Source organism: Leishmania martiniquensis, chromosome 34, assembly GCF_017916325.1.
Source record: "Leishmania martiniquensis isolate LSCM1 chromosome 34, whole genome shotgun sequence".
Lineage (NCBI taxonomy): Eukaryota > Euglenozoa > Kinetoplastea > Trypanosomatida > Trypanosomatidae > Leishmania > Leishmania martiniquensis.
This window is the reverse complement of record NC_090169.1, coordinates 1-60,182: the sequence shown is the minus strand read 5'-3', so window position 1 is coordinate 60,182 and position 60,182 is coordinate 1. Positions and strand designations below refer to the sequence as shown.

Here is a 60,182-nt window from a genome sequence, read left to right as displayed (position 1 = left end):
ATTTGCTGCAGCGGCCCATTCCACCGCGTGACTCCGCAGCATTGCGATCTGCCCACTCAGCGGTAGAGCGCTTGCACCCAAGCGCATGGCTGAGCAGGGCCACAGGCCGCATGTCTGCGAGCAGGTGGCGGAGCACCAATCCCCTTGCCCAAACTGCGCCACACTCTCCTCTAGCGCCGCTCGCATCCTTTCCCGCTGTCTTGAACGCCTGGCCCACCCCCGTGGCAGTGGCCGCACCAGCTGCCCAGCTTCACGCCGCACATTTGGCGGCGAGGAGGGCGCTTCTCACGGTGGCCCAGGCCTCATGGCGTTCGCGAATTGCGCGCCACGTAAGGCACCCCCTCCTTGCCCTCTCTGGTCCAAGGCCCGCTGACTTGAGCGCCACCTGAGCACCTTGCGCCACACAACCGTCGCCTGTGGTTGGGGCTGCTGAGCGACAGTCTGCGCTCGCGCCTCTCTCAAGACGGAGCGCAGTACCCCAGGCAGCATGACCTCGCTGGCCGGCTCCTTGTGCAAAGCCGCGGAAACCCGTGAAGAGCCGTCTCCGGTCGCTCGCAAAGCGTTTGAGCTCGAGCGCGGGCTCACGAGAAGCGATGCAGGACTGCGGCTCCCGGAACCTCTTCTCAACTCCGTCTCACCCTCGCACAGGCGACCTCTGAAGATGCTCGTCCTTTTCGTGCAGTGTGCGCGATAGGCGCGCGCTTTAGGGCGGTCGTCTTCACTTCTCAAGAGCCTACTGTTAGCCGCATTCGGGTGTAATGAGCGGACTGCTCGCCCCCCCATCAGGCCCTCCACGAGTCGCTTGTGATGCCGCACCGATGAAAAGACGCGTGGCCCTCACTGAATTCTGGCCAACGATGGAGCGCAAGCCTCTCGCTTCTCCGCATGACGAGCCCACGTGCGGGTGGGATTTGGGCAAGCCTCTTCCGGTAACTACGCCGGGACCGGCTCACCTGTGCAACGAGCACCACCGTGGCGGCCAACTAATGTACTCTGGCAACTGATGCAGACGCATTCGCACAGTACGCTGTCTCCCTCAGAGTGGGGTGGAGCTTACCTCACGCGCCTGCCGCTGGGAGAAGACAAGGGCCTCGAAAGGAGGCGACGCCCATCAAAACGCACTGCCTCTTAGTAGGCATACGCCATCGTACACATCTGTGTGAATTGGCTGTGCTGCAGAGGATGGAAGAACACAGGCAGTAAAAACGCGGAGGAGATGAGGTGCTGCGGAGACGCACCACACCCTCCGCAGCTACAATGCACACCCACTCCTCCTTCATATCCCCTCTCCCTCCTCCACCAGTCCTCCCTCCGTTCTCCCTGAGTAACTGCAAGCCGAAACAGGTAAAACCGAGATAAAAAAAACGTAGGCTACGCGTGAGGGTGACGAGATTCCAGCGAAATCAAACATCGCAGCGCAGCGCTCCTGGTCGGAGAGCCGAGGGGGGAGGGGAATCATTCGCTGCTCAGCTTAACGGCGTCATGTGTGTTCTTTTCTGTGCCAAAATCGACCCCTCTTCTCAGCTCGATGCTGAGCGCAGCAATGCACGAGTCCAGCAGCTGCTGCTCGTAGGTGCTCAGTGCTGGCATTGGCAGGACGCGCTCCACGCCCTGCATGCCAAGCTCCGCTGCGCAACCGAAAAAGCGGCAGTGTGGCTGCTGGAGTTCGTTTTCGACGAGAGCGTACTCAGCAATGCCCTTGTCACCACGGAGAGCCTTGAGTATCGAGAAAGCCCATTCCGATGCGGCGTACGCCACGGACAGCGTCGCCGAGCCCTTTCCCGCTTTCGCCTTCACCACCTCATCACCGGCACACCGGATGCGGTGCGTCAGCTGCTGCACCTGCTCTTCAGACAGCGACGGGAAGCCGGACAGAAGCGGCACAATCGTCTCACCGCTGTGGCCACCAACGACCGGGACGTGGACGTCCATCGGGCGCTGGCCGACCGCTTCTGCGACGAAGGTGCGGGCACGGACAACGTCGAGTGTGGTGACACCAAACAGCTTGCGAGGATTGTACACACCGAGCTTCTTCAGCGCCTCAGCAGCGACTGGCACGGTGCTGTTGACGGGGTTGGTGATGACACCGATGATCGCATTTGGCGCGTGTGTGCCAACGGCAACGACAAGATCGCGCACAATGCCAGCGTTGATGTTGAACAGATCGTCGCGCGTCATGCCCGGCTTACGGGGTATTCCCGCGACGACGAGCACCAAGTCTGCGCCCTTCACGGCGCTTTCTAGCTCGTCTGAGAAAAACCCTGCAACCTCCGCCGGTGAAGGTATGTGCAAGAGGTCGGCAGCAACGCCTGGTCCGCCTCGAATGTCGTACAGCGCAAGACCCGTCACCAGTGGGCTGCACTTCAAGAGGAGAGAGAGAGGCTGGCCGATGCCGCCGGCGGCACCCAAGACAGCAACACGGGACAGAAGAGCCGGAGAGGAGCGCATGGCTGCCGATGAACGGGTGGCGCTTGGGATCGCTTGTGCTGTAGAGCTTGCGCACCGACAAGGCTAGCGCGCGCGTAGGTGTACGTATGGTTTCAGTGCTGAGCAGTGGTGCACGCGCTCGGCGCTTCGCGTAGAGAGCCTAACGCGCGCCGTGCCCCGAAGGTGTACCCTTTTTTTAAACCAGAGTGAGAGTGTCGGTGCTCGTGTATCTCGAAAGTGAGAAATGAAGGCAGCAAAGGTGAAGGGGAGAGGTCAGCGCCACGGGGAAGATGGTTAGAAGATGGTAGGCGCCTTCTGAATCGTCAGAAGCGAGAGCGATGCTCTCACGATACTTTTGTGTGCCCTTGACTCTTCGCGCGTGCCGATCGCGTTCTAGAGAGAGAGAGAGTCAAAGACCTGAGGGCGAATTGAAGAGCAGCGGCTTGTGCCAAAGACGACGAAACCTTGGCGGTATGAAGGTAAGTAGAACAGACAAGCCCTCCGCTCACCGTCCACCGGTCAACTCTGGAGCCGCCCCACCGCAGCATGAGCACCGAGCAAGAGGGAGAGGGCTGCTAGGATACACCCGCGCCGGCGACCTCTCCAGAGCTCTCGCCTTTGTGCGCCCCCCCGCATATCCTCGTTTGCTTCACCTCGTTACCTTTCACACTTGCCGTCGCCCCGGTGTGTTATCAGCGCTGAGAGGTCTCTCTTTGTTACGCTTCAATGTGGCGTTCTGTCTGCGTCATACTGCAAGTGTCCATGATGTGCTTCCCCTTTCTCTGCTACTTACGCCTTCAGGTGCTACAGCATCGAACCACTTGCATGAGTGCGCGCACGCTTGTGTGTGCTGCAGCCTGAACACCTGCGTAGTTTCCATGTCGCCTTCGCCTCCTTCGCGCTCGAACACCGTGACGATCCTGGAGATGGTCACGAAACGACAGCGACGAAGGAGCACGAAGGGCGATTCGAAAAGGTAGACACAATGCTATCCAATGCACGCCGCCCAACCCCACTCAGCTCGCGGGTTCCCCCCATTTCCCTGGAGAAGTCCGCCAATCCGGTAACCCTCCAGCCGCGCACGCGGTACCTCTCTCGTGCTGGAAACGCTATCCGTGAGAACGCTTCCGTCTTCGAGGCATCAACGGACAGCACCGCTCACTAACAGTTAGCCGTTAGGGCACCCCCTTTCCGCCGCTCATGGACTCCTGCCGCGACGCGCAATACAGGGAGGGAGGGGGGCGGAGGGGAAGCGACCAGTTAGAGCGACTCGCTTCATCGAGATCAGAAATGGCCCGGAGAGCACAACGGGGAGAAAAGGTGGTGCGTGGCGGGTGAACGATGCCATGGCCGCGGGGCAGAGTACTTCGGCTCCCTCCTCACCGTGAAATCACTTCGCTATCTCCCCCTCGCTCTTTTGTACTTGCCGAACGTGCTCGCAGGAGAAAGGAAAAAAAAAGATCGGCTCACGAGCAGAGACGAACGCGCACGTCTGCATGCCGTTCCGAGTGAGGGGACGAGCGACCGTGGCACGTGATTCTGCCCGCGCTTACGCACAGAAAGAGAAAGAGGCTGTCGGCCGCGCATCCTCGACGAGCATCAGCACACACACAGAGACGCAACGAAGAGAAAGGGAAACGAAAGAAGCGGGCGAGAGGAGGAACACTACGCCATGAAGCGACCGAGCGCATGCGCGGGCAGAGAAAGGAAGAGAGGTAGGGAAGGTAATGTGAGCAGGAAGCAACAGGGGCGGTGGTGGTGGTGTAGGAAGGCGGGCGGGGGGGTCCGCGCAGGACCGGTTGGGAAGAGGAAAAAAAGAGAGTGGCAGGGCGAATACGTGTCACAGATATCCCCCTCCCCACACACACAGACAGACAAAGACAGAAGCAGAGCGCACCTTTTGTTTCCTCCACGCCGAGCGAGAAAAATTCGCGTGAGACTGCCTCAGCGAGAGAGAAACGGCAACACAAATACCTAGAGTGAACGCGCAGGGGCCGGCCAGCCATGTGTAGATCCGATGGGGAGGGGGGCGGATGACGGCGCAATTGATTCTGATGCTGAGCGTCCGAGAAGGATGGTTGCAGTCTTCTAACAGTTTTCTGCAGCCTACGCTTACCCATCAGGGACGTACTCGCCTCGTTTGCATGTCTCCTAACGATTTGCATTTCTATGGCTGTGGCTCAGGGCGTGCACGGCTATCTTTGTGCGTTTTTGAGGGGGAGGGGAACAGCCACACCAGTGGTGAAGAGGGGGAAGTGAGAACCGGTGGTGGAAGAGAGGTGACGAGAAGGAGATAAAACGAAAACGGAAATGCGAGCACCCATCGTGGTGCGGGAAGCAGGGGCGCAGCTCAGCGGCAGGGCAGGAAGAGAAGGAGGTAGCGGCGAGCGAGTGCAAGCGCGTACACCGCGTTTGAGAACAGATAGAAAAAACGTGAGAGGTCTAAGAAAATCACATTCAGAGGGTCGTTTCCACCCGCCCCTCCACGCATGCGCAGCAAAAAAAAGTTGTCTAGCGGGCGGATCGCATGGAGAAGGGGGGGCAGCAGAAAAAGCGCCATCCTATCAACGAGGAGACCTTGAGAGCAAACAGGACGGTAGATAGAGAGAGCTATGCGGTGCAATGCGTTTTCATGCTGTGTCACGCGCCCGACACGACCCTGTAACCTCTTCTACGACGAGGTGTACGTGGGTGACGAGGCGGCCGTTTTATCCGCCACGAATTGTACGCCCTTACGGATGTTCTTTTCCAGGTCCGGCAGGCAACGGTCCAGCTGCTCCTCCTCATAGTCGTTCAGCGGCGGCAGCGGCAGCACCCGCTCAACTCCCTCCCTTCCAACCTCCACGGTGCTACCAAAGAAGCGGCACTTATCAGCGAACAGTGGGCTTTCGACCATAGAGCAGCGCAGCAACGTCTTCTCGCCGTCCATCGCACGAAGTACGCCGTCTGCCCATTCCGCAGCCGCAAACGCCATCGACAAAGACGAAGACCCACGGCCCTCCTTGGCCTTCACGACCTCATCGCCACCCACGCGCACGCGGTGCGTCAGATACTCGGCCTGCGCTCGCTCCAACGCCACGCCAGACTGGGAGAAAAGAGGAACAATGGTCTGCCCACTAAGCCCCCCAATGACGGGCACGTCCAGCGTCTCTGGGTCCAGGCCGGTAAAGTCGCCCAGCATCTTGCGTGCCCGCATCATGTTCAGTGAAATGAGACCAAAGATCTTGCGCGGGTCATATACCCCAGCCCGCCGTAGCGTCTCTGCTGCGACAGGCACCATGCTGTTCAGTGGATTGCTAATAACGGCTACAATCGCTTTGGGAGCGTGCTTCGCCACTGCCGCACTCAGCTCGTGCACAGTGTGGGCATTTGTGTTGAAGAGGTCATCGTGGGTCATTCCAGGGCGGCGTGGCATGCCAGCCGTCATCAGGACAAGGTCTGCCCCATCTAGGGCCTTGTGGATCCACGTTGTTGAGCATCCTGTTACCTTGACCTTGCGTGGGAAATGCGAGAGGTCGACAGCGACGCCGCGCGGCTGCACAATGTCGTATAGGGATAGTTCACTGACAAGTTTCTTCTGAACGAGCGCCAGACAGAGTGGCTGGCCAATGGCCCCGCTAGCGCCGAGGACGGCAACTTTGAAGCGATGTGAGGCTGATTGTCTCATCGGCTGCGGCGGCCTGGTGAGCAGGGGTGCGTGGAGAAGGCGAGGGCAGCGAAAGAGACGTGATGAAAGCACAGAGCGCAGACGTTTTCCTCCGGTGAAGAACTTCGACCCGGAGAGTCGGCAGAGGCACACACACACACACAAAAGAAAAACAGAAAGCAGAGCAGATGGGAAGCAAAGAAATATGAAGAGATGGCAGGCGCAGCTGTCCGGCCACGGGCGGCGGCGGGAGCGCGTATACACTTTACGCATGCAGTCCGGCATGACCTTATCGAGTCACCGCCTCCATCCGGAGACCCTCGAGTGCGCTTTGCGCCGGAGCTAAACAGTTCTCGCGTCACTGCGCAAGGCACGAGGCACCAGCGAGGCCAGAAAGAGAGGGAAACAAACATCGTGTGCCCGCGCGCGGCGCTGATACCACGAGCGAGCTACGCAATCATCGCAACCAAAGGTATCTACACGCACAGAGACGGGTGCTAGTGTAGGGAGGGGGATAGATGAAGGGCAAGCATCCTCTCTCGTCCTGTGGTCTATCACATATCGTCAGGCTTTCGAGTTCCCCCGCTTTCCTCTTTGCCCTAAGAGCTCAAGGGAACTGAGCAATCATACACGCGCGCACCCCAGCCCCCATGCCCGTGTTGCATCATGAGCAGGTGCTGAGGTATCATGAGAAGGTAAAGCAACCCCCCAAAAAGTGTGCGACGTCATCCGATGCACGCTCGCCAAAGTTTTCGAGCATACTGCCTTGATGATATTCAATCAGAAGCACCGGCGATGGCGTCCTCATATACATGGCGAATGCAGGCGGTACTCCGGACTGGTGTCCCGACGCTGTGCGGTTGTGGAAGTCATCGGTGTAAACAAGGGCAGTTTAATATGCCCGACACGTAAAGCCGGCATAGATATATAAAGGGGGAGAGAACAGCGTCTGGCTGGATATATGAAGAACAGGGCGGGCAATCCTATCGAGGTACGTTGGCAACCGGCTCACCGCTGCGAGACAAAGAGAGACGAAAAGAGGAGGTGGCGGTAGAAAAGACAAGAAAGGCGCGAGCAACAAGAGGGGGTCGGGGCGAAAGAGAGGGAGGAGGGAGGGGAAAGGGGAGAGGGGGCTGTGGCGCAGCGTGTGAGAAAGCGCAGGGTGCCGTCTTTGCATCGCAATGCGGGGAGGCCCTTGCCGATTGCCTCTGCATGCCTTTTTCCTGCCCTCTGCGGAAGCTGAAGACAACAGCAAAGGAGAAGAGGCGGAGGGGTAGCACACAGACGTGTGTGCGACCCCCTTCAGACACGCAAGCGCCAGAGAAAACAGGAGCGTCTTCAAGTAGGCCACGCACAAACAGCGGTATAGGCGGGGTAGAAATAAACGCAAGGAGAAAAAAGAGAAAGGGGGCGTGGCAGCGAGGAGGAGAAAAAAAAAGCTGCCCGTTGTGCACCGTTTTAATGGCAGCCGCAACGGCTGCAGCATAAAGGCACACTAACCCCCAACGAGGAAGGAAGTTGTATCGTGCGCTAGCTGCGCTAGAGCTGCGAGCAGTGATCTGCACGAGCACCCGGGGGTGAGAGACTTGCAGAAATGCTCGGCACCGGTGCACACCGATCGCTTCTTGACACACGAGAGGACGCAGAAGTGCACAACAACGTGTTCCTCTTAGCCAGCGGCGTTTTTCCCTGCAGGCGTGCAGCAAGTGGAGGCGAACACAACCGCCCTGTAAAGCACAGTACACTTGCGAGGCACCCGAATGCGTGTGGCTCTGACTGCACAGATGCAAACGTTACACGAGAGCGAGAGAGTGAGGGAGGCCGCCGGTACTGACAGGTTGTTATATGTGTGCATCGATCACCTCCCCCTCCCCGCCCACACGTGCAGTATGCGCACAGGTACCGTGCACACACACACGTTTGCGGCAGGAGCACGAGCCCATGTGTGTGTGTGTCTTCCGCTATCTCTGCCCTTTCTCCCGGATGCAATTAATTTCTTCCGCTCAGACAAGCGCCGCCACTGCGGCACTGTGGCAAAACAGAGAGAGAGAGATGCGCATCATAGCGAAGCGAAAAAAAAACACAGAGACGTCACGTCACGATAGGAAAAGGCGACATCGCGAGGGAGGAGGCACGCACAGAAACGCAAGCGCGAAAGAGCAGTCACCAAATCACGAAAGAGGAGAGGATGGGAACCCTCTCAGTGACGCGAGGGAGCCACAGAGGGCGGAAACGAATTCAGCACACCACACCGCGCACCGCTGCGCATCGCTGTGCGGGTGCGCCTTCAGCCTCCGCTGGAAGATTCCAGAGGTCCTTTCGGTCTCCTCTCTCGTACTACGCAACGGGCCCGCCTTCCACTGCCACGTTCACTGCCGCTCTCGTAGCACCTCCCCAGAGTTTCTTTTCCCGAAGCAGCTCATTCGCCATATTCTGCCCTTCCTCTCGTACAGTAGAACGTTCTCCCCCTGCGCTGCCGCGCCGCGGCCGCCACGTTCAATGTCCGAACAGACACAAAAAAGAGTCGCGACATCCAAGAAGGCATGAAGAGGAGAGGAAAAGGTGAGAAAGCGGTGCGAAGTTGAGGCGGCTCGGGAATTCGCTGCGACACACTCTATGGAGAAACGGCCAGCGAGAGGAGAGGGAGGGGGACGGGGAGAAGGCCGTGCACACATCACCAGCGCACCTCAACCAAACACGCTGAAGCAGAGGCACCTCTTCAGATGGGCAGAAGCAGTGGAAAGCACGCCACTTTCAAAAGGCGGCATCGGACAACTCCCTCTCGCCTAAGTGGGCGCAACGCTCGCGAAGCGTGAGGCGAGTCTCTCCTGTTCTACCCATCTCCAGCATCTAACCCCAGATCTGCACAGACTGGTCCGACTCAGCGACCTGGCAAGGCCCGAGTGTGTGCCTTCCCTGAGTGCTACATTCGCGTCCGTGTCCTTGTCGCTTAGCAACGCACCTTTACCATCCACGATCGACACCAAAAAGAGGGGGGAGACGACGAGCAGACATTCTGCACGTCCGCACCGGGAACACATACACCGAGGGAGAGGCGGGCAGGTAGACATACATCTACACACGTCGCACATGCACATGAGAGCTGTGCCGCCCACGCACACACACACACATGCGCACAGAAGTGGGAAGTGGATCTCTTACGCAGTGCTGGGGAAGAGGGGAGAGAGGCATACTCAAGGCTCTCTGCAGTGCCACTAGATTGTTCGACCGCCGCCAGGGAAAGAGAAAGGGAAAAAGACGAGCGTCTACGGACCAGAAGGCGCTGGTGGAAGGGAAAACAAAGGACGCGTATGGGGGGAGGGGGGGCCTGGGCAGAGCACGAAGCTGGAGAAGCAACACAAGGCGAAAACGATTGCAAGAATGAAGCCGCATAGACATGCAGGTCCGCTGCTGGGCCTTCAACGCGGTGGCCGCAGACGCCCTTGCATTACTGTTACTGAATGCCTGTACAATGCTGGCATCCCAGTGGATGCCTACGAAGCTGGCACCAAGCTTACGCCTTTCCGAATTCGGCCCCCTTTTTGATGTTCTTCTGTAGCTCCTCCAAGCACTTAGCCATCAGCTTTTCCTCGTATGCGCTCAGCTTCGGCACACAATGAATCTTGTCGATGCCGTCCTTGCCCAACTGAACCGGGGTACTGAAAAAGGCGCACGACGGCTCCACAGTGCACTCCACATACGTGCACTCGACGATACCCTTCTCACCGCTGAGAGCGCGCAGCACCGCCGTCGCCCACGCGTTACCCGCGTGCGCCATGGACAGCGTCGCCGAGCCAGCGCCGTCCTTGGCCTTCACCACCTCATCACCGCCGAACTGGATGCGGTGCGTCAGCTGCTGCACCTGCTCTTCAGACAGCGACGGGAAGCCGGACAGAAGCGGCACAATCGTCTCACCGCTGTGGCCACCAACGACCGGGACGTGGACGTCCATCGGGCGCTGGCCGACCGCTTCTGCGACGAAGGTGCGGGCACGGACAACGTCGAGTGTGGTGACACCAAACAGCTTGCGAGGATTGTACACACCGAGCTTCTTCAGCGCCTCAGCAGCGACTGGCACGGTGCTGTTGACGGGGTTGGTGATGACACCGATGATCGCATTTGGCGCGTGTGTGCCAACGGCAACGACAAGATCGCGCACAATGCCAGCGTTGATGTTGAACAGATCGTCGCGCGTCATGCCCGGCTTACGCGGCATGCCGGCAGGGATCACCACAAGCTCAGCACCTTCGACCGCCTTTGCCAGCTCATCCTTTGGGTAGCCGGTGACCCCTGGTGGGGTGCAGATGTGTGAGAGGTCGGCAGCCACGCCAAGGACGCCCTTGACGTCATACAGCTTCATTTCCGTCACGTACTTGTTATTCTTGAGGAGGAGAGAGAGAGGCTGGCCGATGCCGCCGGCAGCACCGAGCACAGCGACGCGGGAGAAGCACGCCTCCGTGCAGCGCATTGTGAGGAGTTGCAAGAATGGGAGTGGAGATCACCGCTTACGAGTGCCGGTTGGGGGAAGTGAGGTAAATCGTACAGGGTGAGGGGTCTGTCTTGCACTTGCAGTGGTGAGAGGTGTTGTCGCTTACGTTCTCGAGAGAAACCTTTTCGGGCGGAGGAAGAGAGGTAAAGGCAGAGAGAAGGGCGCATGTCCATCTCGTCGTGCGTAGTTGATCCCGCTCATGCAACATCACGTCCTCCTGCTGCGTGCAAGTGCGGATTGCCTGCGTCACTTTCTCGATAGCAGCGCCGCAGTCTGCGTGGAATAAACGTGCGCCGTGGAGCCACAAGTGGTCCGTAGAGAGAAAGAAGCACGTAAGCACACGTGGATTGGGGGGAGGAAGGTAGAGAGGGCGGCGGTGATGCTGGCGTGACGGGCCGCACCTGACAAGTAGTCCCCCGCACGGCAGGCAGCACGGTCGCTTTTGTGTGGTGGACGAATGTTTGCCAGAGAGCGAGACCCAGTCCACCCCCTCCATCAAGTGCGCTCCGAGAGATTTGTGAGAAGACATGAACACGACCAGAAGAAGCACACCCATGCACCAACAGCCATCGTCGACCTTGAGAGATAGGGAGGAAGACGACTTCTCGAGAGACGGCCACAACCGCATCCCGAGCCTACCTCGTCCCCCTTCGTCTACCACCATTTTATCGACAACGCACCAAGGATCCTCACAACCTGGCGGCAGCCTCGATCCCTGCCTGTACATCCCTCGCGAGCTCCGGTACAGCTGCCTCAATGAGCTCGTGCTCGTAGGACGTCAGCGCACCCATGGGAAAAATACGCTGCACGCCGTCAGGGCCCAGCTCCACCCGCGAGCTGAAGAATGGCGTCTCAGCCCTCATGGTGGACTCCACAAGAGCACACTCGACAATGCCGACGTCGCCGCGACGCGCCTTGAGCAGTGAGAGAGAGAAGTCGCAGGCAGCGTAAGCAAGGCCAAGAGCCACAGGCGGTGCCACCTCTCTGCTCAGCTTGTCGTGCGAGGCGGCACCCACTGCAGCCTCGAAAGGCACCCCGTAACTTTGCACTTCGCAGGATATGCGAATGATATCTTCGAAAGGTATACGCAGTCCAGTCTGGGCAATCAGCGGACACGCTGTAACCCCGCCGCGTCCTCCAACAACGGGCACGTTAACGTCGTATGGGTTCATGTGCAGTGCCGCGGACACGAGCTTTCGAGTGCGCATTACATCGAGTGTGGTGACGCCGAAGAGCTTTCGGGGGTCGAATTTGCCTGACGCCTTTAGAAGCTCTGCGCAGAGCGGGGTGAGAGCGTTCACAGGACTCGAGACGACAGCAATGTTCCCCTGCGTGCCAGAGGACACGATCGCGGCCGTGACACGACGCAAGGTCGGAGTGGATGCTCTGAGGGCGGTGTCGCTATCGGTGCGGACAGGGTCGAAGTTGCTGCCAAAGCACAGAAGGATGAGCTGCGCATCGCAGAGCAACGCTGGCCACTGCCCCTCGTCGGTGGCGTAACGCACTTTCGGCAAGGTATCGACGTGAGAGAGGTCCGTGGCAATACCGAGGCTAGGCATGTCGCCATCAGCGATGGTACTGCAGCACACCAGCTCCTCTACGAGCGGGTGGATCTTGAGCAGGAGTGAAAGTGGATGGCCTACCACGCTATTACAGCCAAAGAGTACCACTTTGCCCTTCTTCAGCGCCGCCGGAAAGCGCCGGAGGAAGAAGCCCATCGGAAAGCGGGCCTACTCCGCGTGCGCCCCTGTGCCTATGGCGGGTTCTCCGTGTTTCGCACTCTTGTCCTATTTCGGTGTCCGCTTCAGAGTGGCTGCCGGCGCAGTCAGCCCAACTGACGAGCGGCGTGGCAATAGAAACACACTGCGGCGTTGCCCGTTTCGAAGAAACGTGGCGAGCCCGTGTTCTGTGAGTGAGGCTGGGGGGAGGGGAGGGGGAGGAAGAGAAACCGAAAGTACGAATGCGCCAACACAAACAATGAAGAAGAGAGAAGTCCGGACATCCAACGACTGCCCACTGCGGTGGTTACGAGAGGTGCAGTGGCGGCGGCTTGGAGAGTCGAACGGAAAAGAGCGCATTCGCTACATGAAATGCCGACTGCGTGTCTCTGGTACCGAGTGTTCTGTTGGCCCTGAGCTGCGAGGCATGTTCTCTCGGCCCTTCTGTGTGCGTCTCGCCGTCCCCAGTCGTTGCTTTTAGCACGCCCCCTTCTGCATTAGCGAAGCCTCAAAGAGGCCGCAGGGGTCAGCAGATAATGAAGGGCATAGAGGTGTTCGCTGGTTAACCCTAATGGAACACTTCCATTCCAAAGGTCAAACCTTCACGAGGTCCCCCATACATGCGCGCGCACTCATCTGGCAGCGCTCTGCAGTCATCCCAATACGCTAAAAGCGAACCTTTTTTTTTGCGCATGCCTGCGAGTGCTCGTGTTTGTGATGGCGACGATGCTATCAACAAAGAGCACCCGAGATCAGCTACATGCGCACGTGGGGAGAAAAGGCGGCGGTTTCGTCCTGAGATTGCGAGAAGGCACAGGTGCGCACATATGCATAAGCCCGCCTGCGCGTGGGTGTGCGCTGTGGTGTGTGAGGACGCAGCCACTGCGGTCCTTTCCTTTGCGTTTCTTTGGTCAAGCTCTCCCTCAGTAGGCGTGTGCACACTGTTCTATTAGCACCGCCTCCTTCATAACGCTTTGTCTGCCGTCCAGCATCGGCCCCCCAGCCACGAGCAGAGGCTTGCTGATGGCACGCTCACCACAGTTTCCACCACGACTTCGCCGCCTTCTTGGAGATTTGGGCGATGTACAAAGGGTCAAGTACCGCAAAGACATTGTTTCGCACAGACTCCACATTGCCGTTTGCCTCCACAGTCGCCCACACATCACTTGCAAAGGTGCTCCGCAGCTCGCTGAGCTGCTGGCGATACTCGTGCATGCGCTGCAAGATCGTCTCCGGTCTGTCCTCGGGGCGTTGCTCCAGCGGCTCACCGGTGTCGTCGTCTTTGCCGGCCACCAGGGGTGGGTTGTAGAGAGTATGGTAGAGGCGCTCGGACTTGGGGTGGTACCACCGGCCACCGAAGCGAGTCTGTAGCTCCTTATCCGAAATCTCCAACTCTACCACCTTGTCGACGTTGACGTTCTCCAAATCCTGCAGCAGCCTCGACTGTTTGCGGGTGCGTGGAAAGCCGTCCAGCAAGAAGCCATTGATGCAGTCCGGCCGCCTCGTGGCCTCGGCGACAACTTTCACCAGAAGTGAGTCTGAAATGAGCTCGTCGTTGTCGATCAGATGCTTCAGCTCTGCGCTGTAGGCGCTACTGCCGAGGTGCACCGCATTTCGTACGGCCTCACTCGTGGATACGTAGCAGAGGCCGTAGCGCTCTTTCGCCACTAACGCGACGGTCGTCTTGCCACCTTGCGGGGGCCCTTCCAGCACAATCTTCATCGCGTACACGCGCAATCAGAGCTGAGCTCACCCCCTCTACTCACTGTCCACTATCCTCACAAAAGAGCACAAGCACCGCAGAGGAAAACGACGTGCGCTGGGCACGTGCGCTCATGAGAGCACGGCGGCCCCGTCGAGTCCACACGTGTCCCTCTCCTCTTCGGTGCCTATGCAAGATGAGGGAGAAGATCGATCGCCAGCGGCAGGGGCCGCGGCCTATATCAAAATGCTTTTGTGGCTTGCGAGACACTCGTCCCCCAAGCACGGCTGCGTCAGTTCCCACAACGAGAGGGGCGACCCAGAATCGAAAGAACAGGACCTCGACGATTCAAGTTTGCAACGGGCACTAGGTCAGAGAAGGAGGATGGTGCGCGACTTTTTTTTCGTTGCTTCCGCTCAACATTCGCAGCACTGGCTCCGCGCACGTCCCTCTGCAGCAGGTGAGCCTTTGCTCGGCAACTGACAGCGGTGTTGCAGAGCACATCGCAGAATACGGGAAGGAGCACAGAGAGGAAGAAATAGAGAGCAAGCAACTCAAAGAAGTGCATCCTGTCATGGGCAGAGTGATAATGAGCGGCCGCAGGCGGTCTCTCATCATCTTGCGCACCGCCGCTGAGAGCTGGTGTCACTGATGGTATACGGTGACTGCACCTTTGCTACACGGCGGTGCATGGTGCGCGTCGACGAGTCGAAAAGTCACCGCAAGTGATTCCACACGCTGGGGCGTTTTTCGGAGCCAGAAGACTCGATGCGAAATAAAGATGGCATTCGGGTGCACTTTCCGATACTCTAAGCGCCACAGACCGCAAAGACGTGGCTTGTGGTACGCAACCAACCCAATTTCGTGCAAGACGAAAAGGTCGACATGTTCGCGCATGGCTCTCCCATGTCGCTCCCTCTTCTTCTTTTCACTTCGCGCTAAGAGGCGATGGCCGTGTGTGTGTTTCACTTTTTTTTCTTGTCGAGTTTGTCTTTGTGGGGAGACCACCTACGAAGAGCGAAAGAGAGAGAGCGCCCGCGGAGACGAGAAGGCGAAGGGGGTAGGGGGCGTGTCTTCTTGCTTCTGGCCATCCCTTTTGGGCTTCACGCGGAAACGACGACGATGGAAGAAAGGTCGCAGGCCCGCCCACAGTGCGCCAGGCAGTACCACTATTCGAACAAATACAAGACGTCGCACAGCCGGAGATCGATTCTCAAAAAAAAAAGCGCTGCCGGCCCCGCCACTCTCCTTTCACGAAGAAAAAACAGCACGCACTCAGACCCGGTGTCTGCGCAACGACACTATACGAAACACCGATATGAACATATCCAGCCTCACGAGAATCAGAGAGGAGCGGAGACGGTATCAACACAGACAAGAAATGAAGAGCAGAACATCAACAAAAACGATAGCGACAGACGAGATGGATGGCCTCCATCCGTAGATCCCGCGTGCTTGCCTTTCCACTTCAGCTTAGCCGAAATGCAAACTACGCAGGAGAAAGAGGAAGAGGAGGAGGGGGAAGGCAGAAGAGAGCGTGAAGGAAAGGAAACGAGTAAGGAGGCAGAAGACACGAGATATGTGACATGCACTCAGTGTTAGTTTTCTTCTTGTCGTCTGCGTTGGCGTATACGAAAGGAGAAGGTGAAGAAACAATGCCATAAAAAGGGAGACAGTGATGAGAGCAAAAGAGAGAGAGATGTGTGTCTCTCTCTGCGTGTGTGTGCGTGCGTACGTGCTCGTGTGGTAGGGAGGAAGGGCACATAGACAGCGGATGCCGAGGACAGTCGGTCAGAAAAACTGGGAGAGGGGCGAAGGGTCATCGTGCGCGGAGAGAGAGCACTCGAGCAGGCCGCAAAGAAGAGGGAAAGCAAAGTGAGGGGCGCGTCAGATGAAAACGGTAAGAGTGAAAGACAGAGGACACACACAGAGCAACAGAAAATGCAGAAGCGAACATCTCCAAAGTCGCAAGACGTCCTCTCTTCGAAGTAAGGAAGGGGGAGCGGAAGGAGCGACACACTCAAAGAGCGACTAATGAGAAAAACGCGGTCATGACCGACCTGAGGCTCAATGCAGAGAGCACCAACGAGCGTCGAGACGTGTGTGAGTGGGGGGGAGGGGTACGAAAAGGGAGAAACGCCTCTGCAACAAGCAGAGGATGAGCAAGGAGACAGGTCCACCCCCTCCCTCCCCCCAAAAGAGGACAATATACACGCCCAATAGAAAGCGACAAGACGAAAGCTGCCGGCTCTCGAAATTCACGAAGCAGAGGCCCACAATGAAAGGCAAAGCTGGGAGGGTTTCAGCCGCATACGGTTCGCACTGCGCTTCAGGTGCTCCGATTCTGTCGCTCTGTAAGCGCATCTTGCCCAAACCTGCCCGCTGTCCGTTCACGGCTCGAGAATTCATCTCACACAGCGCGTCATGCTTTTTTGTTCGCCCTTGTACTCAGCACGTCAGCCTAGCCCCGTCCTCTACCGCAGGAGCCCTCGAGTACACACGCCATCCTCCATCGCAAGCTCTTAGAGCCGCATTATTAGCAACGACAGCTAGCCAAGGCAGAGGGTTCGCAAAGAGAGGCACACGTGCGCGAGTGCGCCAAGCAACAAACGAAGGCAGCCTCGCTTGATTTCGTCAGAGCACGCACTCATGCACGCCCCCGCAAACACCCTGATGTGTATGATGATCATGCTAACAAAGGGACGACGCCTACCGCATGTCAGACAGAATCAAGCGAAACTAGGTGCTTTCGGCAACACCACCAGCACGAATGCCCCTCTACTCATCCCTTCCGTTTCCCTATGCTGCCTTTTTCTTATTGCCCATCGATGACAACCGCAGAGGAATAAAGTCGCTTCAAATAAAACAAAACACAGAGGGAAGTCGAAGAGGAGCACGGGGGCCAGCAGGTCAAGACAGTGCTGGCATAGGCTTTCTCCGACATGAAGCATAACCCTTTTTATGCTCCTTTCAAAGGATCAGCATAGTCTTTGGATACTTCCAGAGCTCCCTTCCAGTGCCGGCCGTCTACACTTGCTCACCCCTCTCTGGGCAGGTGTGCCCATGAGCACGTCTCCAGGACTTCCCCATCCAGTAGCTGCGCAGCCGGGCCCATTCCCCACTGCATTGGAGATGATGGTGTCAGCACCGTTTGAGAGCGCCAACGGACAGCAAAAGAAAAGGAAACGGCTGTCTCGCAAACACGAACAGAAGAGGAGATGAGCAGACGCACGCACCATCAGCTTTCGGCCGCAGCTAACCGATCACAAAAAAGGACTCACGAAAAGAGATGCAGCACACAGATGCTCTCTTCCCGCTCCCCTCAAGAGGCCGCAGACGCTAAAGGTGAAAGCAAAGGGAAGGAGGATACGAAGATATGCAAAAACACGAGCGTAAACGCGACACTCCTCGCCCCTATTCGCCAACCTTTTCTCCACACCAACATGTCCGTTTCCTTATCAGGCAACACACGAGCTCCATTCCGCGCCCAGGCCCAGTCGTAGGCCCACCGCGGGGTGGAATGGCAGGCGTACAGACAGGTGTTTGACAGCAACGCGCCGACGCAGCCTGCGGTGTGGGCGGCCTCTGCCTCCAACTCTCCCCACACCCACGCTCCGCACGCCGCCTCACAGCCACGGCGACGATGGCAGTGGCCACGTGGTGCATCGACTCCCAGGGTGCCTCAGGCTTTCCCCAGCACACATGCACACACACCAGTGGGCAGTGTAAGGGGCGGGTGATATGCGCTGGAGTCACGCCGACGTGCTGTCCGCCGAAGAGATGGCACAGACGCGCTCACTGTCGCACACCGCACCCGGGCAGCGTCATGTAGGACCTGAGCACGGGCCTCCGCAGTCACGCGTCTCTTTGACGTCTCTGTGCAGCAGGGACCTCGCACTGCCACCACCCGCGGTGGCTTGGCACCGGCAGGGGCAAAGGAGGGGCAGGGGGGTTGCCTGGTTACGGCACACATAGGGTAGGGTGCGGGACAAATGAAATGCTACGCGCTGAAGCATCCCTCTCCTGTCATCGGGGGTAGCGAGACCGCAGGTCTAAATGGAAAAGGGAAACATCAGAGGCGAGTAAAGGGAGGTGCCGTGGCCCACTAGGTACAAAGACACTGGAGCAATGAACCGAAACCCAATGGGAGGAGTGCATCCACGAGTAGACGCCAGAGACTACGGCAAAGTCAGCGCACACACAGCAACACGTACGCGACCAACGGAGTTGGAGCGCATCTACCGAGAAAAGGCACTGAAACGCGAAAAAAGAAAAATTCGGCATGCCTCGGACCATAGCCATCCCACTACTGCCCCTGATGACCCGTTTTCACATGTTCCCGGGCGCCGGCATGCCCATGCCGTCCATGCGACATCCCTTTTCTGAGGGAGACTCATCAATTCGATACGTAATCTCAACGAGGCAAGATGAAAAATGTTTCACACAAACACAAAAGGAAAAGGCGCGCGCACACTGTAATCAAAAGAAATGCGCTGCAGCGCCTAGCACCTCACCGGACGCTCAGCGCAGACTTAGATGCCTCACCGTCAGCCCAAAGACGGTATGCACAAACAGACACACATTCGGCTGGCGAGATACTTCGCTATACTCATGGAGGATACCTGAACTACTATAGCTCCTGGAGATTACCTGTCGAAAACCAAGGTGGACAGCGGCGAAAAAGAGAGGGCCGAGAGGCCATCGCCCATTAGCAATGCCCTGCTTCAAGGAGCATAAGCAGGGAGCGTGCACGCTCTGCCATAAGCTAGAAGCTGAGGGCGCTTCCTTGCTCCTTTCTCCTGCGTCACTTGAGGCCTGTTGCAATGCCGATAGGGTCCAGCAGAGCGGCGATAGTCTTGCGAACTTCGTCTACGGTTTGGTTAGCGTTTATCATCGAATACACGCCTCCCTTGGTAAAGTAGTCCGCGAGAGGCCGTGTCTCTTTCTTATAGATGTCCAGGCGCCTTTCGCACACCTCGCGGCGATCATCGGGGCGCTGGTAGAGGTCCTCCCCTGTCACGTCATCCTTGCCGGGCGTGCGCGGAGGGCGGAACACCTCGTGGTACGTGCGCCCGCTCGGCTTGTGAATCCACCGGCCACTCGTCCGCTTCAGGATGACCTCGTCTGGTACGTTGAAATCGATTACCTTGTCTATTTTCTCCCCAGCGTCCTCCATCATTTTCGCCTGCTGGAGCGTGCGCGGGTAGCCGTCTAGGATATAGCCGTAGCGGCACTCGGGGCTCTTGATGCTATCCTTCACAATGCCGAACACAATATCGTCACTAACCAGCCTGCCCGCATCCATCGCGTCCTTCGCCAGCTTTCCGTTGGCAGTCTTCCGCGCGACCGCGTCACGCAGCATGTCGCCCGTCGATAGATGGCATAAACCATACCGTTCCTGTATATACGGACTCTGCGTACCTTTGCCACAGCCGGGGGCGCCCATCAGAACAATTTTCATGGTCGATCAAAGTCGGGGTGAGGATGGGGAAGTCAAGGAACGGGGAGCCGAGAGGTGAAATAAAATCCTTTCAGCAATATTACAGCGCATAAACACGGAAGGCGGTAGCACGCACATGTGGCGACGTGCAATGTAGTATTAGTAGTGGTAGTGAGTGCGCCGAGGGAAAGCGTCGGAGCGCCAAGACAACGTGGAAAGGGCAAAGAAGAGAGAAAGAGAGGGGCTTCGCGGAAAAAAAAGATGATTAGCGCGGCTGCGCTGTAGAGCGGCGCTTCCGCTGCCCTGCCCTGCCGAACGGCGATCAGCTTGCATGGTGCGCGCTTCCATTCTTGATGGTGCGGCGCGACAAGGACACAGAGCTGCTGCAAGTTTAGCAGCGACCTGGACCGATGAAAAAAGTTAGCTAGCATGAAAGGGGAAAGCGCACTGAGTACAGGTGCGTGAAACTGTTGAGTTTACACTAACAGTGTCCACAACAGTCCAAACACGCATACCCGAACAGCCGAGAGGTGGAAGAGAGTAGTGACTAAACTTGTCCACGTACGGGCTGCCCTCGCGCCCCCTCATCCTGCCGCAGAAGGACCGCGCGAGGTTGTGCGCGGATCGGTGTATGTGCGGCAAGAAAAGGGAGAAATGGTCAAGTCGAACGGTGGCTGCCAAGGTCGGAGGGCGTGCATCTACTCTAATACAGGAGGGTCGAAAATGTGTGGGCTGCGTGGCTGACGAAAGAGGTCAGCGCGAATGACACTGTGGGCTCTTGCCCATGCAAGTGTGCTTCCGTCTGCATCATCTTACCGCCCACGCCTGCACCGCATGCACTATGTCACGTGCTGCAAAACCTTCGTGCCGTAGCGGCGGACCAGCTCCTCCGCCGACAGAGGCGGAAAGAGTGCATTGCGGATTTCCAAGAGACGTTCATACCTAGGAAATCCGGCGTGGTGCTGCGGCCCCGACTTCGGGTTCTCTGGCGCTTCCCACGGAATGATGCAGCACCGGTCGCAGCAGTCGTTTGCGTAGCAGCGGATCTTGATGGAGCCGAATGTCAAGTACAGCTGGGCAAACGTTGACTTATGATTTCGGTGCAGGCGAATACAGTATTTGTTTTGCTTCTGGAAGACGTAGTAGGCTCGGATCGAGTCTTCGTAATGCGCGTTGATGCGCTCTGGCGTAATGGGGTGCGTCGCCGAGGGTGAGTCCCACGCATCCGCTGCCGGTGAGGTTCGCGCAAGAGACTGTGAACCGCCGTACTCTGGTGCTACGCACCAAAACACTTCCGCAAGCAGCTTCTTCATTCCAGCCTCCTCGACTCGCACCCGCACACTCCGTGGCATGGGAGGTGGCGGGACATCAAAAGGACTGCTACCGGCCTGCGCAGACGCCGTTGCAGCGGCGACATTGACAGCGGCCTCGTCGCGGAGTAATCGAAAGGATGAAGTGCTCGCTGCCTCCTTGGCTGCACCGTCTTCGTGGGAGCACGGCAGCATGGAGGCATCCCGCACGATGCAGGCAAGCTCCATAACCCACGCACTCACGACGTGCTTTTCTGAGGAACCAGCGGAAGCGAACCTGCTCATCGCTGCCGCTGCCGTTCGAACCTGCAGAGGTATCAGCGGGGAGAGAAACTCTGCCAGTGCAGCTGATGTCAGCTCAGTGACTCCTGGCAAGATGGGGAGCAAAAAACGAAAGTGCTGCTCCAACCGCCGGATCAAGTACCTCTGCGCTTTGCAAGTCGCAACGTCTGCGGCGAGGAGGAGGCTCTGCAGCACGCGCGGAGCCGCCCTGCCTACTTGGTTATCGGGCAAGGTGATGCCCAGCTGCCGAAGCTGCTCCTCCAGCAGGTCATCGCCAGTGCCGTCCGCCACCGCACTAGACTCCGCAGCAGCGCACGCCTTGACGTTGTACGGTAGACGAAAGGCACGCCACCGCGTGTACACACCGAAGTCCACGCATCGCAGCAGCAGGCTAGCCTGCTGTATTTCTCCACTTCTTCCTCCCGCAGAGCCCTCCAACGAGGGCGATGTCGCCGCTGCCGCCTCTTCCGCTTGAAGCTGTGCACGGAGTCGAGACATGAAGCTGTGCATCTCTCCAACAGACTGCAGCACGGCTCTGTCAGATAAACGGAAGTGCACGTGAAAGCTCAGCTTTAACTGCTCCAAGGTGGCCGGCGCGCAGGGGGCGTCTGAGCTCCGCACTGTTTGAAAGCTGCTTGTTAGCACCAGGCATTCCGCCACCGTTGCTTCAAACTCACGCTCTACCTCCCGGCGAAGAGCTGTGAGAGCTGTGAGCAGCACCGTCTCCACTGCTTCTGCAGAAAAGGCGGTAGCCGACGCCGCCTCCTTGTCCCCACCGCAGCGTTGCAGGAGCAAGGCATCGCTCGCAACGTCGTGTGCCGGGTCGTACGAAAAATCTAGGTCGAAGTAAGGATCCACCGGACACGACTCATCCACCAACGCGTACAGGTTTCGGTCCTGCTTGTGGGGTATGGCGCTGACAAAGTCGGCGACAGCGCTGCCGTAGCGAATGCGCGCCGAAAACTCCGCGGACGATTCGCCAGTCCCGAGTGCGTTGGCACTCCATTGTGGAAGAACGTTAAAGAGTTTACTTCCCGAGCCCCCTCTGCGGTCAAGGGCGAGAGGGACGAGACCACGATGGGAGGCGTAGCCACGCGCCGCCAGCGCCTCAGCGCGCGTAGGGTAGAATGATGAGTGCAGACGAAGGGGGTTCGGCACACGTGGCCCCAACGAAGCAGCTGGCAACAAGGACGTCTTTTTCGAGAGCATTGCCGCGAAATTCCCTCTTCCGAGATGTTGGGGGCTGCGCCAGTACTGATCTGCCGGCACACTAACCGCACTCCACGCATCGCTCAGAACCTGAAGGGCGGAGTCATCGACTATGTCAATCAGAGCGTTGAGTTGGCGGTCACTGCTGCGCGGGTTGATGGCTCTTCCGCGAGGGCCAGATAGAACGAACAATGGATTGATGGAGTTGCAGGACCCGTCGCCGTCGAGGTCCGTATCATCGCCACCTTCTCTGCGGACGCTGGCGGTGGAAGGCGCAGCAGCAGGCGCTGCCACCTCGACGCGAGCAGCCTTTCGCAGAGGCATGGCGGCCTCACCGAGGTGGCGCAGCGAGATGACAAACAAGCGTGAAACCCAGAGTAGCCGTTGAACGAAAGAAGCGACACAAGAGCGCCGTGAGCTTAAACGCATTCGTCAACGCTCACAGCTCCCTGTCCGTGTGCGGAATCCAAAGCGCTGGGTAGCACCGTCTCGGCGGCCGAGGCTACCTTCAACGACATGGAACAAGGCGGTGAGGAGTAGCCAGGCGCGGACACCCAGACACGGCAACAGACAACCACTCTACCTCAGGGAAGGCGATAGTAGGAAGGCGAGGAGTGGGTAAGGGAGGTGACCAAGAACAAAGGCTGGGTGCATGCATGAGAGCTTCCGGCAGCTACTGTAAAATGTATCGTACTCTAGGGCACGCACTCGAACCAACTTCGCTTGGCGTACTGGCGTGTGAGGCCCACAAGCCGGTACGTTTCCGGCGCCCGTGCGGCCTGCGCTGCCCCTCTCGTCACAACGCGGAGAATCTATGGCTTGCACACGCTTCGTCGGCATGTCAGAGCATTTCAATACGATTCCCCAAGAAGACGAGAAGGAGAAGAGCTGCACGCGAAAGAGAGTGACAAGTGCCAAGCACAGGTGTACCACACACAAACAAAGAATGACAAGAGGGAGAGGGAGAGCGCCGATCTACCCGAGGCGAGCACCTGAGAAACAGATCCATGCTGACGCCGCCCCAAGCCATCAATATTCTGCAGTTTGCTGAGCTGTGGAGAGCATGCCCAGCTCACCAAGGGCCAGGGCAAAAGCAGCAGCTAAGAAAAGTCACGAGGGAGGTGTAGAGCAGCAGCCATGGCAAAGCTCGACACACACGCGCACACACCAATAAGAAAACATCCTCAGAAGGCCACGATTCAGCCGACTGAGGAAACGAGTCTCCCTTGAACATCAGCCCAGATGCGCAGTTTCCCATCCCGCTCACTTGTGTTCCCAGCCACGATGCTCCGTTGGCACAGTCATCCAACATCTGGAAAAGCGGCCAGGTTGCGCTCCGCTGACAAGCACATAAACTGCATGTTCAGCGCCGCGAAACTCAACGTGGCACGCGCGGCTGCCTCGGCCTTCACCGATGCCTCACTTTTATCGCAATCCGCTTCATTGCTGCAAATCGCCCCACTCACCAAGTCAATGCGTGCATCGATGCAATTATCAGAGATAAGGGCGGCCGCCGTCTCCGCGACATCCTCGGGTGACTCGAACCCCAACTCTGCTGCCGCATCGGCCATGAGCGCTTTCCGCCGCAAACGCAGGTAATGGAAGCAGAAACTGCGTTTGACGTATTGCAGCAGCTTCCTCGTGATGGAGGGGTGCACGAGAGGTTCACAGGTCAAGTAGAGGGCAGCTGCCTCTTTAGCGCACCCCCACGCCACTCCCAGCTGTCCGCGCCACAGAGCATCGAGAAGACTGGTGAGCTTGCTGCTTTCTTCGTAAACCTCCCGCAGCTCTACGCACGTGCGCAACTGTGTGAGAGCCACATGAAGCGGAAGAGTACCAAGGGCTGACAACAGGACCAGAGTGCTAAAAGATGACGCAGGAGCAATGATGCGTATGACCAAGGGCGCAAACTCATCCAGATAGTAGTCCGAGGCGGTGGCTCGGACATAGTTGGAGGAGAAGGGAAAAAGAGCCGACAACACGGTGCACGCGTCCAGCTCCGCCTTGGGTTGGCCTGGCTGAGCGGCGGGCTGCTTGACTCTAGCAGTAGACTCTGGCAAGAAAAAGTGGATGTTAGGATACCGCGAGGCTCCCCACAGGCAACCTCTCGTGCCTGTTGCATCCCCTACCAGTGCCTTGGCACATTCTTCGAACCTTCCCAATGAACCGTCCACATAGGCGGCGACAGTGTTGAAGAAGGCGCTGTACGAGAGTGTCAAGCGCCAGTACGCCTGCACTTTGGAAACTGAGGCTGCGGGCATATCCGGTGACACTTGCAGCCCCGCCGTGTCTCGCTCCTGCGCGCCAAGCTTGTCAAGGAGTGCCGCAGCTTGCCGCATATTGTCGCTTACCCCCACCGATTGTAGCGCCTTTTCTACTGAGGCGACCCCGCCTCGGCTGGCAAAGGCTAGTGTAACGTGCAGTCGCGAGAGCTCTAGGGACCCAAATATGGACGCCGGATCTTCTCTCAAGGAGGCCTGGTGAACATAGTTCGTTGCCTCAACAAAGAAACGAGACACGCCCTCCCAGTCGCCCATGGCGGCCGCCTGCCGCATCAGGTCGAGGTATGGCCCCACCAACACAAGTGCCTCCCTCAGACAGATAAACCGGTACCCATCACACTCGCGCCACGTCGTATGCGGGCAGGCCGCTGCCGCAGAGAAGCGCCATGGATCATCCTCACTTAGGTGCCACCACTCCACCAGTGTTGCTGTCCCGCTCCGCCCGCTGTCAAAGGCGCCGCAGGAGCGATAGGCGGCGGGTTCCCCAGGGTTTCGCGCATTCACCATGAGCAGCTCCTGCCTTTTCGCCACAGCCTCAGAGAGCACGCGCGCCCGCTCTGAAACACGCCCCTTCACGGCCGCAGTCACCTCACCGCTACACTGCTGCCACCGTCCCTCGTTGCCCTGCTTGCGACACCACTGCTCCAGCGCTTCTACCTCGCTCAAGTTGCAGCTCTGATGAGAAAGGTACTGAAGCAACCGTGACAGTGCACCCTGGGCCTCGCGGTCGTCGGTGCTAGCCAAGAAACTCGCGCTAAGGCGCGCGTGCCTCTGTAGACATGGCATCGCTGTGGTATGAGCATCCATCACGCCTGTAACGAGCCCCTCCCTCTCAAATTGCTCCGAGACACCGCCAGGGTGCGCGGTCCGGTCTTTTTCTTTTGGTCACAGCTATCGAAGAAGCTGACGACCAGACGCTTGTGAAGACTGCGCGACTGCTTGGAAACTGTGCAGCGACAGAGAGCTACGAAATACGCTCTCCTGATTACAAGGCAAAATTACGCTCTGCATGCGTTGCATTCTCTCATGGGAAAACAATTATGCTCAAGCACTTAGGGACTGGGGGAGCGATCACTACCGCTAGCGAGAGCAACAGGCTGGCCCACGATTGCTCTCACGAGCACCCTCGCAAACAAGAAAGAGCAGGGGGAAAGAAGCAGTCACAAACGCAACGGGGATGGCACGCGCAGAGGGAGCGGGCCTCCTCTGCCCCTGCGGTCTGCAGAGTCGGTGACATTATTGAAAAAGCCACTTGTTTTCTCCTCGACAGTGCAAAGCAACAGCCGGCGTTGAGGCGGAGAGGGAAATACGGGAGAGGTGCAGTCCTTCGTTTTGCCAAGTAGCTTCGCGTACACACACACACGCGCACAAGTAGACACACCGAAGCATAAGCAAATACCTTGTGCAGGTGGCAGTGCGCGGCCTCCACTTCGCCACTGCATTGCCGTGTACTCGGTGCGGAAGGCGAACTCCTCTCGCAAAGAGAAAGCCGGCACGTTGTACAGTGGGATTGCCCGCCACCAGCAGGCAGGGGTGCAGCAGCGTGAAAGCATCGTCACATTCGCCGTCCAGAGACCGTCCTCCTTGCACAGGGTGTGTACGGCCATGATGCGTCCTTTCCATCACGGGCAATGCCCATCGCAGTCGCTTTACCCCAAACCTTCCCAATGACATAAGGAACGCAGCTTAAGGATACGGAGCCAAATCTGAGAGAAGCGAGAAAGAGGCGAGGTGTGATTAAAGGCAGGCAATGCTTCGTACAAATCTCGGCGCCAAGCCCCTCATCAGACCTCCTGCACACTCCCCCCTTTCGAGTTGCTCACCGCCCAGGCTGCGCCGTCTCTCCTGCTCCCGTGACACATCACACGCGCGTCTCCCTCCACAGGCGGCGCGCATCAATGCATGCGTGTGCGCGCGCTTCTGTGCGTGAGAGTGCCCCAATGTCATCCCGTATCCAGTAGATACGATGCTGAGAGCCGCTTATCCGGTAAGCGCAACCAAGCGAAAGAGAAAAGCAGCGTTCCTGTGCTGTCGTAGACGCGTTACCAGTACTGAGGGTAGGGAGACCGTGAAGGTACAAGGTTGTTCAGCAGCCATGCACACACCGTTGTGAACACAGCACCGAAAAGCACAGGGCAAATGACGAAGAGGAAGCCTTCGTCGTGATAGTAAGCATTTATCTTCGCCGTAGCGGCGGTTATAACAGTGGCGCTGGCGGGCGGGTGCATTGTGTTTGTGAGCATCATGAGCACGAGATGAAGCGCCACGCCGAGTGCGCCGGCACAGTGCTGTCCAAACGGTTGCTCCTTCACCGTGCGGAACGCGTTTGCGAGCGCAGTTCCAATGATAGCTGCGGTGACGTGTGACACAATGATGTTCCTCGGCTGCGCCATCGGCGACTTGGGGGCGGCGTACACGAGGGTACATGAAGCCCCGATGGCGGGAAAGAAGACGGAGAGTGTGTGGTTTAGCAGTGGGTAAATGCCGTAGTGCTCGACCAGACCGAGCAAAATTAAAGTCAAGCAGGTAAAGGTGAACGCGATAAGCTGATCCCAGGAGGGATAAATGCCGTAGACGCTTAACGACTGGTTGCAGCCCGTGAGACGCCTCCAGTACCAGCCAAGAAGTCGGCTAACCAAAGGCCGCCTACGCAGCGGTTCCTTCTCGCCTTTCGCATCTGCAGTCGCGCCTACACCTGTCTCCTTGTTCGCAAGCTCTGAATCGCTTCCATTAGCTGCTTCAGGCACGTTCGTGGTGTCCTGCAGCATCTCAGAGCACTGCTCGCGCATGCACCGCTCGGAAACAGCTGGATTGGGCATCCGCATACCGTCAACGCCCACGAAAACGTAGCACTCTGCGCGAGGCGGGGCGTCTGCGCCGTCAGCCCCACGCTTCCATTCAATCATGCCGGAAGTGGTGTCATTGTGAGTAGGCTGCCCGCTGGCCTTAGCTGAAGCTACTTCGCCGCGTAAGGGCATTGGCAGGCGCCTAAAGACAACAAGCTCGCCTACCTCTGTGCAGGCGCGGCTGCCTAGGCCCCCACACCGTATAGTGCGTGGAGACTGTCCACCAAATATATAAAAAAGAGCGCCAAGGAAGTGAGAAGCGAACGTCAGCGCACGCAGGGGTAAGCGCTATGATGGATGCCCACGCAAAACGCAAAAACCATCGGTGGCGCAGCGCGCCTTCATGACGGTCAGGTGGACATCGATGAGCGCCACAATCGCAGCAGGCCTCTCGTCTACAAGCACCCCTCTGCGTGCACAATTGCCATGACCGCCCTGTGCGTCGGCCCTAGTCCTCCAAGTCCTGCCAAAGCGCTCTGCCCACGCATCAGCTCGTCTCGTATTCTTTTTGTGTGTGTGAAATTATGAGCAGTCGACGGAATCAGTTTGCACAGATCTGTAGAGCGAAAGTGGCTACGCTAGTAGCAGCGTAAGCATCATGCTATCCAATGCACGCCGCCCAACCCCACTCAGCTCGCGGGTTCCCCCCATTTCCCTGGAGAAGTCCGCCAATCCGGTAACCCTCCAGCCGCGCACGCGGTACCTCTCTCGTGCTGGAAACGCTATCCGTGAGAACGCTTCCGTCTTCGAGGCATCAACGGACAGCACCGCTCACTAACAGTTAGCCGTTAGGGCACCCCCTTTCCGCCGCTCATGGACTCCTGCCGCGACGCGCAATACAGGGAGGGAGGGGGGCGGAGGGGAAGCGACCAGTTAGAGCGACTCGCTTCATCGAGATCAGAAATGGCCCGGAGAGCACAACGGGGAGAAAAGGTGGTGCGTGGCGGGTGAACGATGCCATGGCCGCGGGGCAGAGTACTTCGGCTCCCTCCTCACCGTGAAATCACTTCGCTATCTCCCCCTCGCTCTTTTGTACTTGCCGAACGTGCTCGCAGGAGAAAGGAAAAAAAAAGATCGGCTCACGTGCATTCGAATAAGCAGCAACAGCGAACGATAATAAGCGCTCCACGTTCATGACGTAAGCGATCGTTTGTGGGAGGAGGAGGGCGTGTTAAGGCGACGCTTGGTCCCCCATCCTCCTCCAGGGCGGTAAAAAAGGAGAAAAAGAGCTTTCCAGCAGGTGGAGAACGACTCAGCTGCAAGAAAAGGCTGGAGGCAGTGGGAGCACGAATGGAGCATCATTAATAGTTATCACAGCAAACACTCCGATGAAAAAAAAGGTACTCACTCATAATCACGCTAGGGAACGGCTTAGCTCTCAAGAGTGTCGAGGTAACGAATGAATGAAGTAAGGGGACGAAAAAGAATGGAGTAGCAAAGGGGGCGCCGGAAGTAGGAACGTCACAGACGAGCAGAAAAAAAGTGGGGCGGCATGCCAGGGTACCGGTACGGCTGCTTGCCCTTTCGCATATGGCGTGCTTCATGATAAGAGGAGCGAAGTAGAAACTCGCCTTCTCCTTCAGACCTCGAGCAGATGGGAAGTAGGAGGTACTGCGCTGCAGCTGCGAATCTCAGTAGAGTAAGGAATGGAATGATGGGGGAGATTGCGCACGGACACACACACAGACATGTAAGCAATGCGGCTGCGAGCTCTCCCACGTGGCTGGTTGAGCTCCGTACCGGAGGGAGATTCGTCGGTGTTGCGGTCTCCTCACCACCACACCGGATAGCAATGTCGCCATGGAACGAGATTGTTGAAAACCCAGCCGAGAAACACGATCACGCATGGGCCTATCGTAGCTGGCGTCACCATGTACATGAAACCTTCATCCTTCAGCTGGCCGTACATATGAAATGCGGCCAGGCAAGCAGTAGCCGAGGCAGAAGGCTGCAGCGCGCCCGTTAGCATCATGAGAGCCGTGATCATGCCGACCGCAAAGCTACACGCTAGTTGTTGACTGAGAGGCTTCGGCAACGAGCTGGTGATGTGACTCCACGATACTCCGAGAAACGCACTAACGATGTGAGACAATATAAGTGCTCGCGGTTGCGCGCCGGGAGAGGAGAGGAGGCACATCACCAGGCAGCAGGAGGCGCCAAATGATGGAAGATACGAAAGAAGACCTAAATTGTAAGGGGCTAGGCCGAAAGCCTCAATGACGGCGAGCACAATGAGGGTAATGGCCGTGAATAGGAAGGCTGGAATGCAGTCCCATGTTGGCGCGAAGAGCACTGGACCCGGCCGACCAGCACCTTTCAATCGACACAGATACACGAGCAAAAGGCTCTTATGCCTTCGCTGCATCTCTTCGGGGGGTTCTTCTAACACCTCTCTTGCCATTGCCTCCGTCACACCGCCATCCACAAGGTTACCATTGCCGGTCATAAAGTATGGCTCCTGGGTATTCGTCACCGCCTCGTCACTCCCGTCTTCCCTCTCTGCAGACGGTGGTCTCAGCGGGCTTACGACTGCTTCTGAGCTCGCCATCCTCATGTATGTACTGATAGGTGATCAGCAACAACAACAGCGACCTTTCCTTTTGGAAAGGCTGTCGTGAAAGCAGAGAGCAATTTGGCTTCAGGTACTTCTCTGCGCACTGGGAATGTATGTGCCCGTGCGCGCGCCTTCGTCCTGAGGACGCTCCCGGTCCTGTTGGCGCATTGAAAAGAGGTAGGCGTGCAAGATCGTCGTGTATCAGACAACGATCAAGGAGAGGGAAAGAAAGCCCGACAAGGCAGGCGTAGGAGGAGATGATAGTCAAGGCAGATGTGAGAGACAGAGTAGTACTGATTGCCGCGTCAGTTGAAGCCACGAAACAGCATCATAGAATGAGAGAGGAAAAGCTTTAGAAGTTGCTTGAAGGAGAAAACAAAAACGCCAGTGCATGTTCTGCTCCTATTCCCAGAAGCGTGCTTCGATTAGGAAGCTCCTCCAATTTTTTCTGCGCTGCATACAGGATGCCCAATGTCGCTTGAAACTGCCCTGGCGGGAGCCCCGAAGAGTTTAGGGGAGGGAGGGGGGGGACTGCCTCTCATTCTTACATTCTTGTTTGCTTCTTTTCAAGAGGGTGAAACAGAGAAGAAAACATTTTTTAGCGAAGGCATCGTGGAAGCGGCTGCACCTCCAGCACGCATGCGCATCTCTACTGATGAAACGAGGCATATCTCTTTCCTCTTCGGATTCCCCGTGTTGATCCTTCTCGGATGACTGGGATACGCGCTGCGGCGAGCACTCGGTATGGCTGCCAATCTTCATCCGAGTGACGGTCACGACGAAAGAGGGGGAGAAAATGCACAAACCATGATTTCTACAGGATGAGAGGGAGGCGGAGGGGCTGGAGGTCGAAGGTTCGAAGGGAGATGAAAGCGAAACGCCAGAGGGGCGGTGTGAGGAGGCGACAGCTCGATACGCCTCCTAAAAAAAGCACAGCATAACAATATCTGCATAAAAACGAGACACAAAAGACGAACAGAAGAACGTCCCGACCACAGCAAACGTAGACGGGGAAAGCAATTTAGAACTAAAAAATGCGAGTGGCGCATTCGCCTCAGCTGTGTCTTCGTAGGTGTTAGATGTCAGCGTTCTCTGACCAGATTCGAGCAGTCGCTTCCATCCGTCGGCTCCTCTCTTTTCTGCCTTCGCGCACCTTCCCATGTCCACCAGCGCCATGAGCACCTATACTTGCCAACGCCGCTCTTTCGCCCTTTTCGCGTCAATCGCGACGTCGCCGCTAACGTGGAGCTTCCTTGCCGGAATCCGCAGTAGAGGCGCCAGAGATGGTGCATCAGCGGAGTGCCCGCTGACTTTTTCGAGTGAATGAGAAGATTGGAGAGGGTGGGTGGGAGAGGGGGTATCACCCACACACGGTCAGCTCAGAGCGATGCCGAACTGAATCGGCGATGAGAGGCTCAGGACAGCTTCGATAAGACAGGGTATGCTCACACACCCTCCACCTTTCCGCGCGGGAGTGCTGAAAAGGGAATAGAAAGCGGCCAAGAAAAAAGGTGCGTAGAAAGCGAAGGGACAGGTAGGGAGGGGGAGGAATCGACGACTCCCTAGGCCGCCGTTGCGGCTTTTGATCCTTCTTCTTTCCTTTCTTTTTTCTTCGACTCCCTGCCGCAGCTTTGGGTGAGGTGTGAGGCAGAGCACGTCTGCGTCTTTACCGCGGGCAGATAGGCAAGCCTCAACTTTATAAGACGCTGCCTGTCTCCCTATCGTTAACACGCTACCGCGGCTGCCCTCATCACAGCTTGTTCGGGGGAATCCAGTGGTAGCCCTTCTGGTGCTTGAAACCGTTGTTGAGAATAAACTCATCTGCTTCCTTGGGCCCGCGAGTGCCAGCCTGGTAGGGAATAGGCTTCACCTCCCCACGGTCGATCTGGTGGAGCAGCGGCGTGAAAATGCGCCATGCTACATCCAGCTCATCCTTACGTACGAAGTTTGTAGAGTTGCCCAGCATCGCGTCGTTGATAAGGCTTTCATAGGCGTCAGGGAGGCGCACATTGTACCGAGACTGGTACGTGAGATCCAGCTCGGTCTGGTGGGTCTGCCGCATGTCGTCATTAAGGCCGGGGACCTTTGTGGTAATCTTGATATACATGGCCTCGGAAGGCTGGGCACGGATGACGAGCTCGTTGCGCTGTGTCGCATCGCCGTAGGGATGCGCCTCGTCTTTGAACTGAATACGAATGGCCACGTACTTCTGCTCCACAGCTTTACCGGCCTTGAGAATAAAAGGAACGCCGGCCCAGCGGTCGTTATTGATGTCAAGTCGAAGCACGGCAAACGTGGGGCACGTGCTGCCCTTAGGCACTGTTTCGTCCTCCAGGTAGCCAGGAATGGAGCCGTCGGCGGAGGCGGTGTACTGGCCCAGCACACAATGCTCCCTGGTGACCGGCTCGATACACTTCAGTAACGCCACCTTCTCATCACGGATGCACTCGGCGTCCAGCGAGCGCGGCTTCTCCATCGCCAGCAGGGCAAGAATCTGGGTGAGGTGATTTTGCATGACGTCACGGATGATGCCGATGCCGTCGAAGTAGCCGCCTCGGCCCTCAGTGCCAATGGTCTCCTTGAACGTGATTTGCACACACGCAATGTTGCGTGAGTTCCACAGGGAGCTAAATATACGGTTGGCGAAGCGTGTCGTGATGATGTTTTGTACCATCTCCTTTCCTAGGTAGTGGTCGATGCGATAAAGCTGAGACTCATTGAAGAACGGCTCCAGCGCGCGCGAAAGTTCGGCGGAGCTGTCGGTGTCGTGACCGAAAGGCTTCTCGATGATCACCCGCGCCCATCCGCCCACCTCTTGCGGCATCGCGCCCTTGTGGATGCTCTCACAGACCGCTGCAAACGCTGATGGGGGGAGCGCAAGGTAGAAAAGGCGGTCACCGCCCCTCTCAGGGCCATTGAAGGCATCCTCTTTCTCGCGGATCATCTTGTCGAGACGCTTGAAATCCTCCACCTTGTCGTACGCTCCTGAGCAGTAGCTGATGTGCTTCAAGAAGTTCTCGGCGTGGCATGCGCGCCCCGGCATCTTCGAGAAAAAGTTAAGCAGCGTTTCATGCTTCCACTTCTCTACATCGTTCACGTTGGTGCGGGCATAGCCAATAATATTAACCTCCGGTGGGAGAAGCCCGTCGCAGTAGAGCTGGAAGAGAGCAGGGAATGTCTTCTTCTTAGCCAGATCACCGCTAGCACCGAAAACGATAATGGTCAGCGCCCGCCTCTTCTGCTCATCTTTCACCTTGAATGTGATCTTATCGCATGGTTCCGCGTTGCTGCCCTTCTGCATATCCAGCGCCGACTTGGAGATAAATTGAAAAACATCATCTGGCTTCCTCTCCAGCACCTGTGCGCGCAGCGCGTCCAGAATGCTCTCTACTTCGGCCACATAGGGATCCCGGTCCAAACCCGAGTGCTCCTCCGACATGGTACGCACTTGGTAGGTATGCCTGCGATCAATATATATGTATATATATATACAATCAGCAAAGGAAAAATCAGAGGGAGAGAGCTGTATGGGAAGAATAAAGTAGGATGGCCAACCTCTACTTCTTCAAGCTTCGTGTGCCGCTTCAGGTTCTTCGCCGCTTTCCAGTTTATCTGCTACGTTATCAGGCTGTTGGCAAACGGGATGCAGAATACGACACGAAACAAAAATAAAGAAGGAAGAGTGAGGGGTGCAAGGACAACCAGTTGACCAAGCACCAGCGCGGGTGCAGAGCGCTGACGAAATATCACGAACTGTGCCCGTTCTCTTTCTTTCAAGAAGGGAAGTAGACACATTCACGGCCGTGCATAGAAGGGACAAGCGGCGAATTACGCCCTGTACTCTGCCTCGCCCCATCGTGCGCTAGTCGTCCTGCCAAGCTGCTTTCGTGCAGAATGCTTGGCTAGACAACCTGTAAGAGAGCATCATGATGAGAGCAAGAAGTTTAGCACGTTCAACGTCACGCCCGCCTTCTTGAATTCTTTTTCAGGTTCCCCATAGAGTCTTCCCCAAATGGTCAAAGTAACTGAAGGACAAAACGTATTCGAGAAAAAATGATAAGTGCTAACAATGCCGCTGGAGAAGTGGTTCACAAGTGTCCCGTAGTCAGCCCGTACATGTTTGTGCGCACGCGTGGATGTGTCTTCGTGCCTTCGTCCCTTTTCTTCATTCCTTTCGCGTTGCCGTGCTGCGCATATAAAAACTCCGTTTTCGTGCTGGGTGTGAGGTGATCACAAGAAGCGCATGGAAATCCATTTGCATTGGCGGCGCTGCGCACCACAGCAGAAAAGGGAGAAAATGCGCGTGCCTCTCTGCAGTGCGTCTCACACCAGAAAGAATGGCGAATGAAACTTCGATCAGGAGTACTGCACACAAAGCGACACGTGAAGAGGGAGCATAAAAAAAAGCTGAAGAATCAAGAAAAGGTCGCAAGTCCAAATATAGAGAACAGAAAGCACAGACATGAGAGAAGAAGATAAGGTGGAAAATAAGAGTGTGTTCGTTTGCGTCAGAAACTTCATCAGAACGTCAGAGGGAAGGAAAGGGACAGAGTAAACAAAAGGAACAGTCAAACAGTCGCGAGGGCGAGAACAAACGCGCCAAAGAGACCGCAATCACAGAAGTCGAAAAAAAACATGACGCAGGGAGAGGATACAGTTGTCAGCACTCAAGCAATGAGGAAGTGGTAATGGCAGCTTCACAGGCTGGAACAATGAGTGGTGTTCCGGTATGTTGAACAAGACGAGGGCGCGCTTCGTGTCAACCTCGACCCTTTCCGTGCGGCATCAAGAGACATTCAGGTAGAGTTACCGCTTTCTCCTGTGCTCTGGTTTGTGAGAAATGCAGCTCCTATAAAAATCTGGCCACCGCGATCACGTGGCTCACTGCACAAAATCGGCGCTGCAGGCCCATGTGAGACCGTAGCGAAAAAAAAAGTAAAGCAAAACAAAACATTGCATTTCTTCAGCAGGAAACGATATTTCATTTTTCCCCTATCAACATGTCCGTTTCCTTATCAGGCAACACACGAGCTCCATTCCGCGCCCAGGCCCAGTCGTAGGCCCACCGCGGGGTGGAATGGCAGGCGTACAGACAGGTGTTTGACAGCAACGCGCCGACGCAGCCTGCGGTGTGGGCGGCCTCTGCCTCCAACTCTCCCCACACCCACGCTCCGCACGCCGCCTCACAGCCGCGGCGACGATGGCAGTGGCCACGTGGTGCATCGACTCCCAGGGTGCCTCAGGCTTTCCCCAGCACACATGCACACACACCAGTGGGCAGTGTAAGGGGCGGGTGATATGCGCTGGAGTCACGCCGACGTGCTGTCCGCCGAAGAGATGGCACAGACGCGCTCACTGTCGCACACCGCACCCGGGCAGCGTCATGTAGGACCTGAGCACGGGCCTCCGCAGTCACGCGTCTCTTTGACGTCTCTGTGCAGCAGGGACCTCGCACTGCCACCACCCGCGGTGGCTTGGCACCGGCAGGGGCAAAGGAGGGGCAGGGGGGTTGCCTGGTTACGGCACACATAGGGTAGGGTGCGGGACAAATGAAATGCTACGCGCTGAAGCATCCCTCTCCTGTCATCGGGGGTAGCGAGACCGCAGTGGGGAGAGAAAAAAGAAACGCTAAATTGAGTACAAGAGGCCAACAACAGCGTCGTTTGCTTCCTTTCATCAAGGCATCCGCGCATGAAACGAAAAACGAGCTGTCGCACCTCGTCCCTTCCCTCATCCCTCGTTCCCCATCCTCAGCATGGCCTCTTGTGCACCGCCGCCACGCTCTCTGCACACACAGCTAGACCTCTACCGCCAGCCACGCGTTCCTTAGGGGTACTGAATGCTCCTCCGTCGCAGAGACCTGGACACCCAAGAGGAATCACCTACCTGCGGCCTCTCCAGCCCCACATTCGCCGAATGAAGAGAGGAAGAGAAGAGAAGGCTGAGGGCTTCCAGCCTCAATCATCACGTTTTGAATATAATGGAGCGGCGATTAGGCCTCTGTCGCTGCCCAAAGCGATCTCCTTCATGATGTGCTTCTGCGGGATAGAGCGCACAGGAACGCAGCAGAGAACGCTTGCTTGATTCCTTTTCAGCTGCTAACTGCAGGCGCGTTGCGAAGGTTCTTCGTACCAAGCTCCGTCAACTTTTTGAACGCCTTTGCAAAGTCGCTGTTGAAGCGGTCGTTATCCTTTGCGTACAATTCAACGTACCTGCGGTACTTGGGATCGAGGATTAGGCACATGTCACTGGGGAGCATCATCAGCCTCGTCGTCGCGCGGTCCATCATCTGCATCTTTTCAATCTTGGGGTTTACCACCCAGTCCTCCTCGAGGAGCTGCGTGAAAAAGGAGTTATCAAACCCGTTCTTGTCGTGTGTCCATGGCCCTTCGTAGCCGGAGTACTTGATGTGGCACTCGCCGCATGTGTGCGCACCAATGAGCGCCACTGTCTCTTGGTCAGTAAACCCAAGGCGCGTAAACACCGAGCGCACGTGGTCCTGTGTCTGAGAGCCGTCTGGAAGGCGCCCGTCCGGGCCACACACAGAGCCGTCCTTGGCGTCCACACGACCCCAGCAGAACGGAATCGAGGGACCACCCATATACTCGATTGCCACGTAGGCAGCGTAAACCCACAAGTCCGCGTATGAGATTTGAGGGTATTTCTTCTTCAACGGCTCCAGCGCCTTGCGAGGCACCTCAAGACCTTTGTTACCAGCATACGCGCACTCAGGCTTGAAGCGCATCGAAGCCGAGTTCGGAGCGCCGTCCTTCTTGAAGCAGTCGTACGAGCCAGCCTCGTGCCATGCGAGACGAATCAGCGAGGGCCCGAGACTCAGGTTGTCTGAGATAAGGCTCTCGATGTCGTCACGGAGCCCCTGGAGGTCGAACGGAGGGTTTTCCGTGCGAGCGCTGGCGCTGGCGCACGAGACAAACATCGCGCCGCTCACGAAGGTGCCGACTGCGATGCCCGTAAAGAGGCCCCTCGCTCGCCCAGAGGAGCCGGATATGGACGGCATGAAAGTAGGCAACCTGCGTTGCCCAAGGCGAACACAAGCACAGCGGAACATGACTGGTGAGCAAGAGAGTTCCTCTTACCGTTATTCTTTGTGTGTTGTAGCGTTTGAGTCTTCTTCCTTCTTTTCTAGTTGAGGGCAGCGAAACCGTTGCGGTAGGGCAGCAGTCAATCTACATGGCGCGTACAAACCAACAGAGAACAGGAAAAGAGGGTGATGAAACTGGCAAGAACGTCATGCTCGGCCAACAATCAGCTGCAACGATACCCCCACCCACCCACTCCTCAAACGAAGGTGCCTGTACAGCAGTGCTTAAGTGGGAGTTCTTTTTCAGAATAGGTACCGGTTAGACAAGGACTCCTTGGCACATCGCACCTGTCCGTGAAAAGAGAGAGACTTTGTAAGCTGCAGTAGTGGCATCCATATTCCACTTCTGCGGCTACCCCCCTCCTTTCCCTTTGACAGCCCAGTCTGGTTAGTTTTGTCAGTTCAGCAGTCCAGCACGTAGAGAGGTCGACTTAGTGAAGTGTACTCGCAGACGAGTTCCCTCGAATGAACAAGAAGCCGTTTTTTTTATGCGCGTTTCTCCGTCCGCCCATGAGTACCGCACAGTCACTTGCTCAAGGGGTAGCCCATACGCATAAAACGAATTCATTGTACAACGAAGAGTGCAGATATAAAAAGATCAATGAAGACGAGGAGTGAAAGCAAGATGAGCCTCGCCTATCCTGCCCCCGCGCAGCGCAAGAATCCGCTACCGTGGAATGGCAGGCACAGGTGTGGTCGGAAGGAAGATGGGTCACACACAAAGACTGACATGCCGCCGTTTTATCAAGCGGCTGTAAGACAGCTATGAAACAGCGCATTCGAAAAGGCAGTACATCACCTCCCAAAGACGATTACTAATAGTAACACGTATAGAAAGAAGTGTGACAGCTTCTAGAAAGGCCACAGGAACACACTTGGCAGTGGAGAAATAAAGGCCGTAGTTCCGTGTGCAGAAAGCATTGTATTTTTTCTTCCTCTGTTCTCTACGAGGGGGGGGAAGGAAGGGGAACGGTGCAAAGAGGAACAGGAATGCAGGCGCCAGAAAGTTCGATGTCGCTGTTATCTCACTGGTAGAAGTCAAAGAGGCACAGTGCGTCACGTCGAACCAGGGGCGACTTCACCCCAAGATCAGCATTGGGCGATCAACGCGTGGCGGCCCAGTAAAGCTACAAGAGACAGGTCTCACCTCTTTGACGTGAGCAGCTTCTCCTCTGCGCCACCCTTTCCAGCGTCTGACTGGATGCTGTTTCGATTTGGGTGTGCGCCCTCCGACCCCTCACTGATGGTCAGCGCTCGCCCGTTCGCTCCGCCAGTGCAGGTTGCGTCGAGCAAGGGCGGATCACCCCACTCTCTGTTCGAAACGGAATTGGCGTAGCCTGAGCTAGAGATCGCTGTGTCAGAGGCCGCATTCGCCGTGTGAGGCTCAGGCGTCTCTGGTGGGAAAAGGCGCACGGGGGTGAGTTCAGCAATGGCGTCGAGTGCGGTGTCACTGCGAGGAAGATTACTGCTACCACGAGGTTGTGCTGCGCGGCCGGCCTCGGGACCGATCCCGGTGAGAGGCCTCGTTGACAGTTGCGGAGAGCGCGTGAGGTACATTGTGGCGCTGCGCGACATTGTCTGCTGACGCGACATTGCCGACGAAGAGACGAGCGCGTTCCGAATCGAATTGCGCATTACCGTACTGGTGAAGTTGTTATCGCCGCCTGCAATGCTGTCGGGGCGTGATGATCGCGTCGCCATCAAGCCCGCGCCGCCATCCCAGAAGTCCTTGTAGACAGTGATGATTTGCAGCACAGCATCTGCGTTGAAGTAGACCTCCATCCCTTTCCGGGCGGTGTCGTTCGTCTCCCCGCGCCACACCGAGTCCAGCGTGTTCAACAGATCCAACGGGCAGGGATTGGGCTGCGAAAACCGCTCCATACCATTGCCTGGGGCAAGCAACGGCAGCACTGTGACGCACCCACTGGGGGTCATGTACACTGAAAGACGGGCGCCTTGCAGCAAGTACGCTGCGTAGAGTGCCATGACTCGCCCACTGACCTCCACAGAATTGCCGCTGCTGAACCTACCTACCATCGGCGGATTCGGCATCGAGTGAAGCCTCGCCATGAGCGCTTTGGTAACACCGTCGTCCTCGCCAACATCGATGATGTTCTGCGGCTGAGCCAGTACGCTCACACTGCGCATGCTATCAGGCATGCACTTTGTCGTGCTGGACTGCGTGACGTAGGGGTGAAAGGTCCACTGCTGCCGCAGATAGAACAAAAGCGTCAGGGTGCTGTTGAAAAAATTCTGAAACGCCTCTTGCATCTCCTTGGAAAGTGCCGACGGCTTTGAGTCGGGCATGACGGCCCCGCTTTGATGGGTAAGTATAGCCGACCCGCCACCTGTTGAGAGGGTGTTTGACTGTGGCAAAGCAGCCGGCAACATACTGCCTATCAGTCGCGCCTGCCTCAGATGTTCACATAAACGACGCTGAAGGGCCGCATTGGAAGGAGGCCTTCGCAGCCCGCCGGTCGTATTCGCCAACTCTGCCGATTCCGCTATGCTTGGTGAGAAGCACAGAGCCACGAAATAGCGCATCACGTGAGTAACCTGGAATCGGTTAAGGGTAGAAGCAAACTTGACCGAGTTGCTCGGAATGAAGTCGAAATCCACTGTTCGCGCACGACTGTGCACCGCCAACGTGTTGTTCTCTCGCGTTTTCAGAGAGGTTTCGGATCTCTCCGACGGCGACTGCACACCCGTCGACTCGGCACGCTGTCGAATGTAGCTGAGAAATTGCTGCTGAAGGTTCTCTGATGCAGATCCAGCAATAGACTCGCTGCACGACGATGCCGTTGCGGTTTTGGCGCGAACCACCGCAACACGAACGAGACGTACCACTTTGTGTCTCCGTGGCGCACGTATTACGGCGACCGCACAGCGAAGCAACCACAAGGGCGACACGTTCATTCTTCGGGTGCGTCGGCCAGGGCTGCCCACGTTGAGAAACACCGGGTACGCCGTGAAGGCTCCCAGTGTGAGGAGAACCGCCACCATCCCCATTGAGAGAAAAGCAAATCCGCAGCACACAGCTAAACCGAACCAGAGTAGTTGTCGACGGTTGCGCCGGAATAGGTGGGCAGCCAAGGCAAGTTCGTAGTACGTGTCCTCCATTAGACCACGCGAGAAGAAGATGCGCGCGCGCAGCAGACTGTTGAGAAGGGGATTTTCTCGACTATAGAGGAACGGTTGAAAGTTGGTGATGCCGCTGCCTCCCAGTAGCGACACGGCAACTTGGGGGGCGCTGTTGTCACTGACAGGGGCGTAGTAGAAGAGCGACATATTACGAAGGCCGCTTATAACGGCAAGAGTAGCTGTCGACACGAACAGCATGGAAAAGAGGTCCGAGTATACGGCGATGGCAACAGCTCCTAGCGCCATCCCAGTCTTACGAGGCATGCGCCAGGAAGCCACGTCAGCCATGCGAAGGAGTACATCGATCAGTGCTATGTACGGTATGAGCACGCAGCGGATGGCTGGGGAATTGAAAGCCTCTTCCTCCACAACGGCGGCCTCGTCGGCTGCTCTTCTCGAAGTACTTGGCAGGGGCGCGCTTGGCGCATCGGAATCTCTCGCAGTGCTGATGCGCTTCGCTAATTCCGTCGGGCTGTTACCCTGTATAAACTTTCCCCTAGGAACACGACCAAATGTGTAGCCGTTAAACTGCACGGAGAGCACAGCGCTCCCATTCCTCTCGCCTCGGCCGAACATGGCATTCGTCATCAAGGTGTCTAGGTTGTGCGCTTCTACGGTGCTCACAACGGCCCGCTTTGCCTGCATCGCAATGCGGAGCGTTCTCCTGGCCGACATCAACTCGCGCAGACTTATCTTCGCAACGCCAATGCAGAGAGGAGTGTCGTGCCTATGAGCACTGATCGTCGCGTTGCCAATCACTCCCTTTACAACTTGCTGTGCACTATAATCGAGCTGTGGGGGGAGCTGCAGTAGCCGAATCTTCACGACACTGTCTGCGGCAGCCGGCGGAAGGGCTGCTAGAATGACTTCCTCTACTTCTGCGCTGTGGTAAGTCGTCCCGACAGCGCTGTTGTTCCAGAGACTCTTGATGCGCGCCTCGTGCTGCTTCTTGTCCATCCTTGCACGAAAGCATCCGCTCTCCATCTCAATGAGATTCTCCACCACGACTTGCAGCTTCATCTCGGGAGTGAAGGCTGCCGTCTGCCGGAGGCGTAGCAGAGAGCCGCCATGCCACGTTCGCTTCCCAGGTTCCTCAGAGCCGTTGCTTGGCCCACTGTACGAGGAAAGGAGCTGCTTTACGCGGTAAAAGCTCTGCGGGTCAAAGGCACAGGCCTGCTCCACCTCGCATAGTCGAATCTCCACGTGCATACTTTTGTGTGTTTTTGTTTGTGTGTCGTACTTCACATTTGTAACCCGCGCCGGGTACGGAGCGCGTCATGTGCAACAAGCAATGCGTTTTCTCTGGGATTCGCCTCGTGAAATCCTCGCGTTTTATGTGTGTGTGTGTGTTTCTGCAGGGGCGTAGAGCGGCACCATTTGATAAGCAAGGTGCACTGGAAAAAAGGCGAGAGAAACAAAGAAAGGGATACCGATATCAACAGTAGCGCATACAAAAAATGACAGCAGCACACCTGAGGAAGCAAGGCGTGTGACGAAAAAACGGAACGCAACGTTTTGTATGAGTCCGTGTCACACGAGCTACACTCACAAACACGCTCGAAATTCAAAGATCACATCACCATATCCTTTGCTAATTTCTCCGCCACCTCTTACCCAAGAACTTCCGTCGTTCATTAGTGCCTGGGTACTCACCGTGTCGCGCGTAGCGTACACCGCCTCGCATTCGAAGCTTGCGTGTGTACTTCTTTTTCTGAGTTAGTGTATGAGGGAGAGTGGACGAGACCACCTCTTCTATTGGGGGCACGTGTGTCGCCCCCCTCCCGATGTCAAACCCCTTCCAGTGAGGTGCCTCCTAATTTCACCCAAGACGCCCCCTTGGGTCTTCTTTGCTCTTTTCTCTCATACCGCTGGACCACGCGCATATATCCTCAGCGCACTAGGCACAAGCTATCGTTGCATTTACGCAACTATGTCCGAGAGTGCGCATATACATTGTCAAGTCGCAAAACAAATCGCGACCACAGTTCTGTAAGCTCAGTAAACTCGGCAAGCAGAATGCTTTGGCGCCGCACAAACTCGCTCGCAACCAAGTTAGTGGCTCTGGAATAAAACTGTGCAATGTCGGCCGTCTCTCGATGGCTTTGTGCGACGTACGACGCCATTGCCCATCTGGGGGACTCACGTTCAGCATGAACCTTGGCACTCGAGGTGGCCGCAGCTCCATCCGACGCAAAGCCCCACTCTGCATGCGCGTCTGATCTGCCACTATCACTAGACCAGGATGAAGTAGAAAGTGCTTCCACAAGCGCCTCAACCGCCTTGGGGGTCTCTCTCACTATCGATGGTGAGTGGCTCACGGTGCGGGCCGCCTCGTTGCTCGCGGAGCGCCTCTGTTCCCCCTTGGCTAACTGCAAGCCGCTGTCGCACAAGGCTCTCACGCTCTGTCGCTCTGGGCTCGGTGAAATCAGTGGGCCGACACCCGCAGATCGCAGAGCACCTCGTCTGTTTGATCGACTGTGAGCACAGGCGCTTACAGGAGGCTCCGAGAGAGAGACCGACGAGCCCCTCCTGCCATCACTTGGTTCCGACTCTCCGTGCAGAAGAGATTCTATCAAGTTCTGCTGAACAGTCACCTGCGCGAGCACGTCCCGCCATAAGCTCTTCTTGGAGCCACGGATATTCATGGATCCTGCTAACTTTGGGTCCTACTTACCTTACTCGGAGCAGGTGATCCTCGACTCTCACCAAGGAAGAGAGAAGGAGCGCAGCTGATACACTTGTAAAAAAAGGAGCTTCCGCTTTGCCTTCGTTGCGCATGCATCAGGTGAAGATCACGTTCTACAGACGTGCGGGCGCTTCTGGCTTTCCGAGTCTGAAGTCTGCGGCGCACTAAGACTGGACGCACCACCTCTCTTCGCACGCCTACGGAAAAACTCGGTAGCCCCCGCGCATAAGATGTGTCAGGGAAGGGAAAGCACGCGAACCACTGAAGTCAGGTGAATGGAGTACCTCAGGAGTGAGTGGTCGTGACCCTCTTACAATCAACGACCAGGGTCAGTGTTTGGAATACAGCAGAGAGCCCAACCATGCTCGTCACCGCTCTCCCTTCCCCTTCTCTACCCACTTTGACATCAGTACGATAATGTCGACATCATCCACCGTGAAAACGCGGGAAGTGATATGAGACTCACCAGTCCGCTGTTCCTTGTTTCACCCGTGTAGTTCTCCATGTATTTCTTTCGGCGCCCTCGAATGCGAACCTGCCCGCCACGTACAGCAACACGAAAAGGCTCCGACCTCAAAGAATGGTGACCACTCATGCACAGACAGGCAGGGCAACAAACGAAAGCAGAATGATAGCCTGACGCGCGGCGGTGTAGTTCTCCAATGCTCTTGCAGCTAGAGACACCACGGCTGCGGGAAGTCCACCGTTCAGTTCGTCGTACGGGGTCATGCATCCTCCCCAAACCTGATAGGCGCCGCAATTCAGCAATCAGATGGGGTGCTAAACCGAGTACGAAGATAGAAAGTAGAGCTATTGGTTCTTCTTTTGCACCGCGATTCCATCTCCTACAGGGGTGGCTTCCTCTGTCACCTCTGCCTCGCTTTCTCCGTCGAAGCGGGACATATCAACCGGGTAGATCCAGCGCTGGTAGAGAAGAATGGCAAACACGATGTCATCTTGAAAACAGGCAAGTCGATGCAGCCAGGGCATCTTAATGATAAACGCAAAGAGGTCGTCGATGATGGTGTTGAGGGATTTGTAGACAAACGTGCGCCACGGAAGCTGACCGACGCTCTTCATTTTGTAGTTGATGAAAATCTGCGGGGTCATCTGAGCAAAGCCAAAGCTGTAGATGAACTGAACTTGCGTGGAGATGAGGAAAGAATACCAGTTCCGATGCGTCTTGTACAAGGCCGAGTACACAGCGTAGCCGGTCAGAAGCGGAACCATCGCGTAGATGAGATACCGGACTGCCGTGTCGTCGTGCTTCTTCGTCCGGGAATCGTACGAGTCGTTAAAGCCCACGTCGTACCCGGCTATCCTCAACGTTCCCTTCCTTTCCGACAACTTCCCCGCCTCCCCCCGTGCCTCTCCGGCAACTGCGGCACCGGTCTCTAATTTTACTACCTTCAGTGTTTTTGCAAGCTTCCAGAACTCCATAGCTGCGCTGATTCCCGATGGCACGAGCACAGCCCACGACGTTTCGTGGCTGTCAAGGAGGTAGAGGAGAATGATGAGCTGGAAGTAGCAGTTAATGACGATACTGCGGACAGAAAGTCCCCGAAAGTCCTTCCGGCCCTTCCAGAACTTCACGTCGTTTGAGAGAGCAAGGAACTCAAACACAGAATGCAGCAGCGTTACAATCGCCGTCACCACAAGGAGGAGTGCATTTTTGCTGCTCGCATCTAACAACATCCTCTTTGTCTCCTCCGCCTCAGAAGCCCTCGAGAGGCCAATGGTTGTTTGCGTCGCCATGGTCTTTTCGAACTGAGTGTACAGAAGCACCTTCCATCGCGGCAGTGGGATAAGGCGCACAGTAAAGTTGAGCTGCTGTGATGTACTACTCGCATTCAACTCCACGTGATGCTCACGCAGCACCCAGAAGTTGTTGATGTAGAGCGAGGGGCCGTAGAAGCCAGGTCCTGACTCTACCACAGGAGTGAACTCGAAGCAAAGATCTGGAAGAGGGTAATCGAAAAACACGACCGGACTCAGTGTCACTTCGGGCTGAAAGTATTGCTTGTACGCACTGCGGTCGACCTCCTCCCCATGCTCGCTTTCGTTCTCGTTGTTCCCAAAGAGATACTTCTTACGCAGAGCAGTATCTCGGTAGAAGTGCACAAGCGGTGCACGTGATGTGAATGTGTAGTTGCGCAAAGACCACTGGACCCTCAGTGTTACCGTGCAGTTGATGTCCGCGCATGGCTTCAGATCCACCGGTATCGTTACACTGATGTTGGCCGCCATCAATGCCTCATGGCTGAAGAACAGATTCTCGAGTTTGAGAGGCTTGAAGAGAAGTGGCTCCGTCTCAACCACAACACTGAAGCGCTCTCCTCGTCGAGCGAGCGGACGCAAACCTGACAGCGTGGGCGGCGGCACGTGTGACTGAGCTTCCGCCGGCATCATCGTCTCCACGGAAACCGTCGGTGCTTTTCCAAGGGCATTAATGGCCACGATCGACAGAAGCACGTACGGCAGTGCGTTCCACAAAGTCCACCTCAGCGTGCCCTGGCTGCCATTGTCGTCGCCACGCGTCTGTGAAGTGTCTGTGTTGGTCATCGTCGCCGCAGCACGGCAAGTCAAAGGTGAGATAATTCGCTCGCAGCAGCGATCCTGCCACGAAGGGATGCAGTCACTTTCTCTGACGCGATAGTGGCTGTGAAAGCCCTTGTGTTAGTTACGCCAGCAGCGCCTTAAATGACAGGCTTACGAAAACCGAGTTGGTGCATGACGATAAAAGGCCGAGAGAGGTATTTTAGAGCATGTACGTCTAAGAACTTGCAGCGCAGTCCAGGATCCCCTTTCCCCCTCCTTCCCTGTCAAACGCAGGGTGCACCCGCACTATAACCTGCGTTGAGAGAGTCAAAAGAAACGTGCCATCGGTGGTGCAGGTGATTCTATGGCGGTTTTCCCGCTCGTTCAAACACCAGCACCAAGTAGACCTGCCGCTTCCACAGGACGCTGGGCTCGTGCAGCGCCCATGCGCAGCACGCCCGCAGCGTCATGCTATGATCCATCATTTCATCCTTCTTTTTTGACGGTGCTTGTGCCGTCGCTAGCTAACGAAGCCCAGTGTGGCGCCTGCATCCCACCAGTCGAGCGTGAAGATGGGCATTTGTGCCACCGTCAGGAGACCCCCCGACAACTCATTCACGAAATGTGTTGGAGGCAGCGAGCCTACAAAGCGAGCAAAGATCTGTGGGCGAAGAGAGTTGTCAATGCCCTTCGTGCTCCTTAGAGCGTCTTGTGACGAGGGGGCGGCAACTGTGCAAGCGAAGGCTACTACAACCCACATAAACACCATGCTCGTTAGTGTCTTCCACGTCGCGCATGCAGTGGTCGCTGCTGCCCGCTTGCGCCAAACCTGTGCACTCGTCAGTGAGGCCTCAGAGCCAAAGCGTTTGCGATACTCAGCGCGTGCGACACTCAAGTTCCACACTGATTTGGAGCGCACCGGCACCATCATTTTCGGGCCGCGCTCCATTGCCAGGAGCCGACTCATCTCTGGGTCGTGCACCTGACAAAGAACGTCAAGCCTCTGCTGAGATACCGCCGGCCCAGCCCCAGCGCCCCGGGACAACGCGACGACTGCGACATTCTGCAAGTCCGCAGTTGGCGCGATATCAATGGCGTCCGCTTGCTGGCTGTGCTGCTGGGCGTGCTTACAGCCAAGCGCTATGATGAGCGACTTGTACTTAAGGGTGGCAATCTCCTCCCACGCCACCGCCTCGCTGTCGAGATCGGTCACGACGCCCTCCTCGTCTTTGGTCATGTAGCATTCCCTGAACGTACTTCCCTCAGCACCCTTCGTGCCAGTGCAGTTGCTCAATTGGGCTAGTCTGGCATTCACGCGAGATGCAGCCGGTGGGTTTCGTTCTTCCACTTCTGCAGGTGTTGCTCGGGCGCTGGCCCTCACATTGGAAATGGGTGAATCCCACGGTAACATACAAAGCTGGCACAGAAAAACAAAATGCGCAACGTACACGACCACGCGATAAGGGGTGGAGATGCGGCAGGTGAATACGAACAGGTCGTCGACGAGAAACATCAACTCGCTTGTCATAAGCCGGGTCCACGAGAGCCTTGAACTCGCCATATCCACGTACCTGAGCGGCACTGAGCATTTGCGCACTAAAAAGTTGTCGTAGATGTTTGGCGAAAAGCTGTACAGAAACGATAGCACGTAGACACTGCCATACAACATTCGGAACACCTCCTCGATCGGTGTCCCACCTTTCTCTCTCCACCACATCGAAATACTCGCGACACTCGCACAGCTCAGCAACGCAAACGCGTCGCGCGCCACATCGGGATAGGAAAATCGTCGGGCCTCCTCCATCGACTGCTGTTGAGCGGATGATTTCGCCATTGACAACGAATAGTAAAAGAGCTCGATCATGGTCACAATGTTGAAACCGCTGACGAAAAAAGACTCGTGCACCACGCAAAATAGCAAAATGATAACGCTGCACGCCAGTCTCAGCACGCCACTGCTCCTCGCGCTCGCGGGGTACACGCGCCGTACAATCATGAAGACATTCATCGCTGCATCACCCGATATCTGGAACCCGCGAAATGACAACAGCGAACGGAGCGTCATGGCACCTTCATGATACTGGTTTGCGAGAGTCAAGCGGTGATCACTTCGTGAAAACAGAATATCGTATGCCTCTTTTATGCGCTCCGTCTTCTCCCGACAAAAAGATCCGCAGGCTGGGTTGTGATCTGGGTGCCAACGCTTCATCATGGACCGATATGCCCGCGTAATCTCGCTAGGCGTCGCCCTGGAGGAGACCTCCAAGGTCTTGTAGTAAGTATCTGTCTCGACGTCGATCAGCACCCGCCATATCGGCCATATACTCCACAGGACAGCAAGGAAAGGCACTAGAAACGCGAGAATGCGCACTATCAGCTGCACCCGGCTACGAAAACGCCTTTCAAAGAGACGCTTTCTCTCGAGATACTCTCGAAAGCAGCAGTCCAACCACTCTCCTTTGAGATCCGCTTGCGCCGCTTCTTTGTCGCGCGGCGGTAGGACAAAGTTCGAGCGACCGTCTGTTTTCGACTTCGCCGCAAAGACTCGTCCCACGTCCTTCATTCGCCCCACGAATCGCCTGAAGTCACTGCTTACCTCAAGCGCCTCGGCCGAGGGACTAGAAAACTCTTGCATTGTATTGACTTTCCTGATCTAAATAGGGGCGCCGGCTTTCCTCGTGCACAGGATTATCTAACGCAAGCAGAAAACGAGGTAAATACAGGTTTTCGTGAGTGCTATGCGTAAAGAATGACTTAGCACGGCTCCTTGCGACCGCTTCAGGCGAAAGCGCAAAACGTTCGAGAAAAGCCAGGAGAGGACATAATCTTGAGGGCAACTTCACCTTCCCATTCCGTCAAATAGAAAACAACTTTCGAGCTCGAGAGTCGCTGCCTCCCTTTCCCCTTCCACACTCTTGCGTCGCTATCAGCGACGCAAAACAATTTACGGTATTGTATCCAAGTCCAAATCCTCACATTTTGTGTGCCGTAACCAGGCAACCCCCCTGCCCCTCCTTTGCCCCTGCCGGTGCCAAGCCACCGCGGGTGGTGGCAGTGCGAGGTCCCTGCTGCACAGAGACGTCAAAGAGACGCGTGGCTGCGGAGGCCCGTGCTCAGGTCCTACATGACGCTGCCCGGGTGCGGTGTGCGACAGTGAGCGCGTCTGTGCCATCTCTTCGGCGGACAGCACGTCGGCGTGACTCCAGCGCATATCACCCGCCCCTTACACTGCCCACTGGTGTGTGTGCATGTGTGCTGGGGAAAGCCTGAGGCACCCTGGGAGTCGATGCACCACGTGGCCACTGCCATCGTCGCCGCGGCTGTGAGGCGGCGTGCGGAGCGTGGGTGTGGGGAGAGTTGGAGGCAGAGGCCGCCCACACCGCAGGCTGCGTCGGCGCGTTGCTGTCAAACACCTGTCTGTACGCCTGCCATTCCACCCTGCGGCGAGTCTGGGAGGGAGAGCCATGGGAAAGGCTGTGTCTGGTTCTCGATGTATCGTAGTGAAAAATCCGTCACAGGTCGAAAAAAAAAACTATATTCTACACACAAGCACGTTGAAAATGGGTGGACGCCATACTCCACTACTACATGGGCATCTTAATGACGTGTACCTCTCATCAAGCAAAATCTGTTGATGCATTTTCATACAAGATGTCTACAAGAACGCGAATGTCAAGCAAAGAACAGGGCACCTGTACCCCATCTCAGACGCTGATAAAAGCAGAAGCATAAAGCAAGGTTCTAGACTCCGCTCGCAAATGCTGAGCACGTTACCATACTTTGAGCGCTTCACTTTCCGCCTTTGGAGACACCACCGGCGCTTGCATGGCTGACGCTTTTAAGCAAATCGTGGCCTTTGCGCACTCTGAAACCCAGGTCGAGGGCGTGACAGTGGCGGCAGGGACGTGATTTTCTCGAGTTCTTCAGAGACTGCAAAAATGTCTGCACGGTCAGAGGGCTTTTTTGTTATCATTTTTGTGCGCACAATGTTCATGAGCGGCCTGAACTCCTCGGGGCACCTATCCTCTGCTTTACCGTTGAAGCGTTTCGGCACTGCTGCCATGACATCCATCGGGTTCGCGTCAAACGGCATCTCTCGAAAGACTAGCACATAAATGATGACTCCAAGGGCCCAGATGTCTGCCTTTGTGTCAACCCGCTCCTTCGACCACAGGTCCAATGACTCGGGCGGCCGGTAGAGAAGTGTCATCCTTGACCCCAACTCTGATTCCGCCAGAGAAACTTCTTCTGGAGACTTGGGTGCATAAAACTGCCGCGTTGCACTTCCAAAATCACACAGCTTGAGACGCCCAGTGTCCGTAAACAAGAAATTGTCAGGCTTTAAGTCCCAGTGAGAAACAGGCGGTGACTGTGAGTGCAAGTGCCCGATCGCATGAACTATGTTGTCGATAATTTCATACACCTCCCGAATCGAGAGGGGCTGCGGAGACTGCAGCCGATGATTGATGTATTCTTGCAAAGAAGGACCGTCGCAGAATTCCATCACGACCCACATCTCTGGCAACGGTGCCCCTTGACGGTATAGCATTTCTGAGTCGAGATACGTAACTATGAAGTCATTGGGACAGACATCGCGGTAAATGCTCATCTCGTCGAGAGCTTCCTGCTGCTGCTGTACTTCTCTGAATACATACCGCTTCAAAGCAACCCGTTGGCCGGTAGCATTGTTATATCCTTCATACACGAACGCGTATCCTCCCTCACCAACGAGTTTCACAGCGGTATAATCCGAGCCCTTGACTACGACTCCGGCCGGATGTGCACTTGGCGCCCCACCTATGCCGTAGGAGCTGATGAGGCCATGAACAGGTTCAGGACATAACGACAAATAGCTACCCATCTTCTAAAGTCCAAGAGTACTGCACTATCCCACAAGACAAGTTGCAGATACTCACAGCGCCACACACATAATAGCAGGCGCAAGCTGCAATTTGAGCCCTAAAAATGCGGGCGCAGAAATACAGTCGCACTACATGAAAGCCATCAAAAAAGAAGCACCCTACTCTCTTATTCTTTACTGTTGCTCACTTACAGCAAGTGAGGCAGGAGGGAAACCTTTGTCACCCAAAGAAGAGAAGTAGAAGCGTGGCTTCTTTTTTTCGCTTTTCAGAATCTGCCACTCCAGGTGAACCAAGGATCTCTCTTGGTGAAATCTTCCGAGAGAAAACACGGAAAACCGAAGCCTTTTTTTCGTTCGTGGCTCTTCAGAGTCATGACAAAAAGCGTCATGAGCAGATTTTGCACAGTGCAATCAGAGAGAAAAAGTCAAAGTTTTAGTGCATAGTACTTTGTTTCCTTCATTTCTCAGAAGGGCAGCCAGGAGTGCAACAACAACAGCAATTTCGCATTTTCAACGAACCTGCACTAAGATGCGTCCAAAAGGGAAAGCATCGCCAATACACGAGCAGTCTTACTCTTCATCGTCGCTAGCTATACATTTTGTCGAAAAACTTACCGCAGCGGGCATGGTTCAAAAGTACTTTTTTTTCTCCTTCATCTCGGTACAATCAAGCGTGACATATTCACGATGGAAGTAAAGTTGCAGGGAGTTTTGCAGGCGCGACCCACGTAGGTGTACAGGTTAGGTTAGATTTTCAAGAAACTGCACTACAGCTTCATGTCGCCAGAGATTTGGAGGCTGATGGATCCGTGTTCCGCCAAGGGCCAGTGTCTCCAAGCTCTGGCACTGTATCAGCTCCTTCACACCTGGCGCGTCCACCTCTGTACCAATCAGCGAGAGCCACCGCATCGATTGCAACAAACGTAATGGCCGAACATCCGTGATCCTTACACAGTTATCCAAGACAAGCTCCACTAACGAAGAGCACGAAGACAGACCGACAATTCCGGCATTTGTTACCTTTGTGCTCCACAGATGTAGTTCCAAAAGATTTCCCAACCTCCCAAGATGATTCACATCTGAGACATGCACGCAGCCGCCTAAATTAAGCTTCTCCAGTCCTTCGCAATACTCAAGTGCTGCAATGCCAACATTAGTGACCAACGTTTCATGCAAAAAAAGCTCCCGAAGCTCTTTCAGAGACCCAAGGGGGGTAACATCAACAATTCCGCGGCAACCTCCCAGGTTCACACTCTTCAGGCGACGGCATCTTTCGATACCTTCCAGTGAGTCGCTCGTGATATGGGTACGACTGAGAATCAGAACTCGTAGCTCTGGGAAATCACTGGCTTGAAACACGTCGATCTTTCGGCAGTCCATCAAGCTAAGTGTATGCAGTGAATCTGCGCATTTCAGCTGTTTCACAGAGACCGCCGACACGTTTGTGTTGTCAAGCACCAAGCGACGCAACGCTCTGGACGGCATCGATGCAAAAGTAGTATCTGAAAAAGCATAGCAGTCCGTTATTTCAACGTTTTCCACTCCTGCGCCAAGTGCACTAAGCCACGCCTCCATTTTTCCATCACACCCGTCAAGACGAAGGGAGTGAAGCGCTGCGAAAAAAGGGAACGGATCAGCGTTCTCCACATGCAGTTTGCCTAAATATAGTGAAAGTGCTTCGTCTTGTAAAGCCCCTAGGGTATCTAGTACTCGACCCTGCGCCATAGCGCTAAATTCTTCGTCGTTCCGCAGCTCCAAGCGTGTAACTCGAGACCCTGGCCAACTTCTTTTTATTTCACAGATCACCTCACAAGTTCCAAACGGAGCGTTGTGCCCTTCGACTGTGATACGGCCTGAGTAGCGCCACCAGCCGAGAGGAGGGCTCGCGCTTTCCTTCGAAACGGCAATGCACAGCTCAGACCCTGTGTACCGAAAAGAAAAGCATCCAATTGTGAGGCCGTCATCCTCCAATGCCACCTTTCGTTCAGCGGGAGATAGCGAAGCGAGCATGAGTCCTCGGCGCGCTACGAATGAGGACCGCTCCCTGACATCCCAAAAAGCTCGTATTTCAGTGAGCATAGGTGCCTTTCTACCATCTGATAATAACACCTCTTATCGAACTATGAGCGCTAAAGCGTGAGAAAGGTCCAATGGTGGTTAAGTAACTGAAGAACAGCGTGTCTTGCAATTGCCGGCATACTCTAAAAAAATTTTTGATTGAACTGCGCGGAGTGACAAGCACGAGACCCCGAGAGATTGTCTCTTGTAGCTTAGGACGTCAATCATGAACGCATTGGCAAGCCAATGTCACAAGGGGGTCGCTAGACATCACGCTGCAGTTCAAGACACGTTACCGGTCCAGACCCTGTGTGTCTTCATGGAATGAAACTCCCAGTGCGTCGCTTCAGTCCGCCCTTCGGCACTTTTTGTGGGGACGCCTACACGATCACAGTCATCATGAACTACGAAGATGAACATCGTCATTCCTCCCATGGATTCGATGCAACATTTACCAGCAAGATAATGCAACACCACAGTTCCCCAGAAGAAGCTCAAGTACATGTCCGTAAATAAGAAATATAACTAGAACCCTGTTTCCCACTCCACTGATGCCAAGGTTAAGCGTTCGTTCAACGACAGCCCATGCACAGCAGCACTCACATAGACACCCCACCTGTTCGCGGTCATCTCCAAAGTCTACAACGCTACCAACAGTAGGCAAATTCCTGAAAAACTCTGGCGGCTGCTCTGTGACACAATGCCGTTTCTCAAGAGCAGGACCCTGCCCCCCCCCCCCCCCAGGACTAGAATAACAAGCCCCGAACCCAAAGCTTTCGATCTCACCATGCGCATCCTATAAAGCATCAATCACTCACTCTCTTAACCACAACTAATCACAAATTTTCTCGCCTTTACAGCCATTCTCCTCCCCGTAGAGAAAGTTCGTATTTTCAGCACTCACGTGTCATTACCGTCCCACTGCGCACTAACACAACAGCCCCCTCCCCTCCTTTGCCCCTGCCGGTGCCAAGCCACCGCGGGTGGTGGCAGTGCGAGGTCCCTGCTGCACAGAGACGTCAAAGAGACGCGTGACTGCGGAGGCCCGTGCTCAGGTCCTACATGACGCTGCCCGGGTGCGGTGTGCGACAGTGAGCGCGTCTGTGCCATCTCTTCGGCGGACAGCACGTCGGCGTGACTCCAGCGCATATCACCCGCCCCTTACACTGCCCACTGGTGTGTGTGCATGTGTGCTGGGGAAAGCCTGAGGCACCCTGGGAGTCGATGCACCACGTGGCCACTGCCATCGTCGCCGCGGCTGTGAGGCGGCGTGCGGAGCGTGGGTGTGGGGAGAGTTGGAGGCAGAGGCCGCCCACACCGCAGGCTGCGTCGGCGCGTTGCTGTCAAACACCTGTCTGTACACGCGCCGTTGCACTAAGTAGCGGCGCCTGTGTCCTGGAACGAGGAAAGGGGTAATTGGAGTGGACCTCAGCGCTTTCAGCATAGAATACTTTGAGAAAGGAGTTGAAATATTACAATTCCTCACCAGTCCCGTTCGTCAATGATGCAGGCGATTCAACACCCATGAAAATCTTCTAAACGAGCAGCCATTGCAATGCTGCAATATCGTGTTAACTCTCACATGCTGCACTCCACAAGGTTGAACTACGGGTCTACTTCGAGAACACTGCATGGCTTCTCCTAGACACAGTGGCTGTCTAGAAGCTCTCTTGACTTTATCACGATCTTCATCTACTCTTCTGCGCTTCATTTTCTGCTGCTTGTTTTCTATGCGGCATGCTCAGTTAATGGACGCCTTTCAGCCAACTGAGTTCTTCAGCTTCTTTAAACACGAGCCAGCTCTCTCTGTTTGTCTGTTTGTTTCTTGGCGATGACGTGCTTTCTATCCCTTGTGGGTGCTGTCACCCTGGGAGTTGCGTTGTACAAGGCTCTCACCTTCTTAAAGATCAATTATCTGACCTCTGTTAACATGAAGAGGCGCTATGCGGCCGCTGGCGACTGGGCTGTTGTTACAGGGGCTACTGAGGGAATCGGCTACGCGATGGCTCTTGATCTCGGACGCCGTGGATTCAACGTCTGTGTAATTGCCCGCACATTGTCAAAGCTGGAGGGTGTTGTGGAGGAGCTGAAGCAACTTGGCGTACAAGGTAAAGCTATATCATTCGATTTTGCATCTGCAACGCCTGAACAGTACAATGAGATGTTTGCCGAGCTCGACAAGATCGGAATTGCCGTCCTCGTCAACAATGTTGGCGTCAACTATACCTATACGAACTACTTTGACGAGGTGGATCTCGAAACGGACCTCCGTCTGATCAAGGTCAACTGCGAATCGTGTGTTCGCATGACCAAGTATGTGGTGCCAAAGATGAAGGAAAAGCGCTGCGGTGCGATCGTCATGCTCAGCTCTGTTTCCGCCGTTACTCCTGCCCCGTTTCTCTGCACATACGCGGGGACGAAAGCCTTCAACTTGTCATTTGGCGCCGGCCTCTACTATGAGTTAAAAGAGTTTGGTATTGATGTCCTTGCGGTGTCGCCCAACACGGTAGTGAGCAAGATGACACAAGGCCTTAGCTCCCGCAAGCCGCGTGAGAACTTCCTGATGGTCAACGCGGATAGCATGGCACACCAGACGCTCAATAAGCTGGGATCCGTGCCTCAGACTCCCGGTCACAGGAATCACGCCGTACTGGAAGCAATCGCAAAGGCATTGCCTACCGATTATGTGTCCAACAAAATTTTGGGGACGAATAAGTCAATCAAGCGTAGGGCCGAGCGCAAGCGTAACTAATTTTCTACGCTTCTCAAGAAGGCGCCATCAGCTCCGTTCCTTTCACCCTACGGGAAAGCATCTTTTATCCTAACGCTCCCTTTTCCGTACACTGTGTCACTTGGTTTTCTCTACACAGTTATACGTCTAGCTTTTCTCAAGATCTCTTTTCGCTGTTTCTTTGCTGACCAGTTTCTCGAAGAAAGACACATTGGAAAAAAGGCCTTCGTTTTTTCTTCTGGCTAGGTTACTTTTGATTGTGATCGTACGCAGCCAAGAAGAGGGGTGGGGTTACATGCGACCGACCTGAGCGCTCGTCATCCCTCATGTGCGCCTCAGAGGGGACACAGTCCTCCCAGAACAGATATATTCGCTGCCATTTTTCGAGTTCTATCGGGTCTGTGTCGTTCAACCGCATCATGAATAAGTAGCAGAACAGAGGTTCAGATACCTGAGACACTGAGAAGACTACAAAGAAGAGAAAAATCACGCTGCTTCTGCGGTCCAACTGAGACAGAAGGAAGTACACTTTTTTTCGCCGTTCCAGTCAACAGCTACAAACGTTCCAGCGGAAGTTCTAACACGAAATTATATCTATTAAGCGTTTGTGCTCGTACATCGAACCTAATGCACCCCCAACCTTCACGGAAAATGATATCACAGCAGAAGACCTCCGCATTGATCACTTCCCAGCCTCAGGAAAGCTGCGCTCATCAACTGACCTCTCAACACGTGAAACAGTTTGCACGAGTCGCACCGGCGGAGAACAGCAAAGGAACGCAGAATAGCAGCTCTTTTCAGACCATGTTAACGCTTTTCGACGAATAACGTGGCAGAAACGACTGAGAAAATGTCTTAGTGAGAATCGGAGTCGGTCGCAGTAAAACCTTCCAATGAATCACATTCCAGTATCATTTTTTCTTTTGGTCTGCGCCCTTCTTTTCTCGCTCACCTTCCGGGCGACCGAATGATCCATTGGTTTCCCGACTCGTTTTTGATCACGTATCCTGAGACCGGTCATCGAGAGAGTACGTGCTTTTCTGTCAGCCTCTTCGTATCTTGTCAGTTACGTAGTGACAACATCGTTAAGATGATCGACGATTCCGACCTCGCACAGCATTTCCCAAAGAAGTCGAGCGTCACCCAATAGAGGCACTTCACCCTCTCTCATAAACCGAAAACCTGCACCATGGTACATGTGAGCAACAAGTTTTGAAGAGCGTATCATTCCCCAGCATTCGCCACAGGATAACAGCATTTTGCTTCGCACACCGTATCAAACCTAGTAGTGTGCGCGCGTAAAGACGGGAACTTTTATAATTCGAACTCGTATCCTCTTTGTTTCCCGTCCTGTCAAGCGCCTTACTTTCTCCCAAATGAATCTTTTGGAAGAATCGTTCATGCGTCCTCGATTTACCACCTCTTTCTTCGCTCATCTCTATCTCTTCTCTTTTGAACATCCACACACTCGTTGCGGACAGGACACGCTCATCCTGCTTCGGACTCGTTATGAGGCGTTTCTCGGCAATCGACCACCTGCTTTTCACATATCTTTCAAGTTAAAGGTACAGACGCTCAAGAGCACTTGATAACGATTGCATTGTAATCGTGTAGTCCCCTAGACAACTAGCACCACTGCCTCTGTACAGGGGTTCCTCTTGACCGGATGATTACTTCATGCCGTTACGTATCAGGTAACCCACGCCCATAAACTCAGAATCCACTGATGACATCCCACGGAGGCGATATGCAGGCATCTCTTTTCCATCTCGCTGCTCTCCTTCGTTAGATCATGGAACCGGGCTCCTACAGTTCCCGCCACACAAGCTGGCTCTGCCGGCCCGCCTCATGGGTTCGCCTTACAGCCGCGCCCCTCATGTCGAGTGCTAACTGGGGCCTCCTATCTCCGCATGGTACGGGCTCGTCACATCAGTAGGCAGCATACACATTGCGCGAGGTATAAGCTGGGCCAGCGTTGGCGCTTTCTTCGCCATACGAGTCGCACCGGCATGCTCCCTCTCGCAGGTTCCGCTGACACCCCACCGTCGAAAACCTGACCGCCGACAGCAGTAGCGATAGAGCGTGCTGCGCGCCCTGGCGTCATGGCCGGTGGACCGTGTAGAGCCACCTGAGGCGGCTTAGCACTGGCGACGACAGGAGGGTTGCTTGGCTTGCTCTCACCGAGAGTCCGGTGTTGGAAGCTGGAGATACCACGCACAGAGGCGTTTGTCGCCATCAAAGGGGTGCGTGTGAGAACAAAGCGCTGAACGGACCCTCCCCTGCAGTTTGCTGTCGAGCAGGTGCGACAACTGCGCCACTCCACTCTTCTTTTCGACATTCTAGTTCCATCAGCTATGACCTCCTGATGTTCCCCTCTCTCTTGGGTGCTGCTGACTGACTGCTACTTGTATCTTTCTTTCCCCGTACCCTGTTTGCCCCTTTACCTTTTCGTCGCCAAATACGTTCTTCCATAGTAGCTGACGCAGTGAACCTGGCTTTCGCGTGAAAGGACATCCGCTCGAGGCCTCCTTCTCGTGTTGCTGCACCGCCAGTAGCAACCGTGATGTTGGCGAAGGGACTGATCAGCTCATCTGCTTACCGTGTACGATGACGGGTTTACGATGGACCCTTTTCCTGCTCACCGTGCGGCGCGTCTGCAGACTGCTTTGGAAAACAGCACCAGCCGTCCACTCGCTGCACTTTCCACTTACACGCCTGTGAACCCCCTTCTTCCTCATCTACGCGGCGATCTCCTTGCGGTGCAGCGATACTTCAACCGACCGCAGCTTCCACGTTGTATTGGCCACGCCGCATTTCCTGCAATGGCGCGCCTCCTAGACGCAGCTCAACAGTCGTGGGTCCCACACACCCGTTTTTGACAGCGGCACGACGATGCCCCTTCTGAGATGACGAATGAGATAGGGTTAAGGGTTAAGGGTTAAGGGTTAAGGGTTAAGGGTTAAGGGTTAAGGGTTAAGGGTTAAGGGTTAAGGGTTAAGGGTTAAGGGTTAAGGGTTAAGGGTTAAGGGTTAAGGGTTAAGGGTTAAGGGTTAAGGGTTAAGGGTTAAGGGTTAAGGGTTAAGGGTTAAGGGTTAAGGGTTAAGGGTTAAGGGTTAAGGGTTAAGGGTTAAGGGTTAAGGGTTAAGGGTTAAGGGTTAAGGGTTAAGGGTTAAGGGTTAAGGGTTAAGGGTTAAGGGTTAAGGGTTAAGGGTTAAGGGTTAAGGGTTAAGGGTTAAGGGTTAAGGGTTAAGGGTTAAGGGTTAAGGGTTAAGGGTTAAGGGTTAAGGGTTAAGGGTTAAGGGTTAAGGGTTAAGGGTTAAGGGTTAAGGGTTAAGGGTTAAGGGTTAAGGGTTAAGGGTTAAGGGTTAAGGGTTAAGGGTTAAGGGTTAAGGGTTAAGGGTTAAGGGTTAAGGGTTAAGGGTTAAGGGTTAAGGGTTAAGGGTTAAGGGTTAAGGGTTAAGGGTTAAGGGTTAAGGGTTAAGGGTTAAGGGTTAAGGGTTAAGGGTTAAGGGTTAAGGGTTAAGGGTTAAGGGTTAAGGGTTAAGGGTTAAGGGTTAAGGGTTAAGGGTTAAGGGTTAAGGGTTAAGGGTTAAGGGTTAAGGGTTAAGGGTTAAGGGTTAAGGGTTAAGGGTTAAGGGTTAAGGGTTAAGGGTTAAGGGTTAAGGGTTAAGGGTTAAGGGTTAAGGGTTAAGGGTTAAGGGTTAAGGGTTAAGGGTTAAGGGTTAAGGGTTAAGGGTTAAGGGTTAAGGGTTAAGGGTTAAGGGTTAAGGGTTAAGGGTTAAGGGTTAAGGGTTAAGGGTTAAGGGTTAAGGGTTAAGGGTTAAGGGTTAAGGGTTAAGGGTTAAGGGTTAAGGGTTAAGGGTTAAGGGTTAAGGGTTAAGGGTTAAGGGTTAAGGGTTAAGGGTTAAGGGTTAAGGGTTAAGGGTTAAGGGTTAAGGGTTAAGGGTTAAGGGTTAAGGGTTAGGGTTAAGGGTTAAGGGTTAAGGGTTAGGGTTAGGGTTAGGGTTAGGGTTAGGGTTAGGGTTAGGGTTAGGGTTAGGGTTAGGGTTAGGGTTAGGGTTAGGGTTAGGGTTAGGGTTAGGGTTAGGGTTAGGGTTAGGGTTAGGGTTAGGAGTTAGGGTTAGGAGTTAGGGTTAGGGTTAGGGTTAGGGTTAGGGTTAGGGTTAGGAGTTAGGGTTAGGGTTAGGGTTAGGAGTTAGGGTTAGGGTTAGGAGTTAAGAGGTTAGAATTAAAATTAAGAAGTTAAAATTAGGTTAAAATTAAAATTAAAGATTAAAATTAAAATTAAGGAAGTTAAAGTTAAGTTAAATTAAGAATTAAGTTAAAATTAAATTAAGAAGTTAAAGTTAGAATTAAAGTTAAGTTAGAGTTAGAAATTAAATTAGAGTTAAAGTTAAAGTTAGAGTTAAGTTAGAGTTAGGGTTAGGGTTAGGGTTAGGGTTAGGGTTAGGGTTAGGGTTAGGGTTAGGGTTAGGGTTAGGGTTAGGGTTAGGGTTAGGGTTAGGGTTAGGGTTAGGGTTAGGGTTAGGGTTAGGGTTAGGGTTAGGGTTAGGGTTAGGGTTAGGGTTAGGGTTAGGGTTAAATTAAGATTAAGTTAAGTTAGAGTTAGTAGGTTAAGTTAGAATTAAATTAAGTTAGGTTAGATTAAAGTTAAGGTTAGGGTTAGGGTTAGGGTTAGGGTTAGGGTTAGGGTTAGGGTTAGGGTTAGGGTTAGGGTTAGGGTTAGGGTTAGGGTTAGGGTTAGGGGTAGGGTTAGGGTTAGGGTTAGGGTTAGGGTTAGGGTTAGGGTTAGGGTTAGGGTTAGGGTTGGGGTTGGTTAGGGGTTAGGGTTAGGGTTAGGGTTAGGGTTAGGGTTAGGGTTAGGGTTAGGGTTAGGGTTAGGGTTAGGGTTAGGGTTAGGGTTAGGGTTAGGGTTAGGGTTAGGGTTAGGGTTAGGGTTAGGGTTAGGGTTAGGGTTAGGGTTAGGGTTAGGGTTAGGGTTAGGGTTAGGGTTAGGGTTAGGGTTAGGGTTAGGGTTAGGGTTAGGGTTAGGGTTAGGGTTAGGGTTAGGGTTAGGGTTAGGGTTAGGGTTAGGGTTAGGGTTAGGGTTAGGGTTAGGGTTAGGGTTAGGGTTAGGGTTAGGGTTAGGGTTAGGGTTAGGGTTAGGGTTAGGGTTAGGGT

At 55.4% G+C, this 60,182-nt stretch overlaps 14 protein-coding genes across 14 annotated transcripts; 1 reads left to right on the top strand and 13 right to left on the bottom strand.

Annotated features, from left to right (window-relative positions):
* Nucleotides 1-13,312: 13,312 nt before the first annotated feature.
* LSCM1_02072 (uncharacterized protein) lies at nucleotides 13,313-14,002 on the bottom strand (the record flags this gene model as incomplete). The annotated part of the gene is made up of 1 exon (XM_067319666.1): nucleotides 13,313-14,002. The coding sequence occupies one exon, from the start codon at nucleotides 14,000-14,002 to the stop codon at nucleotides 13,313-13,315; it is 690 nt and encodes a 229-aa protein (XP_067175041.1).
* A 4,784-nt stretch (nucleotides 14,003-18,786) lies between these two features.
* LSCM1_02071 (uncharacterized protein) lies at nucleotides 18,787-19,443 on the bottom strand (the record flags this gene model as incomplete). Its single annotated transcript, XM_067319665.1, has 1 exon — nucleotides 18,787-19,443. One exon carries the CDS (start codon nucleotides 19,441-19,443, stop codon nucleotides 18,787-18,789), a length of 657 nt encoding a protein of 218 aa, XP_067175040.1.
* An 818-nt stretch (nucleotides 19,444-20,261) lies between these two features.
* Nucleotides 20,262-22,547, bottom strand: LSCM1_02070 (uncharacterized protein; the record flags this gene model as incomplete). The annotated part of the gene is made up of 1 exon (XM_067319664.1): nucleotides 20,262-22,547. One exon carries the CDS (start codon nucleotides 22,545-22,547, stop codon nucleotides 20,262-20,264), a length of 2,286 nt encoding a protein of 761 aa, XP_067175039.1.
* A 977-nt stretch (nucleotides 22,548-23,524) lies between these two features.
* On the bottom strand, nucleotides 23,525-25,312 carry LSCM1_02069 (uncharacterized protein; the record flags this gene model as incomplete). The annotated part of the gene is made up of 1 exon (XM_067319663.1): nucleotides 23,525-25,312. One exon carries the CDS (start codon nucleotides 25,310-25,312, stop codon nucleotides 23,525-23,527), a length of 1,788 nt encoding a protein of 595 aa, XP_067175038.1.
* A 1,235-nt stretch (nucleotides 25,313-26,547) lies between these two features.
* Nucleotides 26,548-27,411, bottom strand: LSCM1_02068 (uncharacterized protein; the record flags this gene model as incomplete). The annotated part of the gene is made up of 1 exon (XM_067319662.1): nucleotides 26,548-27,411. One exon carries the CDS (start codon nucleotides 27,409-27,411, stop codon nucleotides 26,548-26,550), a length of 864 nt encoding a protein of 287 aa, XP_067175037.1.
* Nucleotides 27,412-29,122: 1,711 nt separating this feature from the next.
* On the bottom strand, nucleotides 29,123-29,899 carry LSCM1_02067 (uncharacterized protein; the record flags this gene model as incomplete). The annotated part of the gene is made up of 1 exon (XM_067319661.1): nucleotides 29,123-29,899. The coding sequence occupies one exon, from the start codon at nucleotides 29,897-29,899 to the stop codon at nucleotides 29,123-29,125; it is 777 nt and encodes a 258-aa protein (XP_067175036.1).
* Nucleotides 29,900-31,655: 1,756 nt separating this feature from the next.
* Nucleotides 31,656-33,344, bottom strand: LSCM1_02066 (uncharacterized protein; the record flags this gene model as incomplete). Its single annotated transcript, XM_067319660.1, has 1 exon — nucleotides 31,656-33,344. The coding sequence occupies one exon, from the start codon at nucleotides 33,342-33,344 to the stop codon at nucleotides 31,656-31,658; it is 1,689 nt and encodes a 562-aa protein (XP_067175035.1).
* Nucleotides 33,345-35,996: 2,652 nt separating this feature from the next.
* On the bottom strand, nucleotides 35,997-36,974 carry LSCM1_02065 (uncharacterized protein; the record flags this gene model as incomplete). The annotated part of the gene is made up of 1 exon (XM_067319659.1): nucleotides 35,997-36,974. The coding sequence occupies one exon, from the start codon at nucleotides 36,972-36,974 to the stop codon at nucleotides 35,997-35,999; it is 978 nt and encodes a 325-aa protein (XP_067175034.1).
* A 1,176-nt stretch (nucleotides 36,975-38,150) lies between these two features.
* On the bottom strand, nucleotides 38,151-41,357 carry LSCM1_02064 (uncharacterized protein; the record flags this gene model as incomplete). The annotated part of the gene is made up of 1 exon (XM_067319658.1): nucleotides 38,151-41,357. One exon carries the CDS (start codon nucleotides 41,355-41,357, stop codon nucleotides 38,151-38,153), a length of 3,207 nt encoding a protein of 1,068 aa, XP_067175033.1.
* A 2,287-nt stretch (nucleotides 41,358-43,644) lies between these two features.
* On the bottom strand, nucleotides 43,645-45,396 carry LSCM1_02063 (uncharacterized protein; the record flags this gene model as incomplete). The annotated part of the gene is made up of 1 exon (XM_067319657.1): nucleotides 43,645-45,396. One exon carries the CDS (start codon nucleotides 45,394-45,396, stop codon nucleotides 43,645-43,647), a length of 1,752 nt encoding a protein of 583 aa, XP_067175032.1.
* Nucleotides 45,397-45,892: 496 nt separating this feature from the next.
* LSCM1_02062 (uncharacterized protein) lies at nucleotides 45,893-48,007 on the bottom strand (the record flags this gene model as incomplete). Its single annotated transcript, XM_067319656.1, has 1 exon — nucleotides 45,893-48,007. One exon carries the CDS (start codon nucleotides 48,005-48,007, stop codon nucleotides 45,893-45,895), a length of 2,115 nt encoding a protein of 704 aa, XP_067175031.1.
* Nucleotides 48,008-49,210: 1,203 nt separating this feature from the next.
* Nucleotides 49,211-50,233, bottom strand: LSCM1_02061 (uncharacterized protein; the record flags this gene model as incomplete). Its single annotated transcript, XM_067319655.1, has 1 exon — nucleotides 49,211-50,233. The coding sequence occupies one exon, from the start codon at nucleotides 50,231-50,233 to the stop codon at nucleotides 49,211-49,213; it is 1,023 nt and encodes a 340-aa protein (XP_067175030.1).
* Nucleotides 50,234-50,974: 741 nt separating this feature from the next.
* On the bottom strand, nucleotides 50,975-52,312 carry LSCM1_02060 (uncharacterized protein; the record flags this gene model as incomplete). Its single annotated transcript, XM_067319654.1, has 1 exon — nucleotides 50,975-52,312. The coding sequence occupies one exon, from the start codon at nucleotides 52,310-52,312 to the stop codon at nucleotides 50,975-50,977; it is 1,338 nt and encodes a 445-aa protein (XP_067175029.1).
* Nucleotides 52,313-54,122: 1,810 nt separating this feature from the next.
* Nucleotides 54,123-55,043, top strand: LSCM1_02059 (uncharacterized protein; the record flags this gene model as incomplete). The annotated part of the gene is made up of 1 exon (XM_067319653.1): nucleotides 54,123-55,043. One exon carries the CDS (start codon nucleotides 54,123-54,125, stop codon nucleotides 55,041-55,043), a length of 921 nt encoding a protein of 306 aa, XP_067175028.1.
* Nucleotides 55,044-60,182: the final 5,139 nt, after the last annotated feature.